Source organism: Nuphar pumila, chromosome 10, assembly GCF_984573655.1.
Source record: "Nuphar pumila chromosome 10, dmNupPumi1.hap1.1, whole genome shotgun sequence".
Lineage (NCBI taxonomy): Eukaryota > Viridiplantae > Streptophyta > Magnoliopsida > Nymphaeales > Nymphaeaceae > Nuphar > Nuphar pumila.
In genome coordinates this window covers 110,387,137-110,446,446 of record NC_143258.1, presented here as the reverse complement: position 1 = coordinate 110,446,446, position 59,310 = coordinate 110,387,137, and the positions used below count along the sequence as shown (strand labels likewise).

The following is a 59,310-nucleotide window of genomic DNA, read 5'->3' as shown; positions in this document are numbered from 1 at the left end:
TGAAACTATGATTTTCAGCTCAATAGTTCCGTCCATATATAGGGTAACTGAAATATGTAAACCAACAAACTATAAACTGGTACCGAGATTTTCATAGGTTTTTTAAACTTTTTAAAAATTTACCCTACAGATGCGCTCTAGATGCTTGGTTTTATATAAAGAGACTCTTAGATCATCATGTATATGAAAGATTTTTTTAAGGCTTCAAAATCAATGGCTCACAACTTTTTGTAAATATTCAAGCATACAAAATTACTATTCTGGATCCGATTATGATGATCCAATAGAAGATTCTATGCAAAATGGACCACGCCAAATGCATCTACAGGGTTAGATTTGCAAAAAACTGTGAAAATCTCTGTTCATAATAGTTTACATATTTCAGTATTATTATATATATAGTCACTAGAATATGAGAACTAAAATATGAGACTTAGAATATGAGAACTAAAAATATGGGCATTTTCAACATTTTTTTTTTACAAATCCAACCATGTGAATGTGCTTGGCATGGTGAATTTGTTAGGAATAAACCGTTGGATAGTGTATTTTCGATGAAAAGTGTGATTTTTGAATGCTTGAATATTTATAAAGATTATGAGCCATTGATTTTAAAGCATTAAAAAAAATCATGTTTACAACATCAAAATCAGATGATTCGAGAGGGTTCTTATAAAATGAAGCATGTAGATCACATCTGTATGGTTAGATTCAAGAGAAAAGAATAAAAAATCCATGAAAATCACGGTTCATCCATTAGTTATCATATTTACATTTCAAATATTCTAATATCTATATATATATATATAGATAGATAGAGAGAGAGAGAGAGGGGGGGGGGATGGTCGACCCCTTTCAAAATCTGTATGTTAAATAAAATATAGTTTTTAGCAAATCTGATCATATTGATGTGATCTCCATTGTTAAAAACATATGAATAGACTTTTTGATCAAACTTTTTTGATTTGTACGTATGATTTACAAAGTTCTAAAAAAACAATGATTCTAAAATTTTTGAAATTTCATTGTCGTAAAATGTTACCTACACAACAAAAAAAATTTGATCCAATAGTCTATCCCTATGTTTTCAGGCATGAAGATCACATCCGTACTGTCATATTTGCCAAAAAAAACATATTTAACATACGGATTTTAAAAGGTAGGACAACGGGTGGACCATTTATTGGATGGATCAACCCCTTTCTCATATATATATATATAGTAATGTGTTTTTTAGACCCCTTTTTTTGTTAGGTCTCGTTGGGCCCGTTCAAAAATCATAGTTTTAAGTATTTTTCTCAGGTCTAACATCATAAATGTGATCTATAGGTTTTGTTTAGTGGAAACCAACTTTTGGATCACCTGAATTTGTCATGTATATAGGTTTTTTCGGTGATCCAAAATCAATGGTTATAAGGTACCAATTTTTTTGGCTCACAAAAACATATTTTTCATCAAAAATACATGATCCAAGAGTCCATTTTCACTAAATCGAGCATGCTAAACACATCTAACGGTTCAGGTCTATCATAAAACACTTAAAAACCTATAAGGCAGAATGGGTTAGAATGAGAAATGCAGGACTAGTATGTTCAGTATATATATAGGGTTTATCTAACATTAAACTAGTATTTAATTTAATATTAGATGCATTGGATTTTTTGAAATGACTATGCCTTAAAGTATTGGTATTTTTAAAATACATTTACTTTTTTAGGTCAAAAAGTAATTTTGACTTTGCATATTTAAATATGTAAAGTTCACTTTTTACTTTTTTGAAGAAAAGATTTTTTTATTATTTATATCCCCAAAAAACATCACCCGCGACATGAAGACCTGGTGGTGCAGGCTCAGTCTGCCATACCTATAGTTGTCGTGTTGGCAGCGTAAAACTCTGAGGCTTGGACCCCAATCCTTGGGGCCTATGCTTGCGTAGAGGGCCAATGCCTATGAGAATTAAACCTTAATTGCCCATCTAGCAGCAAGGCCCCCACCTCACTTCAGCAACCCCCCTTGAGCAAGCACGAAAAAAAAAATATATTTGACTTTTGATTTTCCACCAAATGTAGAAGACTCGTTATGACAAAAAAAAATAAGATGTAATTTAAAACATATAATTACTTTTAAAGGAATTTTAGTTATAAGTGAATGCATTTAATGTTATGAAAATTAGCTAATTCTCTTAGATTCTCAATTGTGTTGGGTATCTTATGAGATATGAGCTCCACAACGATGTCACCATCTACAAGTCATGCCATTGTCAGATCGATGGGATCTACAGCATAAAGGTCATCCACAACAACTATAGAGATCCTCCATGAACAGGATCATGCAAAGAGGAATGCCCTTCAATCTCATCAATCGCAGGGGCAAGGTAAAGATCGTCGACTTTGGCGTGAGCAAGATCATGGCGAGAACGCCCAATCTGTGTGCATTGAGCATCGGAATATGAACCTATATGATCCCAAAGCGGTTTGACCTGGACAACTACTACGGTGACTAGTAGTGATCATGTTGGATAGCACCCCGAAGGCGATAGAGACCCTTACGATACTCGGTGGAGCCAACGTCTTGCAAGACGGTGGAGGAAAAGGAGGTAGAGGATGGCTGTGTTGCCTGAGGACAACCAAGCTACAAATGAGGGCATCAATCTGCAAGAGGCAACAGAGCTGCCGAAAGGTGGAGTGAAGAGGAAGATGGCTTGGATCACAAGATTCACAACGAATGTTGGCTTTTTGGCCACCGGTGTCTTCTTCTTGTCAGAGATTTTGAGCTTTGATGTTGATGGTCTCGTAATCATGGCTGTGAGATTGGACCACCTCTTAAGCTTCATCACCGCTATGGGGCCTACCCTTTTGATCACCTTCATCAGCGACATCATCATGTTGAAGAACTTGTCGAGGCACCAATTTGTGAACCTTTAGAGAAAGATGTTCCTAGCATATTTCTCCTTGTTCTTCGCTTGTGGCACGAGTTTAATAATGGTGTTCTTGTTGGATCCTGATATTGGAGACCCTTGGAGCTTGTCGCACGTCTATTGCAGAAAACTAAACTGTAATGGCAGCCACAGAGAAAAATGCTAGAACAAGGAGAAGATGAAAAAAAAAATTGAAAGGGGGAAGAAAAAAATTTGAACCTTTAGACCTAGTAATATATTCTATATGGGTCTTAATTTGACTCAAATAGATCAAAATAAGTATAATATTGAATGTGTGGTGTGGATTTATTTGAATTTGACACACATAAATATGAATTTGTATTATGGTCAAGTCTCTTTAATACATGATTTTGTATAAGTTATTTAAGCTTGCATGACTTGATGATAATATCTCACGTCAATTTTGGATATGGACACATAAATCAAATGGATTTGGATATAAATTTTTTTGTAGATTTAGTAATGGATCTGAACTTGTATGTTAACATACTTATTGTTTAAGTTACTTATCATCATATTTGATATGTTTAAATCCTTGGAGTTGGCTTATCATGTTTGTTATATTCAAATGGTAATAGGATAACTCTTATTTGATATGGATCTGGTGCATATCTAAATTGGATATAGATATGAGGACTTATGCTATACTTTACTTCATGTGCAAATTGCTTCTTGTTTGTGATGACTTAATGAACATATTGCTTAAATGCAATGCATTGGAAAAGTGAAAGTTGAATTATAATTTTATACATGCATGTATGAATATTTATTTGTATATGATGATAAATAACTATTATAAGTCATACTCACTGTGGTTTGTTTTATGAATGCATGAATGAATATTTTTTTCATGCCTTAAAAGCTTTATGCATGATATGCAACATGGTATTATTTATACTTTTAGTAGTAATTATGATTACTTGGATATGGATATATATCGATCTAAAATGATCAGGTGGTGGTTAACTTGATGAATATTTAAGCATGTTGCATGTGATGATGATGCACATGGATAGTGAGAGTATTAACTATAGTAAAAGTTTTGAAAAGTGAGAGTATTTACTATATTTGGCAAATCATATTTTTATCATTGATCCATGAGTTGATAAAATCTATAATACTTTACTATTGTAAATGAGAATATGATAATGTTCTATGATAAGAACCCCATGACTAACTAAGAAAGAGAGACCCCCAATATGATATATTTGTTTAAATACGATATTGCACATTAAGAGTTATAATTTAAATTTTGATATAATGAGAAACCTATATGGTTATGTAAAATTAGTGTATGAAAGGATAATGTCGTAACTAAACCCATACCATATATAGAAAGAATCATGGGGTTTAGGTTTATGGTTTATGGTTTATGGTTTATGGTTTATGGTTTATGGTTTATGGTTTATGGTTTATAGTTAGAGTTTATTGTTTAGGGTTAGATACTTATAGTATGTAATTAAAACCTGTGAGTAAGGAATAATAATTGTAAGGACATGAGGTGGTCATTTACGTGTTCAAATCGTTGCTCCTTTAGGGATTTTTAAAGAAATCGCTTTAAAGCATCATACCTATAATTAAATAGTTGTCACGTGAATCGCTATTATCAACAATTATAAATCGCTATTGCATCAAACATATAAATCGTTTCTAATTTTAACGTACAAATCGCTGCTTCAAACTTACAAATCGATGTATAAATCACACCCTTCATAAGTACATATTATTGTACCGTTTGGGCTTCAACAATAAACCTCGTTGTATGATTTAGCAAACTTGAGTACAAATCTTGGTAACTTTATACATCATAAATCGCTATTGCGTTAAATGTATAAATCATTGTTGCTTTAAACGTATAAATCATAACTCATAAATCATAAATCATGTCTATTTGGTTTTGTTACCAAAATATGTGTCATTCTATATTTGATGGATCAAGTTTCACGATTTGTATTTATGATTTATGAAGTTATCACGATTGTTCTTGTCCAGGGTTTGTGAGGCATAACAATACTTACGTTTATCATATCGATTTGTAATATGAATAAGCGATTATGCTGAATTATCGTATCGATTTGTAGTATATTATGCGATATGTACATCGATGTGTGTGTTCAAATCGTTGCTCAGTTAGCAATTTCTATTAAACTCACTGTATATTATTTGAAGTATGAATCATTGTAAATAGATATTATGTGTTTGCTAGTGTCAATTATTATGATATTTGTTGTATGAATTGCATTAAAACATGCTAATACTATAAATCATTATTTTTATTGGCATGGTAAATAATAACTCGAAGATCATTACAAATAACTGAATCACCTTTCCTTTGGTAGGGTAAACCCATTCTTTATAAAGATCTTCAATTATTTCTCTTCGATGAGTATGTACAACCACCAATTGAAACATTATTGAACATAACAAACATCTGAGAAATTGTATCTATTTGAATGGTGCAGTGAGCTGCCATTACGAATGAGCTCGTTTGCTTGCAAAGGATATGTGGGATCTGACCCCTAATACAGAGTTGTTGTCAGAACTTCTGCAGAGTATACTTTTGAATCTGCTCTTGTTGATTTAATATCTGGTAGATCCTCAATTGCACGATAATGGGTGGTTCGATAACAGACGACGGTAAAAGGTGCTCCGGTAATAGACGACGACAAAGGGTGCTCCCACGACATCAGACAATGACAAAAGGTGCTCCTCTGGAGGTATAAGGGTGATCCAGAATGTAGAGAGTGACATATTTCAAGGTTGAGACTCTTCAAGCAGAGTTATTGCTTAGGGTGAAAACAAAAGGTTATCCTTCATTTTTTGGCTGGAGGAGATTTTGGTACATTACTCGAAATGTCGTTTCATGGTGCTAATGGCGGGAAAAGATACTTTAGTCTTTGCAAACGCATCGGACTTCGATGCTAAGTGATGCAGACACACACGGGGAAATGAATCCCATGTGCTTACATACGTGGCGCTCATTCAGACCCGAGAACACGCACCTGGTTCCGGGTGAGAATACGTAACCTGCTTAGATTTGTACCCAATGACATTAGTAGAGTAGAAGATTTAGGAGCAACTAGACTCCATATGCCATTTTTTAAAAGTAGCATTAAATTCATCTGACATATCAGTCAATGATGAAAAGATCCAACTTAGCAAAAGTTGATTTATTCTTTCCCATTGCTCAAACTCAGGGTTTTTCTAAGCCTCTTTGTTTGGTTCAATAATAAACTCATCCAAAAGGCATTTTGATCCATCTACAAAAACCCACTAGGTTCAACATTTAGTAGAATGGTTGGAGCAAGAATAAAAGGGAAATTCCTGATGTAGAGTTGTTGATTTCAACCGTTCTGAACAATGAAACAAAGAGAGAGACTGACACACTTGTTAAGGGAGACAATTATGAAGGCAGTTCCTCACAAGCCACATGCACGATCAGTTGAGCTTTGATACCATATTAAAATGGATTTATCGTACATAAACACTCACAAGAAATAGGATTTAACGTGGTTAGACCCAGGGAGAATCTGCGTCCATGATTAAAAGGTTTCTCTCTTAATCTCTTTTCTTTTACACACCTGAGACGAGAGGTTCTATTAAATATTTATAGATTTACAGAGTACACGATTTTGGGAGAGTCTTACTCATCCCACGATTTTCCTTCGGCCCGTCTTTTCTCATCAGAAACCAATTTGTGTGTTGTAGAACTTTTTACATTTCCAGCTTCTTGACATTTAACTTATATAGAGAGATCTCATCAACAACCTTATCCAATTGTTTATGTTGGTGTGTTCACTCTCTCTCTTGCTTGGATTCTTCATAAGATGGCTGATGTATCCATTCCGGATAGGAGCCTTCTGAGGAGTCAGCTCATTAGGCTTAGCACAACTCTCATCTCTATCTAAAGATGTATCCTTGACAGTTACAAAGTGAGCCATTGAAGACTCCCTTGACCATCCTTTGACGCGGCAGAAAATTTACAGCCGTTCGGCGCAGTTGAATGCGCTCATACAAATTCCATGCGCACCAAACTCACACGCCCTCAATGGATCAGGAGGAGGAGGAGGAGGGTCTCACTCTCCATCAATGCGTCCAAGTAGCAGGTCCACCGGTCCCCCACTCTCCATCAATGCGTCCTCCACCACCATTTTATCTCACTTCCTTCCTCTCTCCAACAACAACCATCCCAACTACATAAAAACACAAAACAAAGATCAGTCTTCTTTTTTTTCTGCCTTCTCAACCATGGCTCCTCAAGCTTGCTCCGTTCTCATTATTCTCTTCTTGACCATCGGCGCTGCAGCAGGACTTGTTGTAGAATCAACCGCAGTTTCTTACGAGTCATGCACCGCGGCGGCTTCTAAGCCGTGCCCGCCCTTCGTCAACTTCACCTTCCCCTTCGCACCCTCCTCCCCTCCCGGCTGCGGCCACCCCTACTTCCAGCTGGAGTGCCCCCCGTCCCTCGGATCCTTCCCCGTCATCACCATCAACGGTCACAGGTTCAAGGTGCTGTCTCTGGACCCACCACCACCGCCGCCGGGATCCCCTCCTCCTCCGGCCACTGTGGCGCTCAGGCTGGCGCTCGAGCACCCCATCCTGGAGCTGTGCCAGATCAAGGAGAACAAGTCGTCGTTCCTCGACTTCGGCGGCTCCCCGTTCTTCCTCAGCCTCAGCAAGCGGGCGGCGAGGCCGGCGGCCATCAACATGACCAACTGCAAGACAACGCTTGGCTGGCTCCCCTGCCGTCCCTGCGATCTGATCGCGCAGTTCCTGGAGTTGGGAGACATCTTGGCGGACCTCAGCAACCTCAACGACCTCATCAAGAACGGGATCAAGGTTAGGTGGAATGAGACGGACGATAGGTTCAGTAGGTGCAGGGAGTGCGTGGGGAGGGAGAAAGGGTTCTGTGGCTTCAACAATTCCGACCCGGGCAAGCCTTTCCTGTGTTACACTTCTAAAGCTGCTGCTGCCGTCAAGGCCATCCCCAGCAACGTCACGCTCGGTGAGCAACTTTTCCTTTCTGTTGTTGTTGCTGTGGCTTTTCAATTGGAATTTTCGCTTGGGGTTGCGTTTGAAAAGTGAGAATGTTGCAACCTCTGTTTTGACAACAAGGTTGCCACAAACGGAAAAATAAGGTTTTTCAGGCGCATGTGAAACAGAAAACGCGAAAAACGAGTCAAGAAACGAACTGAGTTTAAGAAAAAAGAAAAAGTCGTGATACCTAAACATGAGAAACATGTATCCCAGAAAAGGGAAATGCAAGAGAAACATGCTTCCCATAGAATAGGAAACACGTTTCTCTTAGTTGGGAAACATGTTTCCCATAAATTTCTTTTTTGCGTTTCTCAACTGTTTTTATAAACGCAGTGTTTCTGGATTCCAAAGTAATTTCTTGGAAAACGCATTTCTCATCCTCTTACAGCTTTTTCCAACGAGAAACCTGTTATCATCGGGAACGTTGCAACTTTGGGTCTAAATTTGGTCAAACTAAACGACGTTGTTGAGAAGGTAGTCAATTTATGGAAACGAGAAAGGTGGTGAGACGGTCTCTCTTGTGTATATGCATTCAAAACTGGATTTGGTAACTACTAGCTCAACCACATGGTAACTGCTAATTCCGAAAATTGATAGCTTCCACTTTTTCAGATGCATAAACTCTTCCTTGGTATTCCCAGCTCCCAAATAGAGCTGTTACTTTGTTGGGAGTTGAGGATTTGGGTTGGAGTTCAGTCAAACAGCAACATAGTCACAAATCTTGTTCTCCAGAAAATATCAACAATGAAAAATGCTGCGATATGATGGCAACTTTTTCTTTCTTGGGAAAAATGTGTTATATATATATATATATATATATATATATATATATATAAGTACGAATATATAAACTTTACAAAACACATTTTTTCATGTTAGTAATTGTAATAGAAATTTGATATTTTCAAACTTTATTGTATAATAGCAACCTTTAAAAATATTCTATGTATTTGTAATGTTTTCAAAATCTCGATGAGATTTGTGATTATGAATCAAACCGTATTTGATTTGCCTATATACTGGTGTTTTTAGGGAACCATGAATCCCAATCAAGGCTGGTAAACAAATCAAGCTGCTCAGTGCTCAGCTCGGTTTGCCTCGGATGAAACTCGTTTGGGTTCATCAATTGAGCTCAATGAATGCTACGAGCAGCTCGTTATAAGTGAGCCCAGCATGAACAGTAGGTGTTTGGCTTGGCTTGGCTTGTTTAGGCTCGTGTGGATGAACATATATAGTATGTATACATCATTTATGTCAAAAGTAACATAAAGTGATTGGACCGTATGCTTGTAACCAAAAGGTTAGGTGTTTCGTTTTCACTATGGACCTTATAAAAAACCATTTTGTAAAACGAGCCAGCTTAGGCTCATATAAGCTCTGGCTTAAGCTCGTAGAATTTCAAGCTAGAGAAGCTGAGCCAAAAAAGTGTCTGACTGTAGGTGAATCTGAGTTCGAACAGCCCGAGCTCGGCTGGTTTGATTAGGTCTCAGTGGACCAACCTTCTCCTGGTAGGAAGGCAGATCAAGAACTGTTCAGGCAGCTTTTCTCTAGCGATGCTCGAGCCAATCATTTCGCTCTGACAGGCGGTCAAATATATAGGGTCGGTGATACATTGACAGAAAAAGAAAAAAACAAATATAAAAGGCTTTTTTGTGAAGTTTTGGCAACGAATCGCTGTCAAGAGCACAGTGACCAGTTTCAAAATGACAATCTTTTATGAAATATTAAAAATGGGAAAAAAATAAAATAAACAGAGTGTTAGAATAAAATAAAATGATTGTGAATGTCATTTATGTCCATTTCGTTTTCACTCATCCCTCATACTCATGCCACTCTTATGATGCAAGTTGTTTTGAACAAATCTGACCCACCTGATCTGGTGTATCATAAGGGATTTGCCTTTTTTATGAATTCTTATGGGTTGGATAAAAAAAAAAAAATTTGAACGAGGTATTCAACTCAAAAAATGAATAAAAAAGAACTCTTTATTGGTTCTACTTCATAATTTTTTATGAAGTGAATGAATCTTTTTACAGAAGGATTAAAAAAAATGAGTTCAGATCTCCAGGAAATATGGTTTGAAAGATCCAAAACTAAAAATAGTAAATTTCTATCTCTACTAAATAAATGATATAGATCATATTTACGGAGCTCAATCAACTTGTATCAATGAAATCTCAAGGAGAGGGTATGAAAATAGGGACGACCTTGAGGATGAGTGAAACCCATGGATTGTCTTTTTTTTTTTTTTGAGAATAAAACCCATTTGCGTCATGTCAGTTCAACTTTATTTTATTTATTGTATTTTATCAAGAAAACGTCAGTAAAAATAAACACTTTTAAATATGACTAAAACAATAATGCGCTGTTCTACTTTGTTAGTTAAATTGATTAAGGATATAAAAACTTTGGATGAGTTTCGCGTCATTTCGAAAATCAAGATTTCTTTTATGATAACGTAAATTCTTTTTGTGTAGTACAACACTTATTGCTTTCTCTCCAACCTGCCCATACTGATCCAAAAATGTAAATGCACTGTAATACCCCTTTATTAGCATTTATTGTAATGAAAATTTGATGTGATGAGTGAGTAGCCAGTAGCATGTGAAGTTGAGGAGAGCAGTAAATATCATCATTACCTTGACATTTCAAATAAACAGTAAAAATACATGAAAAATATATTGCAATGCATTTTTACGTGAACTTATGTCATAAAGATACTAGTACAACCCAACCAGTGAATTCCAACTGCTTGAATAATAGCGCACGAGGGCATGAAAATTTTCAAATTTAATCAATAAAAATTTATTTTTGATATATTAATGTGTAAAAAGTATTTATAATAATATTAATAATTATTGAAGATATTAAAATAATGTCCGCACATGTCAGGGGTATATGTTGGAGAGCATGCCCGTGAACTCATGTCCTTAAGACATAAGGGAACTTTTTAATAAAAAGATAAATTTTTAACCAATATTGTAATATTTTGAAGGTCTAAAATAGGTGACAAAATATTGCGACATATTTAAAAATATTATGTGTTGATCACCCCTCCCCCCCTCTCTCAATTCATTTTTTTACGTTTCGGGCCACTTAAAATATTTTTGTACAAGATGTTCCCACCAATGTTGTCAGTATCGGAATCGGACATGTATCGTTTGGCCAACGATTTAGGTGAATCGACCAATACCGTTTCTCAAGTGAATCGTGCTGAATCGGCTAAAAAATAATTAAAAAATATTATGTGTCAATCAGAACGTGACATGTGTTAAAACTATTAAATACTATTCAAACAATATTAAAATTAATTTTATTTTTATATTTATTAAAAAACAGCATATTTTCTAACTATACTCACCGATACTTACAACACTGGTTCTCACAACCAAACGAAGGAAGTAAAACATGGAGACGCTATTAAGAAAAAGAGGGAGAAGGAAGCATTAAATTTTGGTGGTTCAACTTTTTGGCCTATGGTCACAGCCAAAAGAGGAGCAAAAAATCCGCTATTAAAATAAACGATTACAACTAAAAAGAAAGAATTCTCACCAAAATAAACTTTGATAAAGAATTCTCAACAAAATAAACTTTGATACCACCATGCACACAAAAAAAATTCTTAGCCTATTCTTCAAAAGCTGAAGTCTCGGGAAAAAAGAACTCCAGTCCACCACCACCACCACCACAAACGTTAATAAAAATTTATTTTCAAGGTTTTCTTCAAATTTGTTAAATCTGGTCATGAAACCCAGTGGAACCAAGAATTCAAGACGCACACATAACACAAAATAAAGCAAAAAAACAATAAAGCAAAAGAAAAAATAAGAAGTGTCACCCTTTCATTCAATTGTTTCTTGCTGCTAATTCAACTACTTTATTTGCATTTGCAGGGGCAAAGTTGGAGGCCCAGGGTGCTACGAGTTCTGAGGGACTTCGAAGTTTGTCGATGCGAATCGTTCTTATCTGTATGTTGACTCTTTCTCCCCATGCACCCAAATTTAACTATTGGCTTTGCTTTATTTGTCCGAATCGTGTTGGGATCAGGTGCAATCACATGTGCCGATGCACCTGATCACCTTCAACGTGCATCGGCATAGCACCTGATCCTGCCGGTGCAATCACATTCTACACTTCGAGTGTATCGCTGCACCTGATCCTGCCGGTGCAATCACATTCCACACTTTGAGTGTGCCTCTGCACCTGGTCTGCCCTTCATCACCAGGTGCAGCAGTACACTCAAAGTGTAGAATGTGATTGCACCTGATCTACCTTCGCCAGAACACGGATCCCGTCATACGGCATATGATGAGATTCTCTATATGTGGATTCTACCTGTCCAACCAATGGGTTAGGATTAGTCTACAAATCTCACCTGAGATGTGGACTAATCATAGCCATTCAGATGCACGGGTTGGACAGCTAAGATCGAGGTAGGATCGTACATCATATGTCGCGGATCTTATTCCCTGGGTGATGCATCGTCGTTCTTGTTAAAACTTCAGGCGCTAGTTTGGTATTTGTGGTAGCTCTGTTGGTAGCCATGTCCGCCACACTCCACTTCCGCAGAATCAGAACTTCCCCCATTACACCAGACGAGCTACAAGACGTTACCATCGGTCCCAAATATGAACCTGATCATGATACGCTCAAGAAACCAAAAAAGGATATTGAAGATGATCACTTCCCCACATTCTCCTACGGAGAGCTCGAAGTCGCGACGAATTTCTTCGACAAATCCGTGATACTCGGCGGCGGCGGATACGGATGCGTTTACAGAGGATATCTCAACGACGGCTGCCTCGTCGCCGTGAAACGAATGATGCACCAAATCAACACGTTGAACCAATTCCACAACGAGATCAGGATAATGGCCAAGCTGAAGCATCCCAATTTGGTCTCTCTCTTGGGCTACTGCAAGGCTGATCGTGACCTCTTGCTGGTTTACGAGTATGTTAGCAATGGTACTTTGGCAGATCACCTTCATGGAGCACGCAGTGGAAAGCATATGACACTAGAAGCAAGAGTAAAGATAGCATCACAGACGGCTCATGCACTAGAGTACATGCATTTTCATGTCACACCAACTGTGGTGCACAGAGATGTGAAGTCCAGCAACATTCTTCTTCAATCTGATCTTTCGGCCAAGCTCGCCGACTTCGGCCTGTCGCGCGACATGGAAGGAACCAGCCATGTCTCGACGGCTCCTCAGGGCACGCTCGGCTATGTTGATCCGGAGTACTATCGGTCATTTAGGCTCACGCAGACGAGCGACGTGTACAGCTTTGGGGTTGTGCTTATGGAGCTTGTAACGGGGAAGAAGGCATTGGATTACAGTGCTGTTGACAGGGGAGAGATCAACCTGGCGAATCTCGCCATGTCGATGATGCAAGGCGGGAGGCTGATGGAAATCATTGATCCTATGGTGGTCACAGATGACGGTACGGCGACGAGGAAGGCGATCGAGGAGGTGGCTGAATTGGGGTTCATGTGCCTTGCTCCCTGTAAGGACGACAGGCCAAACATGAAGCAAGTATGTCTAAAGTTGCAGAAGATTGAACAGTATCTTCTGTGTTCAACCGTCACCATTGCAACATAATTCTGATATGAGTTCTTTTTTTTTCCTTGTTTTTTTTTTTGCGTTCTTTTAACCTTGAGCTCCAGTAACTCTTGATTGCTTGAGATTATCTGGTTTGCTACTTAATCTGTAAATTTGATATGCTAAGAACTCCGTATGTGTACATACTGGAACGGGAATATGAGAGTAGTACGTAAGTAGGGAATGTTGAGTCATCTGATTGGCTCTTGAGGATGAGAATTGAGAAGCATGTTTGCACATTAGTTTCGAAGAATCAACGGTGTATGGTCCCACCTTGCTAGATAGAGAAAAAATGGTAAGTAGTTTCTTATACGCAAAACTAAGAAACAATAGTTTAACTTGTGAATCTCTATGGGCGTATGACTTTGGGAAAATCATAAATGCGAGTTGTATCTACTCAATCTACCCTCATAAGATGTGTTCAGCAAAGCAAAATCTGTCTGCTAGACATCACACCTTCAATAATAAATTTTCCGACATAAAAATATAAATTTTTTTAATCATAATTTTGTTTACATGGTTGGCCGCTGATTTTTTATGCTCCTTGAAAAACTCCCCGTGCATCTTGCAAACTCATGATTCAAAACCTGTTTTCTACTAAATGAAGTGCGTGAAACACATTTTTCAGCAGGTAAATTATATATAAATTTTGATTAAAAAAATAGCGCCTTCTACTGGATTGTATGTTCAAGCGACTGTAGCAAATGCTTTAACTATCACTACAAGAATTTATAAGGACTTCGCGCATGCCTGCACCATCTGATTTGTGCCGGGTTTAAGTGGGTTCAGATTAGGTTCTAACACAAGAGAGGTTGGTCAAAATCGGGTAAGCAGAAAACAGGTTCTGTTTGACTCTGACAGGTTTCAAGAAAAAATCAAGAATGCCCAAAATATGATGGGTGAATTTCTAAGATTTTACAAAGAGGCTTGGGACACATGAAAGTATGTTTTGACTAAAAAGCAAAACTAAAGGATTTACATGCTCTAGATCAAACCATATAAAATCGGGTCTCGACTGAATTTTAGGTTTGGCAGAGTTTAGTAAAATGGTCGGTTCTCTTAGCTGGGTTAGGTTCTAAGGCTAATTTTTGGAGGGTAGGTTCAGAACGCTCTGGAGTACCTATAGTTAAAATTGCAGGGTTATATCAGGTCGGATGAGGGAGATCTGATCTAGGAAAGTTTAGTTAAATTTTGTAGTTCACATCGTGAAGAGTTGGGTTGGTTTACTAGATTCAGTTTGGGTCAAGGGAGGCCAACGAGTGTTCAAGCTTACGTTCAGGTGAGTTTGACTTACCAGGACCTAATGTAACATATCACATTTTTCTCTGAAATAAAAGTGAATAAAGTTGATTTTTTGTGCAATAATGGATTGAATGCAATTTTTGAATTTCTTAGAATTTTTTATTTTTTTATTTTTTTTTGACTTTCTTGATTTGGTCGAATTAATGATGAATTTATTCTTAATTAATGTTAAATTGTATTCAATGTTCTTGTTTAATGTAATGTTCAAATGAGGTGAAAGTGAAAATAAATAATATGTTGGTTAGAGAATAAATATAAAGTAAATGATAATTTACTGATAATGTGAAATTAAATATGGTTTTAATTATAGATCTTGGATATTTTTTAAATTAAATCCATTTGGATCTATAATATAGCTTATGACACTCTTAGGGAGGGATGCTCCTATGTGGGCCCCACTTGGATCCAATTTGCCACTTGGCAATTGGATGGTTGTGATGAACTCTATAACTCAAGAGGGTGGGACGTCCCCATGTCTCTTTATTAATGACTAATAAAGACAATTTAAAGGGGTGATTATAAATTAAAAATGATCTGAGTTAAATTGAGACTCTTTAAAAATTGAAACATAGATTAATAAAAAGTTTTTTTTTTCAAAAAGAGGCTCAAGAATGTTTTTAAACCTTAAATTTGTTATTAAAAAGAGATGAAGGTTAGTATTCCCAACCCTAATAGTAAACCCACAGAGAATAGGAGAGAAGCCTTTAAGAAGGCCTCTCCCATCACACGCCCCTTACTCCTCTCTTTTGTTTTTAAGAAAACATTTTGGGTTTTCTTCTCTTTCTTCCTCATTTCATCTTCATGCCCTCCTAGAGGCCCTCTTGCTGTGGATGTTCAGCCATTGGTGCTGCATCTGAGTGGAGGATCATCTTCTTCTCCTTTAATCTAGTTTTCTCAAGTAGGGTTTTACATGGCTTGTTTGTGTGTATGGCCTTAAGGATGCCATACATATGGGATGTTCTAGATCTGATGATAGGGTTTTACATGGCTTGTTTGTGTGTATGGCCTCAAGGATGCCATACATATGGGATGTTCTAGATCTGATGATGATCTGAACATCAACCATGGAACCACTATGGACATGTGTGATTAGTTTTGAAAGGATTTTCCAAGACTTGTGATGTTTCTTAGAAAATATTTTTGGAGGAAAAGCCTCAAAACCCCACTATTTCTTATGTATCGATTTTTGTGTGATACCAGCATGATTTGTGATGGTTTTTGCATGTTAAATTAGTGTTTGATCTGAATCTATAATGATTTTGTAGTGTTTTGATAGATCTATATGGATTTTGACAAAACATTTTTGAAAAACCCATAAAAAATACAAGTTTTTGATCTACGGACAAAATATGATGATTTTGGTTTTGGGTTTAATCAGAGAGGTTCATGTTGATTTTAGAAAGCATATGAAATAATTTGTTTATGCAAAACCCAAAATAAAAGGGTTCATAGTGGTGTTTGATTAAATAAGCATGTCCTATGAAATACATTTTTTATGTTTGATCCTTATTTTGGGAAAACTTGATATGTATTGCATAAACCATTCAAAAGTTTTATTTATAAAACATATTTAGCATGATCTGTAATTTACTTAGGTCCATTTAATGTGTTTATGCATGTCTAAAATATGAATACGTAAATAAGGCGGTGTAAATTTTTCGATTAGGGTTTGTGAGAGCCTTTTTCAGAATTACGGGTTTACATGACTTTTATTTATGGATTTGTTTTCATAATAGAGATGATCTACTTATGTGGCTTTGATACATGTTTCATTATTGTGTTTAGTATGCATGTATATGTTTTTCTTGAATTCTCATCAATCCAAATTTGTTTAGATGACTTTCTTGATTTGGTTCTTAATTTCAAGAAATCCTGATTTTTGTTTTTTTATTGTTTGGGATCTGACCATACTCAATGTTAAATTGGTAGAAGCACAACAGCCCTTGAGAGTAACCATCCCAATTTTCAAGAAGAGAGGATACCCATACTCAATTTTATTCATTCCCTACTGTATTATTTTAATCAAAATATCAACATTGGGCCAATAATCAGAATGATCCGGATGAGATTTAAAATTTGATTTGGTGTGAAACTGAAAATAGGGATGTTGAGGCCACTCAGCTGACCAATGCCAGATGCATCACATTCTGGTGTTGCCAGCACTAAAGTGTTGACAGAATAAGAAAGTCTGAGGCATATAAACCCCAATCACATTGTCTGTCTGTTTAAGAAGCCATGCCAGCAATTTGTGAGATTATCGAATTTGTTTCATGGATGGAAACTGTAACGTTCCTAAAAAATCCAATCTTTTAAAACTTTCCCAAACCCCAAAATTTTGAGAAAAATTTAAAACTTTTATTTATATAAACAATTCACATGGTTCTCGAAAGTAATACGTCAACAAGTTCATCTATGGCAACATTTCAAATGTGAGGTAAAACGAGTATCGCGATCAGATATAATCAATATAGGTACGCTATGCAAATGAATTATCTCTTTAATATATAGATCTGCAAGACTCTCAGGAGTCTGAGTGACATGAATAGGCAAGAAATGCGCTGACTTAGTCAATCTATCAACGATTACCCAAATAACATTGTGTTGATGACGAGTCTTGGGTAGTCTTACGACAAAATCCATAGTGATCTCTTTCCATTTCTACTACAAAATCTCAATAGACTGCAATAGACCACCAGGTCTCTGATGCTCGATCTTGACTTGCTGGTAAGTCAAACACTTCAAAACATAAGTTGTGACATTTTTCTTTATGCCATTCCACCAATACCTCTTCTTAAGGTCCATAAACATCTTGGTCGTACTAGGGTGAATGGTATATCGAGATTTGTGAGCCTCGTTAAGGAGCGCATACCTCAAATCAAGATCGTTGGGTACCCAAATACGGTCTCTCATACAAATACCTCCATCCTCTCCAAGGTGAAAAGAGGTGTCACTCACCAGGGTAAGGGCCTTCAATTTTTTAAACTGAGGGTCCTTCAACTGCACTGCGATGATCTTGTCGAAGAAATCTGGTTGCATGACTAAGCTATCAAGCTTAATCATGCCCTGACTCACAGCAAAGGGCTTCCATGCAATAAAATCCTCTAGTAGCTTCCATCCACCATTAAGGCAACTGGATAGAACACCACTAGTCTTTCTGCCAAGCGCATTGACTACCATATTTTCCTTAACTGGATGATAAGACAAAGAAAAGTCATAATCCTTGATGAATTTCAACCATCTATGTTGTCGCATATTTAGCTCTTTCTGCGAAAACAATTACTTTAAACTCTTGTGATCGGTAAACACTTCAAACTGTTCACCATACAAATAATGTCGTCATATCTTTAAATGCGAAGACTACAACGGCCAACTCGAGGTCGTGTGTCAGGTAATTGTGCTTGTGCACTTTCAACTGACGTGATGCATACACTATAACCTTACTATTCTGCATTAAAACACAACCTAAACCCGTGCCAGAAGCGTTCGAGAAAACCACAAAACCACCACTGCCTAATGGCAAAGACAAAACTGAGCTGAAGTGAGCTTATGCTTAAGCATCTGAAAGCTCTCTTCACACTTATCTGGCCACACAAACTTGACTCCATTCCTCAGAAGTGTCGTCATTGGCAAAGCAATATGAGAGAAATCCTGAATAAATTATCGATAATAACCAGCTAGACCAAGGAAACTCCTAATATCTTGAATATTTTGTAGTTGTTGCCAATCTAACACTGCCTCAACTTTGGTGGGGTCCACGACCATGCCATTTGCGAAAATCACATGGCTAAGGAAGGAGACTTGCTTGGGCCAAAACTCACATTTGAAGAACTTAGCATAGGGCTGATGCTCCCTAAGAATCCCCAAAACAACATGTAGATGCCCTTGATGCTGGATCTCGTTCTCTGAATAGATCAAGATGTCATCGATAAACACGATCACACAAGAATCCAGAAATGGTCAAAAAATGTGATTCATCATATCCATAAATACGGCTGGAGCATTTATGAGTCCAAATGGCATCACCACGAACTCATAATGTTCATAACGAGTGCGAAACGCAGTCTTGGATATATCCTCTGCCTTAATTCATAGCTGATGATACCCAGATCTCAAATCAATCTTTGAGAAGACCTACACAAAAACACAAGTGACATATATATTACCACAACGATCACACAAACAAGCAACACTATAATCATACACACATAGTTATAAAGTAATCTTTAGCTTTGCCTTTTGCAACTGGTCAAAGAGGTCTTCGATACGAGGTAATGGATATTTGTTCTTAATAGTGACCTGGTTAAGCATTCAATAATCGATGCATAACCTCATAGAACCATCCTTCTTCTTTATGAAGAGAATGAGTGCTCTCCAAGGTGACACGCTCGATCGAATAAATTTGCGCTCTAAAAGCTCTTGGAGTTGCTTCTTCAGCTCCTCAACTCAGCTAGCGCCATACAATACAGAGCCTTGGAGACTAGAGCAGTTCCCAGCAAAAGCTCAATGCCAAACTCAATGTCACAAAGTGGAGGAAGTTTCGATAATTCATTTAGAAAAATATCAGAATAGTCACGCACTACCTCTAACTCCTCTAAAGATGCGACCTTAAGATCCTCATAAGTCAAACACACAAGAAAGACAATATCTCCTCTGCTCACATACCTTTGAGCCCTCAGAGATGAAACAACACAATATCCTAAAGAAGGTCTACACACACGATAAGCAATCTCGAGACACTCAGATCGTGATAAGACCATTGTGCCTTCATGACAACGAATAACAGCATAGTGCTCGTAGAGCCAATCCATGCCCAGAATAACATCAAATGTCATCATGTCAAGCACAACCAGATTAGTAGGCAGATTTTGCCCACCCGACTCAACTGACAAATGAGGTAAATAATAAGTATAAATATAATTATCACCTACAGGATTACTAACATCAAGCACATGCATCAAAGATTCTACAGGCAACTATAACTGACTAAAAAAATGAGCAGCAATAAAAGAATATGTAGCTCCACTATCGAATAATACCAGAGCGGCTCGACCCACAACCAAAATACTACCTTGGATCAAATCGCTGTCCTACTGGGCACTCCCAGATGCTGCCTAAACATGGCTTGCTGCCTTCTACTGCTCTCCTTGATGCTTCCCTTACGCTACTTGCCCAACTGCTCTCTTCTCATCGTTCTGCTTCTTAAAGCAGATCTGAATGAAATGTCCACCCTTGTCATAGTAATGGCAAGTGGCTGAAGCCGTGGAGCACGGCTTGCCCACATGAATATGAGAGCACCTACCACACCTCTCGTCACTAAAGGAGGTCTCTGAGTCGGTTGACGCTACTGCTGCTGCTGCTGTCCTCTAGCTCTCTCAAATGGCTTCTTTGCAGGTGGTGTGAATCTCAACTTTTCATGGAATTTTCTCTTCTGATAAAACTGTCCACCTCCAGACTGCTGCCCTATTGTTCTGTTCTGGACCTTTGAATTGGCTACCCAATCCTCCTCAAGCACAGTAGCCACCTCAATGGCCTTAGCGAGGGTTTCAGGTCCTCTGATAAGTACCTTGGTTCAAAGTGTAGACTTCAAACCTCGCATAAACTTCGCTGCTCTCTCCTCGTCAGTGGCATACACGTGAGGGCAAAAATGCTCTAACTCTCTGAATTTGAAGATGTAATCTGGCAAGGACATAACTCCTTGTTGGAACTCAAAAAATTTCTGCATCTTCTTGGCCTTCTCATGCATTGGGAAGTAGGCCTCAAAAAATACATATGTGAATTGCACCCAAGTGACGGCTCCACTCTTGAAATTCAGTTGGTGGACTGTCTCCCACCACTGCAAGGCTTGTTCCTTCAATCTATAGGTGGAAAAATCCACCTTTCGATCCTCGAAAACACAAAGAATACGAAAGATCCTTTCTATCTCCCTAATCTAGTTCTCGACTACAATAGGGTCTACCTTGCCCTTGAACTCTGGAGGATCCATGTTCATAAACTTCTTATATCCGACCTCACCTTCTGTGCCTTGTTGACGATCTGCCAAATTCTGTAAATTGGCCCCCATGGCATCCATAGCTATCGACTGCCTCTGTACCACCCCAACTACGATGATCAGAGTGTCCATGAGGTCGTTAACTCGCCCTGCCCAAGCCATCTGGACAGGCAAGCAACCACATACAACATAATAATGAGTTCTAACATATTTCTAAGTTTTTCAGCAAACATCACATGTTTTCACAACATATATAACAACATAATATGCAAGTGCATCTCAACAACAATACATAACAGATATCATACCTGCAAAGGCGGTCTTGCTCGTGACTTGAGGTCACTCTTACCCATGCTTTGATACTAACTGTAACATCCCTCAAAAATCCAATCATTAGAACTTTTCCAAACCCCAAATTTTGAGAAAAAATTAAAACTTTTTATTTATATAAATAATTCATATGGTTCCCAAAAGTAATATGCCAACAAGTTCATCTATGGCCACATTTCAACCGTTCCAAATACTAGACGACCCACCTAAGCGTAAGCGCAAGTATATATTAGCCTTCCAATATCAGATCCAGTGTGGAATCATCCATAGATACAACTTGATTAAAACTATTACTCTAAGGGCTTCTCATATGTGAAAAAGGAAATGCGGAAGACCAAATGTATCAAGATTTAAGATAATTGAGAAGTTATATTAAAATTTAAAGTTCTAGACCATATGCAAGAACATAATAGGAATGAAACGACAAAATTTTAAAAAGGTTCTTATTCTAAAATATTACACTTATTTAAATGTAAAGATTCAGACAAAAAGTAAAATTTATACAAGTTTTTAACCATCTCAAAACTTTTGCTTGATCTCTCTAGGAATCATACTAGTTAAGAGTGGAGCCCTCAGCCACGCAACAACCCACGCTTCGCTTCAATCCTCCATGAGGTTATCTGTAAAAATTGTAGGGCATCAACCACATGCCCATAGAAAACTAAAACTAAAACTAAAACTAAACTTGAAGAATACAATTCAAGTTGAAATAATGCAATCAAGTGTAATTCTCATCATTTTAGAAATGAGAGTCAAGAGAATCCATATCATAATAAGAACATGATATTCAATCACATAAACATCATTCATTTTATGGCATTCATAATTACATCACTTGTATGCATGAAAACTCAAAATCATTCTCATGTTAATTCATGACATTTAATTTCATAACCATTCATATACAAAATGATCATTTGCATAAATATATAAAACTAACAATTCATAGCATACTCCAAAGTGAAGCAAAAATGCAATCTATCATGTAATGCCAGCATTCACTTTCTTTATGCTCAAGAAAAAATATGCTCATGTACAACTTATGACTAAGGCATGCATTATTTTAAATACATATTCACATGTTCTTTATCAGAATATTTATGCACTTTGCAATTCAAATATCATAATGAAACAGGTTCTATCTTGACCCTTCTCGTGTGCCTCACACACACAAGCACCTCACGTGCATCAACCAAGCTCTTGGCTTGTAATAACAGGTCAAATCATATGACCAATTATAAATATGTCTTTTTCATTCACATGTAACAAAATTTGTATGCAATAATTATGCAAACTTAAAAGTCTCTACATGTTCACAATATATTATTATGCATATGAAAGTAATTATCCTAAAAATCAAATTAATTGTTTCTCTTGTTATACAAACCCATTTGGTACAAAAGAGGGTATAGACATAAAAAAATAACCATAGGAGTATTCATTATTCTATGTATTTTTTATTGCCTTCCTATGGCTTAACTGGTTCTTTCTCAAGCGATTCAACTCTGCAGTGCAGTGGTTGAGAGAACGGACCCCATAGTTTCAGGTCTTGGCCTACACCAAACCAAAATTATCGGCAAAAAATTGGGCATGCATCTCTAACTCTGCAGAGTTTTGGTCTTACCACCTAGGACTCATTGGTAGACTTGTCCCCTAACCTCCGTGGGACGAGGACAAGAGGTGCCTTTAGCCCTCGAAACACAATATATCCCACGAGGCTTGTACTGCCCTTTCCTCTCCCGAGAGGACACGAGATTAGAACGAATTCAACCATCTCAGAGAGCCCAGCCTTGTTGGTGCCTCAAATGGACCCATGTATGAGGTTATCTTTATTATTAAGTCATAGGTTAGAGCCAAGTATTATATTCTCACAAGATAACCCTCTCATGCCCTCATGCATGAATTCAAAAGTCTATGTCACATGTATAACTTAAACTTACATGCTCTCATGCATGATATAAAAATCTTTGCCACTTGCATAATTCAAATTTATATCCTCTCATGTATGATATAAAAATCTATTTCACTTGCATAATTCAAATTTACATGCTCTCATGCATGATATCAAAGTCTATGACACTTGTATAGTTCAAATTTACATGCTCTCACGCATGTTCATAATAAATTTGTATTCACTTTCATGCATGACCCTATCATATCATGATTCAACTATATATGCTCACATGCATGATTTAATTCTAACATGATTTCATCCATGATTTAATCTCAACATGCTTAACACAAGATACACTCATAAGAGTTATTATGCATACATAGATAATTTCACTCACTCATGCACAAAACACATCACATTGTACTTGCACACATTAACAGAATATAAAGAAAAATGTCATCATCATCACAAGCATGATACATTCATTTTAGGCATGTTTTTATGTTACAAATTTTACATTGATGGCAAGCTCAATAAAAATAATGCTATGCACGCATTTGATGCAGACAATTCACATATACATTCAACCATTCATTTCACAACAATGTCAAACATGTACCTACAATAAACACACTTTAATATTTTGCTAATTACAATAATGTCCAGCATAGTCTCCAAACTATAATTATCAACAGTCATAGATATCCACAACTAAGTGAGTGTGTGAGTAGGAGAGTGTTGCATTCAAGAAAGTAATTATCCTGTGATGTGCTTGCACCACTTACTTATCACGAGTAGTTGCCCGATTTGCATGCTTTTGCATTTGTATTTTCTTTTCTTTTTTTTCATGACATTTTTAGCAGCGTACGATGTTTATCATTAAGCATCGTGCAATATACTCAACTATGCACTTGCAACGCATAATTATATATACAATGCAATACAATTTTAAATTATTTCTAGCAATGTGACTGTGCTATGAATTCAGTGTACGTGCAAGCTAACTTTTAGATTTTTATCACACAACTTGAATAACATTCTAAAATTTTAGTTTAGGAGTCCTACCTTTTCAATGCAATAAAAAGTAAAACGAAACTCGAGATCCTAAAAGTCTTGAGGAATTGTCACACAACACGATCTATTCATCCCTCTCGCAAGAAGAGAGTACTACCGTGTTGCACAACAATAACTTATTGAACATCGCTCTTGCACATGAACGACAAAAAGAAACAAAACCCAAATCAGTAAATCGATTGCAAAAAACAAAAAATTAGGGTATCAACGAGTCCAAGCCACTTGGACAGCCGTGTGGAGTAACCCTATGGCTGCATGCAGTCTAAAACATCACCCCTCATGATGGCACGAAGATCAAGACACTCAATTTTCAAAAGAAACTTTGTATTCCCTTGGGAAAATGACCCATGATGGGAAAACCAACACAATGCGGTCGCTAAAAAGAAGCTATACTTGCTACCGCGCCATGGCAGCCCTGCACGATTCCCTATGCCGAGAATCGGGTGCACAAGCTAAGCTGTGAAGCATGAATGAAAACCGGCTAACATAAAAGAAAGAGGAAAACTCGAAAAATTTTAGACTTACTATAATGCGTACATGATTTTTTTTTTTGCCCCTTAACAGTGTAAATAACTAAAGAAATACCAATCTCAATCGGTTGATTCGGAAATCGTGCATCCACACTTTGCGAAACCTCGATCGAGTCATGCGCAAGGAAAAACAGGAAAAATAGAAGGAATCGCATGTGATTCCATACTGGCGAACCCCCTCCCCCCCTCCTCATGGTTGGGGGGTCTTTTTTCCGACAAGAACAAGGATTCGGCCACCTACAGTAGCTTAGATTCTATCTAGATTGAGGAAATCAAAACCCAAAAACAAAAATAACTGTAAAATTCCGGCATCGGTGGAGAGAAAAAGAATAGGGACATTCGGATAAGGGTAGCAGCTTACCAAAAATTCTGGCATCGGTGGTGGATATGCAGGGAAACTCAATAGCAGGGGTGGCCAACACAATGACCGACAGCAATGGGTGGTGGCAGCCTCCGGTCAATACTCAGATAGAGGGGGGAGCGACGACAGACCAGAGAGGGGAGAAGAAGAAAGAAGGGGAAGAAGGATCCTCGGTGTACAGGAGGAGGAGGACGGCTTCGCTAGCTCTCCGATGGCGACACGAAAACAGGGAGAAGAAATGGAAAAAGAGGGAAATAAAAGAGGGAACGGGAGGTCAGCGACTGTGCCCTACTCTGGTGGCCTGCGGACGGGGAAGGAAAAAGGAGAAGAAGAAGACTCGGCTGTGTGAGGGAAAAAAATGAAAAAGAGAAATGAGAGTTTGCGTGTTAGGGCATTTACAGGTGCATCATTGGGTCCGATTCGAACCCGGTTCAGGCCTGATATAAGGAACTAAAAAGAAAACACAAAAGAAAAAAAAAACGAAAAAAGAAAAAGGCATTTATAAAATAAAACTAATAAAATTTCTATAATGAAATGGGTGTCATAAAACTATAATAACCTTAGAATTAAATTAATTGGTTTTAAAGATATTACTCTATTCAATTAAAATTACCTCCCGAACTTAATTTTATGACTAAAATACTTTTTTTTATGAAATTATCCAAATAACCATCAAAATATGTCCTGTAAAGTTTCGAAACGCCTCAAGAACGCTTAAATGAGTTTGTGATTTATTAAAATGATTAAATTGAACATTTTAATAGTATTTTATTTACGTAATTTATTGAAATGATCATTTTACCCTTCTTTGTTAGAAAGATAAAATTAAGTGTATAAACACACAAAATTGACAATAACATATAAAACACGAATTTTAACTTTAAATAAGGCAATTACTTTATTTATTTTCTTTTAAAAATTTACAGGTTTTACATGAACTTTCTCCTGGCATAACAAGCTAAGCAGATTCTATACAAAAGCCATTAGGCGTGCCACTGATGATATACATATGTGAAATGATTTCTTTGGTCACGGATTGTTCTGGAGGTAGGAGTTTGGACTGCCCTGCTTGAGTAAAAGATGAGAATCCGAACCTGAGTTCTTCGGTCAGTGACAAAAATTATTAAAATAGAAATCATAATCCTGTTGATTTTTCAGATCAGGTAATAAAGTAAAAAACTTGAGTTCCCTTGAACATAAAGAACTCCCATACTTCAAGTCTTCAATAAAGCAATGACCTGATTTCTGTATTAGCTTGAAAGTGTTTCAAAGTAAAAAACATTTCTTTACGTAGAAAGAAAAAAGTGAAGAGCTGCCAAAAACAAATTTCAAGACGTATTTCCAATTAAGATTACACGATGCACCCCTCTCTACTTCAACATGAAGAAAAGGACACAAAGCGATTACTTGTTGAGTACTTGAAATTTGAAACTGAGCTTTCTATGGTCGTGTACCAGATCAATGAGGGTGTTTTAATTACTGCTATTCGATGTTGCCGGTCCCTTGATAAAAACATGTAACACTGAACTGCATTTATGGGCAGTTCATAGCATCACCATTTCTAGTAGATTGAGTAATTATTATTTGGTTTTTAAACCTTGGTTGCATGCTGCATGGCATGAGAAACTGTTGTAGAAGCCATTTCTTCTTGTTTTAGTCAATAAGCATATAACTATGGAGTGAAGAAGAATAACATGTCGGTGAAGAGGCATTACTACCATCTTGGTCATCAAAAAACCAACATACCATGCATCTTTAGCTGGATCTGAACTGCACCATTGATTTCACGGTTGTGTTAGTCAGTTTGCTTTAATTTAGAGGAGCTGAAAAAACTAGTCGGATGGTTATACAATGATTAGTCTCTCTTTATGGCTTCCAACTACCCTTTTTTTCTTTAATCTTCTCAACTCCCACTGGGGAGAGGGTCAGCTAAAGGGCCAGGCTGCCGGCTTTGAGACCATTAGTTCCTTTTGGCCATCACTGTTCAAGCCGTCTGACAATTATGGCCCATCACTCTTTTGATAGGGATGCTCCACTCGACCAAAACCACGCACCACATTGCTGTTAATTGGCTTTTTTCTCAAAAAAACAAGGCAAACTAGGGAATAACTCCATATGATTTGAACCCAAGACCCCTCTGTTATGGTAGTCTAACCATCCAGCTAATTCATTTGACCCTGTTAAATAACAGATAATGAATGATAGCATTCTCACGTTTGGTAGGAAACCGATTTCAAAATCAACATCAAGCACATAAGTCGCTAGTTTGATAAGCCATTTATAATTGAAATTTGTCCTTTTTATCTTGTTCATTATTTCCTCTCCTTTCAGACTAGTCATGCAATCCGATAATGGTGATGCTGTTAGCCACTGTTAAGAAGCGTTCACGCTTCTGAAGGAGGAGGATCACCTTGGAAGGTGACCGCTCCAATTGCTGGATCTGTATTCTCTCTTGAATGATCGCTATTGGAACATAAGAAAGTGACAAACTTCACATGGTGGGGACTGTTATTTGAGCATTAGCAAGTGATAAAATTCACTAGTTAACTTTGCTCCTCCTTCCTGACTAGCGTCAACCATGGTTTGTCACTTAACATAAGATGGCCAAGGTTTGAAACCCACAGGGGCTGTTTTTGATGCAAGGTTGAAGCTGGGTGTACTGACCGATATGGGCAAAGGGGACCTCAAGAGTTCTACTGACCGGACGCTTACCTGTGGTCAGTGATGGGGTTTTTTTTCTTGGTTTTGTAAAAAAAAAAAAATCACTTATTGAGGTTTAGAATAATTGAATCTTTCCAAACTAAAATCATCACTTGTCCTGCATATTGGGACCAATTAGCAGCTATGGATGCATTCCAAAATGACCTTGTAAAACTTCGTTTCACCTGATCCTTGCTCCTTTGTCAGTTTTCTTTTTACTAAATTAGAGTCAGTACTTTCGCCCAAAAAAGTGTTGCTCGTAAAACATTTTACTGGCGTTAGTATAGCGCCAGTGAATAGGTTTTTACTGGCATTAAAATAGCACTAAAAAAAAGCCTTTTATGGCATTAAAATAACTCTTGAAAAAATGATTTTTTTGGCCCTAAAATAGCACCCAAAAAATACTTTTTTTAGTGCTAAAGTATTCTTTTTTTTTCTTAAATTTGATTATTCCAGGGAATAAAATGTGCACCTTCAATTTTAAAATGAAAAAAAATCTAGTACTAGAACTTTTCGGGACCAACTGCCACCCAAAGTCGGCTCACCGATAAGGCCAGAGCTTCAAGCCCGCTCTTTCCTGGTTGTTGTTTAGATCGATCGGTACTGGGGAAGACAAATAGTATTCCTCTAGCATTTGGAAGAAACATAAATTAATGAAGTAAAATAGTTCAAATTACAAACAAAATAAAGTATGGATATAGTATATAAACAGCCACTTCTTACATGGCATGACATATATATATATATATCATAGTTCTGTACTTAGTACGAAAACTCCTTTATAGCTTCTTAGGATGCTTCTCATCTCTCTCTCTCTCTCTCTCTCTCTCTCTCTCTATATATATATATATATATATATATATATATATATATATATATATATATATTGCTGGGATCACCCTTACCCTCTCAAGTTTTTTTTAGGGTAAGGTAGTATAGCATGTAACATTGCCTGCTTTGCTTCACACTGAGCAGCAATTGCATCTCAACATAGCTATAATAAGTCAATCAACTCATCTTTTTTTTTTACTTGGTCTAGTGGCAATATAACATACTTAATCACCAACTAATTACTTAATTTCTAGAATTGACTCCCTTCAAATGTTTGCCCAAACTGCCAATTGGAAGGCGCCACGTTGTAGTTTGTGATTGTTCTACCGTCGCTAGTTGTCACCTGGAAGGAGAGGGCTTGACCATTTAGGTAGGAGTTGCTCTGCCAGTTTTGGCCCCAGTTCCTGGACATGGGTTGCCACCCAGTCCTCGAGCCCTTGATGGACACTGCATGCACATCCCCTGCACCTCCCGCATTGGTTATGAGCACCAAGTTGAAGTAGGAGTGACCATTGATTGTGAAACGAATTCCACCTTTCTTCATACATGGGACCCTATTCAGAATCAAAGAGAAAAAAATAAAAAAATTATTAAGAATTCAATTTACTATTAGATTATGGAAGTAAATATATTCACATTTGTTGTTACTGTGGTAGTTCATACTGCTTTTTACTTATAACAAAAAGAGGCAAGTCAGGTCATATGGTATACGATAGGCCTCCATCATGTACCAATTCCTGTCTGTTGATACAGACGTTCACATTGTGCCATGTGGTCCTCACCCTTGAAAATTTTCAACAACTCAAAGCCCACTAATTGGGTGGGCATGTGGCATGATCTGGGATTTGATATCAACAGTCAAGATTTGCATACGAGAAGGCCCATCATATGCCATATGACCTAATCCATATTCAGTAAAAACAGTCATTCAAAATGATTAATTTGAATGAAACCTTTTTATGTAACATATTCAAAGTAAATTGAGCCACTGATTTCTAGCTTGTGTAGCAAACTCATATGCGGTGAAAAGATCAGCATGGGAAGAGCTACCAAATTAAGCACAATTAATCAAAATGCTAACCTTCTGAAGGACACCGGAACGATTCCAGCCCTGTACTGAGCAATTTGCAAGAATGCAGGCTCAGCCAAGTCAAAATGCTGAAGGGGAGGATTGCACCAGCCTCCATTATCATTAGACAACCCAAAGTTTGGCGGGCAAAAGTTTGTGGCCGTGACTGTGATCGAACCCGGGAGGCACCATCTCGGATCGTTGGTGCACCACATCTCAAAGCACGCCCCGCAGCTCAGCCCATCATTGAACAAGGCAGTGCTAAGTGCTGCAGTGTTGGTCCCATAGCCCTGGCTGTACAAGTTTCCATACCCACAAGCTCCTCCTGCAAGAAGATGCTCAAACAATGATAAAACATACACATTGGAAAAGATTGGTGGCACACAACTTTGGCCTAATAAAAAACTATTACATGACTATGCATAAAAAATAGCTACATAAGCAAACAATTTGGCTAAACCAAGCTCAATTACATTGACAGTACCCAAAAAATAACTATATAAGCACACAACTTGGCTAAATCAAGCTCAATTACATTGACAACACCCAAAAAATAACTATATAAGCATGAACACAACTTGGCCTAAGTCTACGTGACATGTATCCTTTTTTTTGAAAGGCAAGCTGGAGTTAGGCAGACCCCTACCAGTTATACAACTATACTATTGGGTTTTGAACCTGTAACATCCCAACACAAGGTGATGTGCACTAGCTGCTCCTACCAGACAAGCAGAGCCCCCATTGACCTATGTAACATGTGGATGCGGCTGCAACCCATTGGTCGATGCGACATGTATACCACCATGGACGCGGGGACACAGCCATTTTGATGAAGTCTCCAATATGACTAGCATATAAGGAGATACAGAACAAGCGTCAAAATGGAGTATCCATGTGACATAGGCCTAAATCAAGAGGACTTACCCATGGTACCAGATGCATCACCCCCACCGTAAAATGTAGCATGCCCATTGGTCCAACCTCCTCCTTCATAGGCTTCGGATTTGAAAGAAGAGAGAAGAGCAACCAATATGATATAACTGAGCAGCCTAGGAGTAGACATTGCTGCACCTGTATGAAGCCTAGTGATAGAAGAAAGGGATAGCCAGATGAGAAGAGCTTAGGTTATGGTTAGGAAATGGGGGAGAGGGTGTACTTATACAAAAAAGGAAGTAAATGGAGAGGATGGTTGTGGGGATTGAAACCATGGACATGAAAGTTGCTGCTGCACTCAATAATTTGGGCTCCCTATTTTAAAAAGTATGGATGTAGTTGCCGCACATGGAATTGTTTGGGACAGGCTCTCACCTCATGGGACCGGCTACACGTGCTTTTTCTTCATACGGGGTTCATGGGGGCATGAACTATAACCTACATGATGACCATCAACATCACATCCCTCAGTCTGGCAATTTACCAAATTGACAAGTTCTTTTTTTCTTTTTCTTTTTCTTTTTTCTCCTCTGAAAAGTCATGTTGTCAGTATCGGTGCGCAAGTATCGATACGATTCTGACCTGAATCGGCTATTTTTAATAAATACAAAAATACTTAATATTAATTTTTAATATTATTTGAATAGTTTTAACACATGTCATGTTCTGATTGACACTGATTTTTATTATTATTTTTTAGCCGATCATTGGTCAAAACAGTTGGATGTTAGTGCTTGAATTTTTATTGTGGATATAGTATGTAGGTCTTAAACAGTCTTATCTGACTTAAGGATGTCAATGGATCAGATTTTATCAGATACTCGACCAAATCCAACTCTGTTTAGATTCACAAAGCCAAAATCATATCCGACTATAATTTGACCTGGACATGGTTTTGCTTCAAAAAATCTGACAGATATTCGAAATTGATTATATATAAAAAAGAAAGAAAGAAAGAAAAGTTGGTACGAGTTTTTCTCCATCGGAATCTGAATTTGTTTAGACAATATCCGATTAGTCGGATTTGGTGTTGGTCACATTTGACCTGTATCTGAACCATTTGCATCCCTACTTAAACCATCTTAAAACGGCTCAAAAAAGACATATGCAACTTACAAATATATTCTATATAATTTACTTAATGTCTTTAGATGAGATACCTTTTAGGTTTAGACGGGTTTTTTTTAGTCATAAAAAAATAATTGTTATGTCATTAAAATTTGATGCTAAACAAATTAGTTTTTTTTATTAAACTGATTTGACCCATTAAAAAATAAATGATGATAAACACATTTACATGTGTAAATTAAGCGTAAAATATATGTATGTTTTTTATAAAGCTTTTAGAATGTTTAGAAGATAAAGTGCTTAGGAGCTACTAATTTTGTACATATATACACTACAAAATAAGGAAATAATAGATACGTATAACTATGATTTAATAAAGAGTCATAGTTAATAATGAGTCTTATGACTTTTAACTATGATTGTAGCCATGCTTAAATAGTTGCACATGGTGTATCTTTTTAACTATAGCCAAAAGTAAACTGATTATTTTAACTATAGAACAGACACATGGTCAGCAAGATTCCAAACTGCTTGATAATAGGACCACAAACGATTTGGATCAACAAGGGTCAGGTCAAACCTATAGAGTTGTGAGATTTGGATATACACTTGATCATATTTAATGTAATAAATCTTGATCTAAAGCTGAGTTTGATAGATTCTTTCTTCTTTCCGTTCATTATTAGTTTACATAGAACACATAAGATGCTATATGGTATCAAAGAAGGGAGGAGGGATTGTTGAAAGAAAAACAGATCAGGCCCAAATGTGGAAACAAATTAATTTAGGTTCTATTTGTGAGGTGGTATTTGGAAGGAATATATTGGAAATGATGGGGGAGGAGAATTCAAGAAAATTACATATGCATGGAATTGAGATGAATCATCAATTTTAGTAGCACTTTTGCTGGAGGGTTTTGGGAGGAATTGAAAGTTTCGAAGAATGATTTTCAACACTAAAATATGATAACTGAAATATGAGAACTAGAAATATGGGCATTTTCAATACATTTTTTGCAAATAAACTCATGTGGATGTGATTAGCATGGCGAATTTGTTAGGAATCAGCCATTGGATTGTGTATTTTTGATGAAAAAAATGTGATTTTTGAATGCTAAAAACATTTATGAAGATTATGAGCTATTGATTTTAAAGCCATAAAAGAATCTCGTTTATGCATCAAAACCGGATGATTCAATAGAGGGTTCTTATAAGACCAATCATGTAGATCACACACCTGTAAGGTTAGATTCAATAGAAAAGAACAAAAAATACTATGAAAATCGCTGTTCACACATTAGTTCTCATATTCTAGTGACTCTATTAGTGTATATTCCCTTGGTTCTACCAATTGTTTTGTCACTAACAACTTAATGTAGGAACTAGAAACCTTAATTGCCCATAAGAATTACCTTAATTCCTTTCAGTTCCTCTTTGGCTTCTATTTCCTAATTAGATGACCACACAGGACCCTTTATGGGTAGGGCTGCAAATGGATCAGGTATGAGTTTGATTTTGTTATATCTGAATCCAAATCTGAAATGTACAGTATAGATCTAAATCAAATCCAATATGGTAGGTCTGAGTCAGGAACCAAGCTAATATGTGGTAATACTAGATGTATTAAAACCCAATAAAAAACTAAGCTCTTTACATGTAAAAAATGAAATTGTGATGAATTTTGATCTGGATTTGAACTAGATCTAAAAAAATTATGGAAATCTGATTTAGCAAATTTGAATAGAACCCAAATCCACATTGGGGTCTTTTTCTAAGAGTCCAAATAATGTATTGGGTATCTGATTATATCCAATTCGTTTGAAACCCTAGTTATGGATCTGGCCCACTGAAAAAAATCTGGTGCATTCATGGTTGGATACAAATAAAATATTGCAAGCGCTTGCGGGTCCATATGCGATTAGAGATCTAATCATGAAATGAACCAGCTATACATGCACTAGACCCGAAAAGGACTTTAGGGCAAGGCATGTGCAAACTACTGCCCATACCACCCAAACCATTGCTATCATGGGCTCAAGGAGTGTCAAAGGGTCACGTAATCTCAGCCTAACTTTGTTTCTTTAAGCAGAAAATTGAGACATAGTAAACGTGACTTATCAACTTAAAACAAGCCTGACTAAATAAGTTAGGTCTAAGATCAATGGTCATTGAAGGAATCATTTCCGATAAGGCTCTCTCTCTCGCCATCTTTCAAATGCATTTTATGGATGATGATGTGACTTATAATCATGACAGTAATTTACTGCTTAAATTATCAGATATTTTCAAAAAGCTGCCTAACTTGTCCGTTATTACATTTAGCCACCTGCTTTTATAAGTTATTATCTTAAAGCGCTTGGTCCTAAAATTTGTGAGTTGATCTTTGTTTAGTCAAGAAATCCGTGACTAAAATGCTTTCAGTGTTGATTAGTTTGACAAATGAAAAGTCTGTAGTGCAAATGTCTGCATTGTATCAATGAGTTCAAACCAAGGTTGCCAGCAGTGTTGTGAGAGGCGTACGCCTCAGAGGCGAGGCGCACGCTCAAGGTACTGAGGCGTTGCTGTGATGCGCCCCTCATCAACCTCCGACCAGTTGTGACCACCGACCACCGGAGTTGCTGTGCTGCAGCTGCTGCTCAGTCTTCTCCGACCACCGGACGACCGGCATATCCCTCGCTTCCGTACCAGCTGGGCGTGTGGTCCTTCTCTTACTGCCTCCTCTCCCACCGCTTCACTTCCATACCAGTTCTGAGAGGCGTACGCCTCATAGGCGAAGCGCAGGCTCAACGCCTCGCTTCGCCTCATCGCATTTAACAACCTTGGTTGCCAGACCAAGAAATGAAGGCAGGAAATGATAGGGCGAGGCAACAAATAAATTTGAAAACGAAATTGGAAATATTAGAATCAAATGGGAATCAAATGGTAAGCAAATAAAAATAAAAATGACTTCTTGAGTTTCATGATTTTTTAGTGTAAGAATAATACTTTTTTGTCAAAATCTAAAAAATGGTCACTTATTTAGAAGAAGCACATGGAAAGTGAATAGAAGCATGAGATGAAACACTTAAAAAACAAGATAAGAAGTGAGGACATATAAAAAGCATGTAGAAAACATGAATGAAACGTAATAAGTACAGGAGAAACGTGGAAGAATTGAGATTCTCATCAAGTTTCAGATGCAAAAAGTATCGTTGAGAAGCGCGCTTCCAACATTTATATATATAAGCTTTCCTTAACTCTGGTTGGAACTCATGGTTCAAGCTCTTTCGACTCAATGTGGCAGTGTAGATATGATCTAGATGATTTGTTTAGTGATGATCGAGTATTTTTTTTTTGGTCAAAAAACACGATCCAAAAGCTGATCCTTAGCAAATCAATCGTGGTGAATACATCCATATCATCAGATTGAGTCGGAACGACTTGCACTGTAAGTTTTCAATCATTGATATTGTGCAAAGGTCTGCACCCTTTGTCCAAAGACCATAAGTTGGCATAAGATGAGAAAAGGAAAAATTTATCATGCCATACGGAGGGTACATTGTAATGAATTCAGATAAAACGGTTAAATGTGATAGCTCAAAATTGGCAGTTTTCTGTAAATAGCTGATAAAACTAGAAGCTTTTTGTAAATTACTCTAACCATTTATGGGTGGTAAATTCACAATATCTAGGATTTGAGTAATCATGCATATTGGCCAAACCATAGTCCGACAACTTTAGGGCCCACCTAGAAATACATTTATTCCTCCAAGCTACCAAGTAACATATATATTCTGTTAATTAGTATAATTTATGTCAAATAAACATAGTAAGATTCAATTTTGTTTCTTTTATTTTTCATGAATTAATAATGCGCAAAATATACATAATTAAAATTATATCCTGCGATGAAGAATCCAGTGATAGTTTTATTGGGGTTCAGAAAAATCTCATTTAAACTTGAGTTAAATTGGGTAATGTGTTATAGTGTTTTAGTAAGAAGTATATTAAAAAAGAGTAATGATACGGGGAGTACCTACTAAACCTTATGGATGTAATTAACATTGTTTATTTGATAGGAATCGTGCTTTGGATCATGTTTTTTGACATAAAAATAGGATTTTTTTAATTCATGAAATTTTGATACATTGTGAGCGGTTGATTTTTAATGGTTTTAAAAAGCATGTATGTTATAATCACATGTAATGCTTATGGATCACATCTATAGGGTCAGATAAACATAAAAAGTTTAAAAAATTTGAAAATCTAAAGCTTCTATTAGGTGAGAGTAAATTTGAAAATCTAAAGCTTCTGTTAGGTGGGAGTAGGTGCTCCGGGAGCACCTTATCGTTACCAATTTTAAAAAAAAATAGAAGTTTGCTTTAGTAACAGTTATGCCTGTTATTGACCAAGTTAGCTCAGTTATCAAAAGTCAGTGACAAAGATAACACTGCAATGTTGTCAGAGTTGGTTTCTGAACCGAATGGTTTTCCAAAATGATTCAGAGAATCGGTCTGAATGGGATCAAATGAATAATTTTGAATCAGCCCTTTTGAAAATTTGATTTTTAATACAAATAAAAAAAAAATCAGAACATTTGTCTGAAACAAGAAATAAATTAATGATGGTCCAATCAAATATTAAAAGATGTTTTTAATGTCTAAACAATTGATAGTCAATAAATATCACATTATCCTAAAAGATAAAATAATAATAACAAAACTGATTCACCCTGTTTTCAAGAAAATCTGTGAAGGACCGATTCAATTTAAATCAGCTGATTCGATTCGATTCCATTCGATTTGATTCTGAGAACATGCCTCCACCACATCCATACATCCATCCATACATTGACTTCCAATACCTGTGTTCAACATGAATGCAATTCCTGCAACCACCATTTCACATGAAAAAAATTCAATTTGCTGAAGCTAGTTGGATGACAGGAACATTTTCTTACCCCTTTTTCCATGTAACTGATAAATCTCATTTTTAGGGAAACATCGGCATGGAAAAACATGGCAATTTTTTCAAAATCTGCTTTTTCTCAAGAAAATATCAGTATATCTAAAAAATATAAAGCATATATAAATATAAATAACAAATAGATAATCTAAAAGAATCGGCAAAAAAAAAAAATTTTATTGCCTAAATGTTGTTGTGATATAAATGTTATATTTCTATAATATATAATGTCTTAGAGATCATGTTTTCTAACATTATAGTGGCTTATGACATAACAGGAACAAAATTTGGCTTGGTCTCAAAAGGGAACACCTGGTTAAGATTATAACCGAGCACATTCACGCAACATAGGTGCTGACGTGGCAGAAAACGAGTGTGCTTTCCAACAAAAAAGGAACCCAGCCTTTTGACATAAGATGGGTTTCATCCTATGGATCCTAGCCGTCCAGCTGAAGCATCTCCATGGCTAGGATCAGTCCATGTCCAGGTGAAAATGTTGATCAATTCTAGCCGTTGATTGGATAGTTATTATTGAATGTAGGATGGAACCTATCCTATGTCAAATGATGGAATCCGTACTCGCTTTCTAATCGCACTCCTTAATTATCTTATCTACTAGTGTAGATTAGATCATTTTTTGAATATAACCGATCATTTTTTGTATTCAATCCAATTTTACAGCATATTTCATTTGGGAACCGTGAGATTGGAGTCCATGCACATCTTGATCAAGTGGAACATGCGGTGGAGATTAAATATAACCAAATGAATCTATTATAACCTAATCTCCCTCCTTATCTATTGGCCACTAACCGGGCTGATAAACGAGCCAAATAAAAATGAAAGTGTTCAAGCTTGGCTTATTTTTTATGTTGTCACACCGAGTTCGAGGTAATAAGCTGAGTGATTCGTTCGTTTACAAAATAAAATATATTGTTTCCAAGTTGAAAATAATGAGATTTGAACTCTGGACTTATTATTAAGCCAAGTTCAAGTTGACTTATTTGCAGAAAAAATGCATTGTTTTAAAGGTGAAAGCAATAGGATTTCAACTATAAACATATTGGTCGCAAGTAATCAAACAATGGAATTTAGACCTTGTGGTAAACGAGCCGAGCCCAGCTTGTTCAGGTTTATGTTAAAAAAGAAAGTAATGTGAATCCTTGTGGTGTGACATTGCAGGTTCAAACCTCAGTGATACGTTGAATAATAACTGATGGGGCCTGCCTAACCCTAGCTTGCCTTTAAAAAAAAAACAATGGAATTTAGACCGATTTTATCTTTTTTTTTTTTTTCTTCTAGAAACGATTCACCTAGAGACCGATTTTAACAGCATTGTTTTGTACAATAAGCCACGCGTGTGTGTGTGCACCACACGCATCTCCAACTCACCAGGGCCTCAAGTTTGCGTCGGTGTCGAGGAGTGAGGAGAGAAGCCCATTAAACATGGACTTCACCCGCACACATGAGTGATTCCCAATGTTGCAGCCTCCCCGCGTGGCATGTCGGCCCTTGCTTTAATTTGACACTTGCACCACCGCTTTCAATTAGGTAGCTAGGTTGCCCATGCCCTTGTGCCTTAATAAATAAGCGCTTGAGCTGCAGCCAGTTAAAAACCAAACTCCAGCTAAGGGCCCCACGGATGTAAACGGTTTGGGTTTGGATCCGATATTTGATGAAATTTGAATTTATTTTATCGAATCCAGTAAACAAAAACGAGATCTGGATGCTAATTAATCAGATTTCCACGCATTCACTTTTACAAGTGAGTTTGAATCAGAATCTGAGCCCAACTTAGAGTCTAACGAGATCTGACCTGATTAAACGTACATGAAAGTATGAGAATATTCACTCCAGATCTACTTGTCTTAGATCAGATTATATCCCACCTAAGTCCAAGCCAAGAATCAAACCACAATTCATACTGCTAACTAATTAAGGTAGCTAGAGTTGTAGTGCAGAGACAATACACTGTAATGGCCCAATTTTTGAAATCTAAAATTTTAGAGAATCTTTTTTTTTAAATCCTTTTTACGATTTTTAAGAACACAACAAAAACTCTTTTTATTTTTTTTTAGTTCAAACCTTGAGCGGGTTACAATTACCAACACACATTTGAAAGACTTGAATAATTGAATCAAACCATTAATTGAATTGCAATAAATCAAATACTAGTCTTTCAAATATCCGAGTTTATAATATTAAAAAAAATAATAATAAAGCAAATAAAATAATTTAATTCATCTAACAGCTTAAAGGACTATGACCCTCTTGACGCCACCTCGAGTCTCTTGTCATCGCTCTTTATCTTATTCGTTATCTGAAATATTAAAATGTAGGGCATTAACCACAGCTCCAGTAAAAAACACTTTATACATAAACATGAAAAAAATATAAGTACATAAAACATACATCTTTTTTAACGCAAATAAATCATGGCATGTCATACCATATAAATTCAATAGAGTTAAAGATAACAACAATAATAATTTAATCATGCAAGATTATACAATAATTTATTTTTACCATCAAGTAAAAAAAATATAAGTACATAAAACATACATATTTTTTAAAGCAGATAAATCATAGCATGTCATACCATATAAATTCAATAGAGTTAAAGATAACAACAATAATAATTTAATCATGCAATATTACACAATAATTTATTTTTACCATCAAGTGATATACCAAAATAATACTATTAGTAGTCAAAATCACAATCAAACAGTTCCATATATGCCAACATATGTATGAACTAAAAAGTATGCATAACATGCATAGAATTTTAAGCCAACATTCAATAAATTATTTAACCACTTGTGAACATAATCTAATGCATTGTTTCTCTTTCCTTTCTTAAAGGGTATACACTCAAGACCTAATCCTAACTCAACAATCAGATGAGGATTTATTATGGTATGTATTTTAATTAACCCATCGATTCGAATAACCAAACATTCACTGAAGCGGTCTTTAACTGAAAGTAAAACTTAACAATGGTTCAGAGAATCGATTCCTACTCTACAGTATTTCATACTAAACATTATATCATTAGTGATCAAGATAATAATAAAAAATCAAAACTGTATAACATCAAAAATTTTATGTTGTCCATGGGTTTGATAGACCATCAAAATGAATAGATATATCTCCATAAAAATTTATAGCAATATCATAGGCTATTAACTTTAAAATTCAAGTGATAGATCTCAGAAAAATAATTTTGTTTGCCCGTTGAAATTCATGGACCCAAGACTATTTTTCTTTCCTAACAGAACCTACCAGAAATTTGTTTTCCAAAGAAGCAGTCACCAGTCCCTATCTGAAAGGGATTTTGTCCTTCCAAAATTTATAATAAAAGGTATGCTTGTTAGCTTTTAGAATTATCTAAGTTTACCAAAAAAATCTATAATATGATTTTTTTAGATTTTTTGGACCGGACCCTGTTTAAAACAGTTCTAGATCCAAGTTTTCTGCAAAATCTTGAACTTTACAAGACTTTTGAGAGTCTTCAAGATTTACAGAAAATAAAACATATTTTTTTATTTTTCTTAAATCTATTCAAATAATGTGCATAACATATTAAAAAATCAGCTATGAACTCAAAACCATTGATTTATAAGATTTTCTGCAAAACCAACCATCAAGAATCTCGTTGTACACAGGATAAAATTTCTGTCTTGAGTTACAACAACCATAACCCTCACTTTCATACCACCAATAAGGCCTATTTTTTTTTAGACACCTCCCAAATGTTTGGAAGGTCTTCATAAAAGGGTTTGACTATTGGTGATCCGATTTAAAATTTATATTTAATTTATCGTAATGAGTTGATCAAGAAAATCAAGACATCATAAAAAATATAATATAAATCATGATACAAATAAAAAAACTCAAGAACAAACATTCAATATTTAGTGGCAATCATGCATCAATACATGGATAATATTTAAACATCATCTACAATCACAAAGAGACATCATATGATTGTGATACACGCTTTGGAATCTAAACTATCAAAATAAATCATGATTTTTGCACAAAATAACTAGCTTAAGATGTTAGCAGGCGAAAACACCATAAAATGCACGAAATAAATTTTTAGAAACATGATTCATACTGTAAACACATGCAATAACACAAATATACATCCAATCATGATGAAAAAAAAGATATAACCTTCTAAAATTACGTAGGAACACAAAACTATGTGTTTCACGTTACTCAGTTTCCTGATTTAGCTATCTAGACAAAGATTTATCAAAAATAATTTTGTAAATCTGTTTTAAAGCATGATATTGAATTAAAAACACTTTTGAAACCTTTTTCAAACCTATTTCAGATTCGATCCATTATGGATCAACTTGTAGAATCAACAAGATGCATGATTTATACGTTTGCAACCGATTTATGCTACGAGTAGGATGAATCCTACCTGAAACATGTTTTTGAAACTACCAACACCTTCGCCTCCCATCCTATCACCTTTGAGCAGCTTCAATGGCTGCTAAAAAGCTTTAAGGAAGAAGAAAAAAAATAGGAAAGAAGAAGATAAGAGAAAAACTTCTTTCTTTCTTTTTTTTATATTCAAACTCCACCAAGGAGGGGGGGTCGTCCCCTCCTTAGAGTCCAAATTTAATTGATACACTAACCTAATCTTATCTCTAAGCATCCTATTCATAATTTCCTCTAACTAACTAAATTAAATAATTAATTAATTTAATTAACTACTAATTTATCTTAATTACTAACTAATTAACCTAATTAGTTATGGGGTCCACTAAAGGGGCGTCCCACCCTCTCTAGAGTCCTCTAAGGTTTTAAAGACCCTTTTAATGAGGTATATAGAACCTGAAGTGGATCCCAATTGTGTTCGGATCCAAAATGATCCAGTTTTAAAAAACCCAATCTAGATCCAGATCCAATCTCCAGTTGGGTTGGATTTAGGAAGTAAACAAAGAAATACAAATCCAAAATCTATTTAAATATCCATATCTAAACATACGACCCAAAACAACACTGTATTCAAATCTAGGTTTGGATCCTAACATAACTCATCTATGATTTAAAACCTTGAGTCACCCCTGAACCCATATCGGCCACACTGACCATACATGGCACCCCCACAAGGCCGAAAGTGACCCCTCTAAGCCTTTTCTAGAACTTACTTTGAGTCAAAAGCACTGCTTAGTCAACGTAGACTCTCGAATTTTGCCTAATATAAAAATGGTTTTAACCGAAATTTAAAAGTTAAAACTAAAAAAAAATTGCAAGTATTATATTCTACCCCCCTTAAAAAAATTTCATCAGCATATTTTTGTACTTACTTGAATAAGTGAGGCTATTTCTCCCTCATGCTAGACTCGGGCTCCTATGTATACTCCTCGATTTCGTGATGTTGCCAGTGCACCTTCACTAAGGGAATGATCTTTGATGGTAATACCTTATCCTTACGGTCAACAATCTCAATAAGCTATTATTCAATGGTCAGATCTTCCTGAATCTCAATATCCTCATAATGGATGACATGTGATGGGTCAGGTACATATTTTCTTAGCATCGACACATGAAATATATTATGAATCTGCGAATACTGAGATAGTAACTCTAACTGGTAAGTTGTTGTGCCAATCCTCTCTAAGATCTTAAATGGTCTTACATAACTGGGATTGAGCTTCCCCTTCTTACCAAATCTGAACACACTCTTGGTAGGAAATACTCGCATAAAAAATGAAGTCTTCTACCTCAAATGTGAGCTCTCTACATCGCCAGTCTGTATAACTCTTTTGCCTACTCTGAGCTGCCAAAAGTCTATCTTGTATTTTTTATACCTGCTCAGTGTAATGCTTAATCACCATTGGTACATCAATTATCCTTGCACCAACCTCGTCATAGTAGACTGACAATATATACGATCGTCCATACAGTGCCTCATAAGGCACCAACCCTATATTGACATAGTGACTATTGTTATAGGCAAACTCTGCCAAAACATGTCTATCCCACTCGTCTCTCCAGTCCAAGACACACGCTCTCAACATGTCCTCCAAAGTCTGGATCGTCCACTCCTACTATCCGTTTGTTTAAGGATGAAAGGTTGTACTAAACTTCAATTTCGTACCCAAGGCCTTCTGCAAATGTCTCCAGAACTTGGATGTGAATTTTGGATCCCTGCCTGATATAATTGATAGTGGCACACCATGCAATCACACTATCTCTTATATGTATAAGTATACCAGACTCTCCAAAGACTGATTGATCCTAATTGAAAGAAAATGGGCCGACTTGGTGAGTCGATTGACTATCACCCAAATCGCATCATTACTCCTACAGGTCCTCAGTAAACCAACCACAAAGTCCATTGTGATTTCTTTCCATTTTTACTAAGACATCTCTATCTGATGCATCAAACTGGCGAGCCTCTGGTGCTCTATCTTGATCTACTGACAGGTCAATCACATAATCAACCACTTTCCTCTTCATACCTGTCCACTGATAATTTCTTTGTAGATCCTTGAGCATCTTAGTACTAGCAGGGTGGTGGTGTACTTGCTTTGATGAGCCTCATCCAACAAGTCACCTTTAATTTGTTGGTTATTCGATACACACAATCTGTGTCTAAACTGAATGCTTCCGTCCTCCTTTAAGTGTAGGGTTGCCTGATCCTTTATACACATGTCCAATATTTGTGGAAATTATGGATCATCTTTCTGCTTCTCGATAAGTCGTTCTATCAGCTAGGTCCTTACTGCCATGCTACATAAAGAAATCCTTCCTTGTTCTACTCTGAAAAGATTTCACTCAATAAGGTCTTTGGTCAGACTCCACAAACCAAACATGACACTGCTTGCCTTCCAACTAAGAAAATTTGCTACTGGATTTTCCTTTCATGGGTGGTAGGCAATCGTGAACTCATAATCTTTTACGAACTCCAACCATCTGTGTTGCCACATATTCAACTCCTTCTGAGTAAAAAGATACTTAAGGCTCTTATGATTGGTAAATATTGCAAATTGCTCACCATATAAATAGTACCTCCAAATTTTTAATGCGACCACAACTGCGACTAACTCAAGGTCGTGAGTAGGATAATTCCTCTCATGCACCTTCAACTAACGGAAAGCATAGGCTATCATGTTTTCGTATTGCATAAGAACATCTCCCAAACCTATACCCGAGGCATCCATGTAGACTACGAACCCTCCTTACCCTGATGGCAAGGTCAACATTGGGGTTGTCGTGAGCTTCTCCGTCAGAGTCCTAAAGCTCTCTTTGCACTTGGCGTCCCATGCAAACTTACCCCCCTTTCATAGCAACTTGGTCATAGGTAAGGAAATTCGAGAAAGATCCTGAATAAAATGCCTGTAGTACCCTGCTAACCCTAGAAAACTACGTATCTCAATGATATTCTTCGGTGGCTCTAAATTCAGTATTGTTGTCGCCTTTAAATACCAATAAAAATAATAAATAATGATAAATTAACACAAGATGGGGATACAAAATTGATCACTTATCTTGGAAGGATCCACAGACACTCCATCCTTCGAGATCATGTGGCCCAAAAACATGACATCCTCGAGCCAAAACTCACACTTAGAGAACTTAGTGTACAACAGATGTTCTCTAAGGGTATACAATACTATCCTCAGGTGATCTCTCTAATCCTCCATGCTCTCTGAATAAACCAGGATATCGTCTATAAAGGCAATCACAAACTGATCTAAATACAATCTAAATATTCGATTCATGAGATCCATCAACACTGCCGGGGCATTTGTAAGCCCGAAGGGCATTATAAAACCCATAAATTTTTTATGTTTTACGAGAAATAACATTGAATTAAGGCTAAAATATTATTCAAAATTAAGATAAAAATTAAATTATAATTCATGCATTTATCAGGATTCAGAATAAATTCTATGTTGAGATATATCTTTTAGAATTATGTCCTTCCAAAATTTATAATAAAAGGTATGCTTGTTAGCTTTTAGAATTATCTAAGTTTACCAAAAAAACCTATAATATGAATTTTCTAGATTTTTTGGACCGGACCCTATTTAAAACAGTTCTAGATCCAGGTTTTCTGTAAAATCTTGAACTTTACTAGACTTTTGAGAGTCTTCAAGATTTACAGAAAATAAAACATATTTTTTTTTATTTTTCTAAAATCTATTCAAATGATGTGCATAACATATTCAAAAATCAGTTATGAACTCAAAACCATTGATTTATTAGATTTTCTGCAAAACCAACTATCAAGAATCTCGCTCTACACAGGATAAAATTTCTGTCTTGAGTTACAACAACCATAACCCTCACTTTCATACCACCAATAAGGCCTAATTTTTTTTTAGGCACCTCCCAAATGTTTGGAAGGTCTTCATAAATGGGTTTGACTATTGGTGATCTGATTTAAAATTTATATTTATTTTATCGTAATGAGTTGATCAAGAAAATCAAGACATCATAAAAAATATAATATAAATCATGATAAAAATAAAAAAACTCAAGAACAAATGTTCAATATTTAGTGGTAATCATGCATCAATACATTGACAATATCTAAACATCATCTACAATCATAAAGAGACATCATATGATCGTGATACATGCTTTGGAATCTAAACTATCAAAATAAATCATGATTTTTGCACAAAATAACTAGCTTAAGATCTTAGCATGCGAAAACACCATAAAATGCATGAAATAAATTTTTAGGAACATGATTCATACTGTAAACACATGCAATAACACAAATATACATCCAATCATGATGAAAAAAAGATATAACCTTCTAAAATTACGTAGGAACACAAAACTATGTGTTTCACATTACTCGATTTCCTAGTTTAGCTGTCTAGACATAGATTTATCAAAAATAATTTTGTAAATCTATTTTAAAGCATGATATTGAATTAAAAACACTTTTGAAACCTTTTTCAAACCTATTTCAGATTTGATCCATTATGGATCAGCCTGTAGAATCAATAAGATGCATGATTTATACGTTTGCATTCGATTTATGCTACGAGTAGGATCCTACCTGAAACATGTTTTCGGAACTACCAACACCTTCGTCTCCCATCCTATCACCTTTGAGCAGCTTCAATGGCTGCTAAAAAACTTTAAGGAAGAAGAAAAAAAATAGGAAAGAAGAAGATAAGAGAAAAACTTCTTTCTTTATTTTTTTTATATTAAAACTCCATCAAGGAGGGGGGGTCGTCCCCTCCTTAGAGTCTGAATTTAATTGATATACTAACCTAATCTTATCCCTAAGCATCCTATTCATAATTTCCTCTAACTAACTAAATTAAATAATTAATTAATTTAATTAACTACTAATTTATCTTAATCACTAACTAATTAACCTAATTAGTTATGGGTTCCACTAAAGGGGCATCCCACCCTCTCTACAGTCCTCTAAGGTTTTAAATACCCTTTTAGTAAGGTATATAGAACCTGAAGTGGATCTGAATTGTGTTCGAATCCAAAATGATCTAGTTTTAAAAACCCAATCTAGATCCAGATCCAATCTCCAGTTGGGTTGGATTTAGGAAGTAAACAAAGAAATACAAATCCAAAATCTATTTAAATATCCATATCTAAACATAAAACCCAAAACAACACTGTATTCAAATTTAGGTTTGGATCCTAACATAACTCATCTATGATTTAAAACCTTGAGTCACCTCTGAACCCCTATCGACCACACTGACCATACATGGCACCCACATTAGGCCGAAAGTAACCCCTCTAAGCCTTTTCTAGAACCTACTTTGAGTAAAAAGCACTGCTTAGTCAACGTAGACTCTCAAATTTTGCCTAATATAAAAATAGTTTTAACCGAAATTTAAAAGTTAAAACTAAAAAAAAAATCGCAGGTATTACATTCTACCCCCCTTAAAAAAATTTCATCAGCAAATTTTTGTACTTACTTGAATAAGTGAGGCTATTTCTCCCTCATGCTAGACTTGGGCTCCTATGTATACTCCTCGATTCTGTGATGTTGTCAGTGCACCTTCACTAAGGGAATGATCTTTGATCGTAATACCTTCTCCTTACGGTCAACAATCTCAATAAGCTATTATTCAATGGTCAGATCTTCCTGAATCTCAATATCCTCATAATGGATGACATGTGATGGGTCAGGTACATATTTTCTTAGCATTGACACATAAAATATATTATGAATCTGTGAATACTGAGATAGTAACTCTAACTGGTAAGCTGTTGTGCCAATCCTCTTTGGGATCTTAAATGGTCTTACATAACTGTGATTGAGCTTCCCCTTCTTACCAAATCTGAACACACTCCTGGTAGGAAATACTTGCATAAAAAATGAAGTCTTCTACCTCGAATGTGAGCTCTCTACATTGCCAGTCTGTATAACTCTTTTGCCTACTCTGAGCTGCCAAAAGTCTATCTTGTATTTTTTATACCTGCTCAGTGTAATGCTTAATCACCATTGATACATCAATTATCCTTGCACCAACCTCGTCATAGTAGACTGGCGATATATACGATCATCCATACAGTGCCTCATAAAGCACCATCCCTATATTGACATAGTGACTATTGTTATAGGCAAACTCTGCTAAAACATGTTTATCCCACTCGCCTCTCCAGTTCAAGACAGACACTCTCAACATGTCCTCCAAAGTCTGGATCGTCCACTCCTACTATCCGTTTGTTTAAGGATGAAAGGTTGTACTAAACTTCAATTTCGTACCCAAGGCCTTCTGCAAATGTCTTCAGAACTTGGATGTGAACCTCGGATCCCTGTCTGATATAATTGATAGTGGCACACCATGCAATCACACTATCTCTTATATGTATAAGTCTACCAGACTCTTCAAAGACTGATTGATCCTAATTGAAAGAAAATGGGCCGACTTGGTGAGTCGATTGACTATCACCCAAATCGCATCATTACTCCTACGGGTCCTCAGTAAACCAACCACAAAGTCCATTGTGATTTCTTTCCATTTTTACTAAGAGATCTCTATCTGATACATCAAACTGGCAGGCCTCTGGTGCTCTATCTTGATCTACTGACAGGTCAAGTACCTAGACACATAATCAACCACTTTCCTCTTCATACCTGTCCACTGATAATTTCTTTGTAGATCCTTGAGCATCTTAGTACTAGCAAGGTGGTGGTGTACTTGCTTTGATGAGCCTCATCCAACAAGTCACCTTTAATTTGTTGGTTATTCGATACACACAATCTGTGTCTGAACTGAATGCTTTCGTCCTCCTTCAAGTATAGGGTTGCCTGATCCTTTATACACATGTCCAATATTTGTGGAAATTATGGATCATCTTTCCGCTTCTCGATAATTCGTTCTATCAGCTAGGTCCTTACTGCCATGCTACATAAAGAAATCCTTCCTTGTTCTACTCCGAAAATATTTCACTCAATAAGGTCTTTGGTCAAACTCCACAAACCAAACATGACACTGCTTGCCTTCCGACTAAGGGAATTTGCTACTAGATTTTCCTTCCCTGGGTGGTAGGCAATCGTGAACTCATAATCTTTTTTGAACTCCAACCATCTGTGCTGCCGCATATTCAACTCCTTCTGGGTAAAAAGATACTTAAGGCTCTTATGATTGGTAAATACCTCGAATTGCTCACCATACAAATAGTACCTACAAATTTTCAATGCGACCAAAATCGTGACTAACTCAAGGTCGTGAGTAGGATAATTCCTCTCATGCACCTTCAACTAACGGAAAACATTGGCTATCATATTTTCGTGTTGCATAAGAACATCTTCCAAACCTATACCTGAGGCATCCATGTAGACTACGAACCCTCCTTACCCTGATGGCAAGGTCAACATTGGAGTTGTCGTGAACTTCTCTGTCAGAGTCCTAAAGCTCTTTTTGCACTTGGCGTCCCATGCAAACTTACCCCCCTTTCATAGCAACTTGGTCATAGGTATGGCAATTCGAGAAAGATCCTGAATAAAATGCCTGTAGTACCCTGCTAACCCTAGAAAACTACATATCTCAGTGATATTCTTCGGTGGCTCCAAATCCAGTACTGTTGTCACTTTTAAATACCAATAAAAATAATAAATAATGATAAATTAACACAAGTTGGGGATATAAAATTGATCACTTATCTTGGAAGGATCCACAGACACTTCATCCTTCGAGATCATGTGGCCCAAGAACATGACATCCTCGAGCCAAAACTCACACTTAGAGAACTTAGTGTACAACTGATGTTCTCTAAGGGTATACAATACTATCCTCAGGTGATCTCTCTAATCCTCCATTCTCTATGAATAAACCAGGATATCATCTATAAAGACAATCACAAACTGATCCAAATACAATCTAAATATTCGATTCATGAGATCCATCAACGCTGTCGGGGCATTCGTAAGCCCGAAGGGCATTATAAAACCCATAAATTTTTGATGTTTTACGAGAAATAACATTGAATTAAGGCTAAAATATTATTCAAAATTAAGATAAAAATTAAATTATAATTCATGCATTTATCAGGATTTAGAATAAATTCTAATTTGAGAATTTATTCTGAAACAGGGTTTCGATTTTTAATCGGATTTGAATTTGAATTTGAATTTGAATTCAAATTTAATAAATATTTTTTAAATATTGTAATTAGATTTGAGTTTGATTCAAATCTAAATTAAGACTTAATTGAATGTTAATTCAAGTTTAAAATATACAACAATTTGTATATTTTATTGAATTTGAATTTGGAATCTTCGATTGAATCTAGAAATAATACCTATAAATTCTTTAGGACATTTTTAATAAATAAAATAATAATAATAATGAATTTTGAGAGAAAAAAGTGTAAAATATAAATTATAGTAAAAAAAAATATAAGTAACATCCTATAAAAAATAAAGTTGATTCAAATTGATTTAAGTAAAATTCATATTCAGAATTGAATTTTTGAAAAGATAAAATTTGATAAAATAACTGATAAATTTTATTGAAATTAAGTTGAATGGGATTTTAGACGAATTTAGGATAACTTGATATGTATCAATTTAGTTTGAAATCTAATATACAAAACCAAAATAAAATCAAATATGCAAAACTATAATGGGTCCTACCGACCCTGGGATAAATCATTTTTGAAATGCATTTTTAAGAAAATGTCATTTTTAGAAAAGATAACAAACAATTTAAATACATGAAAGTTTAAAATTTTATATATGAAATCTATTAACATTTAAGCCTAATTTAAATTTCATTTCATATAATTTCATATTTGAATTTTCTTAGAATTTCATTTGAATTTAATGTGAATTAATTTAGTGGAATGGAACTCAAACATTAATTAAATTTTATAATTTTGTAGGAGTCTATAGGTGGGACATCTCATCCTATGTGGCACCTTATTTTCAACTTTAAAAAGTGAAAATGAAATTTAAAACTTTAAATTACAAGGTTTTTAATTCAGCAATGCATTTCAACAGTTAATTCATAATCACACACAAGTCCAATGATGTTCATACATGCTTGTACCAAGTCAGCATAATAAAGCAGAACATTCAAATGCAATCAGATGTATTTCTACAACATGCTATGTATATCATTTCTGTGTAGGATTCATAGCCAATTCGGGAGGCAATAATTTATGTTAAAAAAATATGAACATCATTATCACATGCTTCTATGCATCATATGCTACTTATGCAAGTTCTTTGAATCAAATATAGCCTCATGTCATATGCATCATTCATTTTTTTCATAGTTTTTTCATAGGTAATTTGCATTTAGTATAACATGAACAATTTCTTTCATATGGCACTAGGCCCAAGTGTAATACCCACGATTTTTTGAGGAATATTCACAATTGTCTTATTGGGTGACAAAGCAAAATTTTAAATTTTAAGTAGGCACTGTGTTAGAGGGCTTGTAGGAGTTAGAAAAAAACTTTAAATATGATAGAATAACCCTTGCAAGCCCAAGGGTTTTATCGACCCTATAGAATTTGAATTTGTCATAAATTATTTCTAAGAAATTCAAATTAACCCTTAAAGGATAATTAAGAAAAAAAATTAAATTTATGAAAATTTGAAAATTTATGAATAAAATTTAATTATGTGTAGGCTTAACTTAAATTTCATTTATTGATATTTCACATAAATTCATATTTTTAATTTGTGAAAGATTTTATTTGAATTTGGTTTGAATTAAGTTAGAATTTCATTTAATGGAATGGAATTAAAAAATTTGCTAAATTTAATAAAATGGTAAGAGTTCATAAGTGGGTCATCCCATCTTATGTGTCATCCAATTTAAACTTGAAATTGTAAGAAGAAAATAAAACTTTAAAAATAAGTTAAATTGAAAACTTACCTCAAACCTAAAATAAGGCTAAATAGTCAAAAGTTTCTTTTTTCAAAATAAGGCCCCATTAGGGGGGCGTCAACCCTAGAAGGACTAGGAAGGGGCTGGGCCAAAAAAGAAGGAAGGAAAGAAATTAAAAAGGAAAGAAAGAAAAAATAATAAAAATAAAAACTTACCTAGTCAACTTGCTTGCCAAGCAAGCAAGTTGAAATTTTTTTTAAATGGAAAGGGGGTCAACCCATGGGGGTCAACCAACCCTTCCCTCCTAATATAGGATATAATATATATAATGTCTTATGAAATATGAAATATATATAATATATTATATGTTAAACTAACATAAAAAAAAGGAATTTTAGGAAAAAGAAAAGAAAGGAAGTAGATTTAGATTTTTAAAAACCTAAGCTTAGATTAGATCAAGGGCTAGGATTTACTCCAGCCCTTTACCTAAGTTAAGAGGCTATAAAAATAAAGGAGGGGCTCATGCCCGCCCCCCATTTGATTCTCCTTGTTTTTTTTAAGCCCTCTCTCTCTCTCTCAAATTCCTCTTCTCTTCTCTCCTTTTCCTACACCAAATCTTTAGTGTTTCATCCTTGGCTCAATAGTAAAGGCTTCCATGTGCGTGAAGGGAGTGTAAAGAGGTCATGTGCGAGGTCATAGTTCATGTGGAATGACCGGTTTGTCCGAAAAGAACAACCCAAGCTCGTAAGATCATTTTTCATGAAAGAGGTAGGGGAATCTATGCTCTACTTGTAAAATAGAATTTATGGCATGAATTCCATCAATTTTTATAAGCATAGACCCTAAACCATGCCTCACACACATGAGTTTGGCTTAGGATTATCAAAGTATGACATAGAAAAGGGTTTTCAAAAGAAAACTCTTCTAAAAGCCAATTTCTCTAAAAATTAATTTCTCAAAAATTAAAACCATAAAAATTTTGAAATACATGAAATGGCTAGTTATTTTTCTATAAATTTTGTTGTGAGTTAGTAGATCATGTTAATGGGGCTGCTCTGTAAAAATTTGAACAATTTCCAAGGTTGAATTCCTAGGAAATTTTGTGTTATGTGTTATAGGGTTTCTTAAAAAAAATCGATAATTTTAGTAAAAATCATGATATGTCTAATTAGTGTCATGAAAAATTTAATTATAAATTATAGTGTGTGTGCATGCTGATATTTTGAAATTATTACATGATTTTTTTATTTTTATTTGTAGGAAAATTATGTGATTTTCTTATTTTAATGTGAAATTTATCGAAGTTATTTTTTAGAAATTAAGCCATATGTGAGACAGGTGTTTTTTTTGGCCAAATAGCTGAAAAATTAGATTTATCCATTGTAGATTATTTTAGTTTAGTGTAGTTAAAATCTTATAATTTTTTTAGTTTAATTCATGCAAACAAATTCAGAAATATAGATTCGGGTGACTAGTTTTGGCCCCACTCGAATGCATATACCCTATATTTCATATTTTTGGCTTGACACATGACTAATAAATCGCTCATATTTCCTTGGTTCAGAGTAGTTTTGATGAGTGGTTTGCTGCTTTGGAAAGCTACTAAAATTTAACATCTACTATAAAATGTTGAACTCATGTTCATAGACTAAGCACTATTCTCTGACAATTAGAACAGAAAAGTATAGGTCTATAGTAAAAATTCAAAATTTTCTCATACAAATGAATTTTTATGAATGGTTTACGGCACTAGAAAGCTGGAATTTTTTTCTTAAAACTATAAAAAATTCAGCTTTGTTCACTAACTAATTTTTTTTTTGTAACAATTGGACAGAGTTAAGTTTTTTGCAGGTTTAGAACCAGTTTAAGAACCGATCTCTAAATACTTCTATAATTTATTCATTGATATGCGTACCATTATGAATAATCTGCAGACTATATATATATATATATATATATATATATATATATATATATATATATATATATATATATATATATATATATATATGCTGCAAAAGTCTGATTTTATGTAGAGAATAATACGCCCAATATTGAGGCATGATTGAATGTTTAATAAATGAATGTGTTCGCCTAAGAAGCTATGCACAAAATAAGGGACCAAACAGTCCGACTTGCAAACTTATTGACAAATGTTTTAATGCTATCCCTGTTATATGTTTATTTATATCTCTTTGATGATATTGATGTGAATGTGTGGATGCATACAAGTTATAAAAGTTTATAGCATTGCTTATATATATGCACATGTGTTTGTAAAGCATGAAAATGAACATGTTATCAAATACAATGCTCTAATATATGCATCCATTGCCCTAAAGTGGTTGAATCCTCTTTGATGGATTCTAAATAATGTTGCATGTAAGACATCTAAATTAAATAAGTGAAACATGAGACACTAAAGCAAAGGCTTGCAAAGAGAGGGCAAGCAGTACATCTGGCTTTGTGAAATTATGTTTTGAGCATATAAGGCTGCTTCTCCTCACCCATGAAGATAGGAGGAAACCCTCTGCAATAGATTGCAGCGTAGGAGGAAGAAACTCATGGGTAAAATTTTGATGCATCAGTTTTGTAGTGTTGGGAGTCTCTCTCATTTTTGTCGTCCCTCGCCCAGATTGGTGAAAGGTGCCTGGTCAGGCCAAAGCCACCTCTGTATGAATACACTGCCTACACTATGGCCATGAACTAGGTATATTCCTGTGTTTGTACCCACATGGCTAAAAAGTGAAAACCTAAATGTATGTGCATTAGCTAGGCATAGCATGCATCATATAATAAAGAAAATATAATTAAAGATGAGAATTGATTCATGCATATAATTGGCTTTTGCATTGGTAATTATATGCATTTTTAACTATTCATGCATTTTTATTTATCTAGGTTTAAATGAATGATGAATAATTGCCAATTTTGCAATAGTGTGCTTACTTGAGATGTTTGAAATGCATGTTGAATCTATTTGTATTTAATTTGATTAATTATATGAGAAGTTAATAAAAATTTTGTTTGCGTATTCTGGTTTGCTTGTTTAGTATAGCTCTACCCTACTGAGACATTGTATGTCTAAGCCTATGGTTTAAATATTTTTTATGAAGTGAGTGTGCTCACGTGCGATGGTGGGAGGTTGCAACTTGGACCGAGCCATACTTTTCCCAAACCTCTAACATTTTGGCTTGAGAGTAATTTTAATTGTTCAAACTCTAATATTTTAATTAATTTATTAATTTGATATTGTATTAATTTTGGACAATTATGGACATTTAATCCAAGTTATGAATGTTTGAATTTTCAATTCCAATGTTATATGGTTATGAATGTAAGTAAAAAGTAGCACGCCAAGTTTTAGTCCCAATAGATTTTTTCACTGCTGTTTTGGTTAAAGTACTTAAAAGTATTTAAAAAAAATCATGATTTTTGGGATTTAAAAAATTAGGGTGCTACAACTTGGTATTAGAGCGGAGGGAAAGTGTGGCTCAAAGTTAGTCTAGCCGACCACTATCGCTATGAGTATATTCTAACTTTGATGTTTATTTCATTCTTATTATGAAAATATGCATAGATTGCTTACAATTTATGAAATGTGTAAAAAAAATCACAACGTAGATGCCTAGTAGGGTCATCAAAACAAATAATGGCTATGCAAAACTTAGAGTTTATTGAATTTAAAATTTTTATTGTAGATGGCTGCACAACAACCCGCAGGTTGGACTGCCTAGAGGGACTTCATCTTGGAAGCCCTCGCTACTTTGACTGCCACCTGCCAATAGCAATGCAACACCGCCTACTACTACGACCCATAGAGCATCCTATAAATGCTTCATGGAATTGAGTCCCCCAGCCTTCACTGAGAAGGAGGGTTCGAATGCGGTAGAGTGGGTCTGTGCTATCGACGAGATATTTGAGATCCTCGAAGTTCCCATTGAGAGGCGGGTCTCTTTTGCCACCTACCGACTCTAGGGCGATGTGAAGAGTCGGTGGGAGACTATATGTGAGATGCGCTACACACCGGATGAGCGACACACTATCTTGGGAGGAGTTCTCGGAGGTGTTCTTGGATGCCTATTTCCCCCAGTTCGCTCAAGATACAAGAATTCTTGGATCTCCAGCAAGGATCCTTGAAGGTGTCAGAATACACCACATGATTCTGACACCTAGAGAAGTATTGCTCACATACATACACTACTGACGAGGTACGGGCAAAAAAATATGTTTACGGGTTGCATGATAGATTAAGGACCTGCGTACTTACCAGCAGTACTCAAAATCTCAACCAGGCAATTGAGATGGCCACTGTACTTCAGGTGGAAAAATAAAAGCTTGATTCTTTTATTTTCCAAAGACAACCCCAAGTAGATAGTAACAATGGTTTTTGTGTTGCAGGACGACTGGCAGTCTTCTAGGAAGACTCAGTCCAAGCAATTCAACAAGTCGAAGAGCAATAGAAACAAAGCCCCTAGACCTGTTGTCGAGACCAGTAGAGCATCGCCTGAGAAGAAGCCAAAATACAACAGGGTGGTACTTGACCACAGCAGACGGATGCAGTATGTCAGTACTGCAAGAAGATTCATGTGGGAGTCTGATATAGGGCAACAAGAGGTTGCATTAGATGTGGTGAGATGGGGCACTTCATCAAGGATTATCCTAAGAAGCTGGCTCAGAAGGGAACGACCACTACACCTCGAGGGCAACAACAACAACAACCCCAATAGCAGTCCTTGGCTCAGAGACAGAGGAGAGCCATAAGCCACATTTACACAACTTCTGCAGAGGAGTTGCAAGAGGACACAAATGTCATCGAAGATAGTATCTTTATAGCGAAGTTCGATACTAAAGTTTTATTTGATATTGGTGCTACACATTCTTTTGTGTCTATGCGATTTGCAAAATTACTTGACATCATACCAATCATACTATGATATATTTTGGAGATAATCACACCATCAAGCGGTAGTTCCATTGCTCATATTTTTTTGCCCAATGTAGAAGTTATAATTTCAGGGCAGAACCTCTCTGTCAATCTTATTTTGTTAGACATGGTGGGCTACAATGTCATTCACTGTATTGACTGGATGTATGAGCACTACGCTTGTATGATATGTCATGAGCGACGTATCTAGTTTACTCGCCCAAATCAGCCTATACTTGAGTACAAGGCAAGCAAAAAGGAAAGAAAAGGGCAAATAATTTTAGCGATGAAGATGCAATGATGCATGAAAAATGGTTATGAGGTCTTCTTGGCCAATGTGTCTTTGATAGATCTCAGCATGACCCCAATGGAGGACTTGGACGTGGTTCATGAGTTTGCAGACGTATTCTCAGATGACTTGCCAGGCATATATTGTAACGCCCCAACTTTTCATAGTAAAATTTTTGGATAATTTTTTTTTTTTGAAATAGCAGAAATGAGAAAGACAAAGAGTTGGGCATATTACAGGTGAGATATAGAAATATACTGAATAAATCTATTCATCAATTAAAATATCTATTACATCAACTTAAAAGTAGCTATACCAACCAGAGTCCAACATAACCAAAATACTAAATAATGGAGATCTCTTGACCCAATCCAGCACGACGCCCCAATGCTCCAATTTACTTGTTACCTGAAAAATATTTAAATCAGAAGGGTCAGAGTCCCCTGTCTGCTTAAGAAGCATTATATTTATATGTGGTGCTCAGTGTCCTGTGTACAAATATATGCAACATTTTAACATTATAACTAACATGTACTTTGCACTATTCTAAGAAACGGATCATGTTTTCTACTTCATGATACAATACAAGTGATAACTGAACTATAGGTGAATCTGCTCATATTAACATGATTTTTTTGTTGTTCTACAAGTACTACTAACTTTCATATCAATATTTTTACCATACCTCAGTAGTAAGTTTCCAGCCAAGTTAATTATTTTAATATTTATCTTACTCTTACCCTGTGGGTACGCACAGACATAGACCTCATAGCGGACTGAGACCATACGAGGGTCTATTATTTAATAACCCATATGACTAGCTGTACAGATATCCAAAATGGACGGTTCGTGACCGAGAGAGAACTCCCCAAAAGCTAGAACAAGAATTAGGATGCACCCTTTGACACTTATGCAGAAGACTTGGATCTACCACCTAAGACACATTGGTAGTCCTAGTCCCCTAACTCCGTGGACTGGGGACCTGGTGAGATGCCTAGCTCCCACGAAAATAAGAACATCCACGAAGCTTGTACCACCTACCCTCTCTAAGGTAGACCATAGGTCCAGTAACATATACTGTCTTTCAGGTATACCCAGAATCTCGAAAGTTTTATGTTTTTGTTCTCATTTAACCTTTTCTTTATCATTACGCGCGAGCTATCGCACCCCGAGGGGTCCGATAGCATATACCGTCTTTCAAGTATACCTAGAACCTCGCAAACCTTACGATTATGCGTACATTTGATTTCTCAATTATTTTCCTGTGCGAGCCATCGCACCACAAGGGATTCTAAAAATCCTGAACCCGCCACGAGGTTCACACCGATCGTATGCATTTTACAGTCAGGGTGCCACACACACCACCAATGAGTGAATCTTTCTCAGAAATCGGCTCAGCCCGGAGCCCACATTCAACATTTAAATTTATGGCATACGTTTTCGTACCCCCGAACAACAACATATTGGCGGCAAGCATTGTTGTCCTTCTTATGCACTTCTCTCTCTTTACGTTCTGACATATCGATACCATCATAGCCTTTGCCACAACTGTCGCCCAAGCCTAGTGTATACACCTCTACTTGATTAAAGTTGAGCAATTGGGTTACAAAATAATTAACCGCCTCCCGTGAGCACATCAACCATCAGGTCATCGCGGTTCGCAGCAATGGTGCGACCGAAAACAAGACCAAGGTCAAGTCAACCTTTGCCAAAATCCATGCATGGGTTCTGTTGTCTTTGGCAGACCCACATGGAGTTCCAACCACAACACCGACGTTCAGCCAGAAGCAACATCAACAGGTTGTTGCTCCAGCTATATGCTGAATAAGCCAATAGGTGCGGTCCGTTTGCTGGTGTCAACGTCATGTGATCACCCAACAGGTGTGGTCCGTTTGCAGCCTATGCATCGCAGCTCCTCAGCCCCGTGCGTGTATGTATAGCATGGACATACATGGTCACAACACAAACCTGTGTTTTATTTTTTTCTGTGCAACCCACACAGAAATTACAGGTATGTTTGTGCACCATTTTTTTTTATCAGAGATTCTACCCAGGAGCAGTGTATACTAAGAAAACCTTGTTCCATTATTACAAAATTTTCCATGCGAACGTGCCTATAAAATACATGGATATATATATATATATATATATATATATATATATATATATATATATATATATACATGACAGAAAATGCATTCCATAAAAAGAAATGCACACAGTCTGATTAACAACTGATGACTGTTTTATTTATACAAAAAATCACATAAACATAAAAGACTTCCAGTAAAAAATCTTATTCCTCTTGCTCATATTATAATCTGTAAGCACTTATGCAAATTTCTATTAGAAGCCTATAAAATACACACAAAATAGTAATACGTACATGACAAATTTTTTACCATGGATAAAACTATAAAAAAAATACAGTCATAAACAAATATTCTTTGAGTTGCAACAGAAAATACCGATTCATTGAGGAAAAACCCACACTTTTTTTTCACTTTTAAATAAAGGTAAAATAAAACGCAGATCCCTATTCATGGATTTCATACAAAAAGATGTTTTTTTGCCAATACTCTGTCCGTGAATTTTAATCTTCAAGATTTTAAACTAACAAACATCCACATAACAGATTTAACATTATGTAAAGAAAACTCAAGTCTTCACGCATGACCATTCACACCAGAGAAACCGAGAACTTATCTTTGTACATCCTTGTAAACAAAGAAACAACACAATAATCACAAAACCAATACAATAAATATTATACAACCTTAATTAAAAGAGAGAGAGAGAGTATTTGATAACTATCAAGATATAAAGATACATATATATGTATATCTATATATGTATATGCATGGATTTATATTTTTTTTCTAACCAACTGAGGTAATAGGCCATCATTGACAGTGGTTGCATTGGGCCAGCACCCTGTTGGTCGTCCACACCCAAACGCTTTCATCAGCCGTTTGGATTGAACTCACACCCTATCCTCATCACCCAGTTCTTCACTTATTGCTTTTGTTTTTTTTTTTCCTATAGAACCCGCGTCCAACCGTGCTTGGTTGGGAACTCACAAACTAACCACGGTGGGTATGGTTTCATACCGGGTTTCGGCGAACACCAGCCTCATAATTGCACCACACAATAAGGAATACAACATATAAGCATAACACCCCTTACC

The 59,310-nt window shown here is 36.0% G+C and overlaps 4 protein-coding genes across 4 annotated transcripts; 1 reads left to right on the top strand and 3 right to left on the bottom strand.

Annotated features, from left to right (window-relative positions):
* Window positions 1-7,126: 7,126 nt before the first annotated feature.
* On the top strand, window positions 7,127-13,784 carry LOC149827891 (LEAF RUST 10 DISEASE-RESISTANCE LOCUS RECEPTOR-LIKE PROTEIN KINASE-like 1.5). Its single transcript, XM_090019715.1, has 3 exons — window positions 7,127-7,943; window positions 11,869-11,943; window positions 12,481-13,784. Exons 1-3 carry the CDS (start codon window positions 7,187-7,189, stop codon window positions 13,572-13,574), a joined length of 1,926 nt encoding a protein of 641 aa, XP_089875841.1. The 5' UTR covers window positions 7,127-7,186; the 3' UTR covers window positions 13,575-13,784.
* Window positions 13,785-17,537: 3,753 nt separating this feature from the next.
* On the bottom strand, window positions 17,538-18,053 carry LOC149827890 (uncharacterized). Its single transcript, XM_090018590.1, has one exon. The coding sequence runs from the start codon at window positions 18,051-18,053 to the stop codon at window positions 17,538-17,540; it is 516 nt and encodes a 171-aa protein (XP_089874716.1).
* Window positions 18,054-19,306: 1,253 nt separating this feature from the next.
* LOC149827889 (uncharacterized) lies at window positions 19,307-20,157 on the bottom strand. The gene is made up of 2 exons (XM_090018589.1): window positions 20,046-20,157; window positions 19,307-19,758 (listed from the first exon to the last, which is right to left on the bottom strand). The coding sequence occupies exons 1-2, from the start codon at window positions 20,155-20,157 to the stop codon at window positions 19,307-19,309; spliced, it is 564 nt and encodes a 187-aa protein (XP_089874715.1).
* An 8,414-nt stretch (window positions 20,158-28,571) lies between these two features.
* LOC149827888 (expansin-A8-like) lies at window positions 28,572-30,784 on the bottom strand. The gene is made up of 3 exons (XM_090019714.1): window positions 30,579-30,784; window positions 29,667-29,979; window positions 28,572-29,139 (listed from the first exon to the last, which is right to left on the bottom strand). Exons 1-3 carry the CDS (start codon window positions 30,715-30,717, stop codon window positions 28,836-28,838), a joined length of 756 nt encoding a protein of 251 aa, XP_089875840.1. The 5' UTR covers window positions 30,718-30,784; the 3' UTR covers window positions 28,572-28,835.
* Between the last annotated feature and the right edge of the window lie 28,526 nt (window positions 30,785-59,310).

Bases quoted from the DNA above. Each gene is read 5' to 3' on its own strand.
- LOC149827891 (XM_090019715.1), top strand. From the start codon at position 7,187: ATGGCTCCTCAAGCTTGCTCCGTTCTCATTATTCTCTTCTTGACCATC. The intron at 7,944-11,868 runs GTGAGCAACTTT...TTGCATTTGCAG, and splicing joins CCCCAGCAACGTCACGCTCG to GGGCAAAGTTGGAGGCCCAG. The intron at 11,944-12,480 runs GTATGTTGACTC...TTAAAACTTCAG, and splicing joins GATGCGAATCGTTCTTATCT to GCGCTAGTTTGGTATTTGTG.
- LOC149827889 (XM_090018589.1), bottom strand. From the start codon at position 20,157: ATGTGGGCAAGCCGTGCTCCACGGCTTCAGCCACTTGCCATTACTATG. The intron at 19,759-20,045 runs GCAAGTAGCGTA...CTCATTTGTCAG, and splicing joins GATGAGAAGAGAGCAGTTGG to TTGAGTCGGGTGGGCAAAAT.
- LOC149827890 (XM_090018590.1), bottom strand. From the start codon at position 18,053: ATGGTAGTCAATGCGCTTGGCAGAAAGACTAGTGGTGTTCTATCCAGT.
- LOC149827888 (XM_090019714.1), bottom strand. From the start codon at position 30,717: ATGTCTACTCCTAGGCTGCTCAGTTATATCATATTGGTTGCTCTTCTC. The intron at 29,980-30,578 runs GTAAGTCCTCTT...ATCTTCTTGCAG, and splicing joins TGATGCATCTGGTACCATGG to GAGGAGCTTGTGGGTATGGA. The intron at 29,140-29,666 runs GTTAGCATTTTG...GATTCTGAATAG, and splicing joins GTTCCGGTGTCCTTCAGAAG to GGTCCCATGTATGAAGAAAG.